At 35.2% G+C, this 72,089-nt stretch overlaps 1 protein-coding gene, 2 long non-coding RNA genes and 1 pseudogene across 4 annotated transcripts; 2 read left to right on the top strand and 2 right to left on the bottom strand.

Moving 5' to 3' along the window:
- Nucleotides 1-15,020: 15,020 nt before the first annotated feature.
- LOC105788357 (protein DUF642 L-GALACTONO-1,4-LACTONE-RESPONSIVE GENE 1-like) lies at nucleotides 15,021-16,847 on the bottom strand. The gene is made up of 3 exons (XM_052623398.1): nucleotides 16,739-16,847; nucleotides 16,132-16,628; nucleotides 15,021-15,719 (listed from the first exon to the last, which is right to left on the bottom strand). The coding sequence occupies exons 2-3, from the start codon at nucleotides 16,532-16,534 to the stop codon at nucleotides 15,199-15,201; spliced, it is 924 nt and encodes a 307-aa protein (XP_052479358.1). The 5' UTR covers nucleotides 16,535-16,628; nucleotides 16,739-16,847; the 3' UTR covers nucleotides 15,021-15,198.
- Nucleotides 16,848-28,244: 11,397 nt separating this feature from the next.
- LOC128036015 (uncharacterized) lies at nucleotides 28,245-35,658 on the top strand. 2 transcript variants are annotated; one of them, XR_008192806.1, is made up of 4 exons: nucleotides 28,245-28,563; nucleotides 28,670-28,768; nucleotides 32,761-33,352; nucleotides 33,480-35,658. It is a non-coding gene; the product is annotated as an uncharacterized LOC128036015 (long non-coding RNA). The 2 variants fall into 2 exon arrangements; XR_008192805.1 differs by having other exon boundaries at nucleotides 32,761-35,658.
- Nucleotides 35,659-44,961: 9,303 nt separating this feature from the next.
- Nucleotides 44,962-46,289, top strand: LOC128033954 (polyubiquitin-like; annotated as a pseudogene).
- A 641-nt stretch (nucleotides 46,290-46,930) lies between these two features.
- Nucleotides 46,931-47,347, bottom strand: LOC105788360 (uncharacterized). The gene is made up of 2 exons (XR_001131978.2): nucleotides 47,220-47,347; nucleotides 46,931-47,135 (listed from the first exon to the last, which is right to left on the bottom strand). It is a non-coding gene; the product is annotated as an uncharacterized LOC105788360 (long non-coding RNA).
- Between the last annotated feature and the right edge of the window lie 24,742 nt (nucleotides 47,348-72,089).

The following is a 72,089-nucleotide window of genomic DNA, read 5'->3' as shown; positions in this document are numbered from 1 at the left end:
GCTGGAAATTGAGATGTTTATCGCTGTAATTAAGGTGTATTAATGTTGTTAATTGGGATGGTAAAGTGTTGTTAGTTGAGGTGTTTAAATGCTATAAACTGAAGTGTTTAATTTTTGTAAATTGAGGTGCTCAAAAGATGTAAATTGAAGTGTTTAAGTGCTGTAAATTGAATTGTTTAGTTTATTGCTATAATTACGGTGTATAAATCTTGTTAATTGGGATGTTAAAGTGTTGTAAGTTGAGGCGTTTAAATGCTGTAAATTGAACTATTTAATTGTTGTAAATTGAGATGCTCAAATGATGTAAATTGAAGTGTTTAAGTGCTGCAAATTGAATTACTCAGTTGCTGGAAATTGATATGTTTATTGCTGTAATTAAGGTGTATTAATGTTGTTAATTAGGATGTTAAAGTGTTGTAAGTTGAGGCGTTTAAATTCTGTAAATTGAAGTGTTTAATTGCTGTAAACTGAGGTACTCAAATGATGTAAATTCAATTGTTTAGGTGATAAACATTGAATTGTTTAGTTGCTGGAAATTGAGATGTTTATCGTTGTAATTGAGGTGTAGTAATGTTGTTAATTGGGATGGTAAGTTTTGTAAGTTGAGGTGTTTAAATGATGTAAATTGAAGTGTTTAATAGTTGTAAATTTAAGTGCTCAAATGATGTAAATAAAGTGTTTAAGTGCTGGAAATTGAATTGTTCAGTTTCCAGAAATTAAGATGTTTATCGCTGTAATTGAGGTGTATTAATGTTGTCAATTGGGATGTTAAAGTGTTGTAAGTTGAGGTGTTTGAATGCTGTAAATTGAAGTGTTTAATTGTTGTAAATTGAGGTGCTCAAATCATGTTAATTGAAGTGTTTAAGTGCTAAAAATTGAATTGTTTAGTTGCTGGAAATTGAGATGTTTATCGCTGTAATTAAGGTGTATAAATGTTGTTAATTGGGATGTTCAAGTGTTGTAATTTGAGGTGTTTAGATGCTATAAATTGATGTGTTTATTTGTTGTAAATTGAGGTGCTCAAATGATGTAAATTGAAGTGTTTAAGTGCTACAAATTGAATTGTTTAGTTGCCGAAAATTGAGATGTTTATCGCTGTAATTGAGGTTTATAAATGTTGTTAATTCAGATGTTAAAGTGTTGTTAGTTGAGGTTTTTAAATGCTAGAAATTGAAGTGTTTAATTGCTGTAAATTGAAGTGCTCAAATGATGTAAATTGAAGTGTTTAAGTGCTGCAAATTGAATTGTTTAGTTGCTAGAAATTGAGATGTTTATCGCTGTAATTGAGGTGTATAAATGTTGTTTATCGGGATGTTAAAGTGTAGGAAGTTGAGGTGTTTAATTGCTGTAAATTGAAGTGTTTAATTGATGTAGATTTAGGTGCTCAAATGATGTAAATTGAACTGTTCAAGTGCTGCAAATTGAATTATTTAGTTGCTAGAAATGGAGATGTTTATCGCTGTAATTGAGGTGTATAAATGTTGTTAATTGGGATGTTAAAGTGTTGTAAGTTGAGGTGTTTAAATGCTGTAAATTGAAGTGTTTAATTGTTGTAAATTGAGGTGCTCAATTGATGTAAATTGTAGTGTTTAGGTGCTGCAAATTGAATTGTTGAGTTGCCAAAAATTGAGATGTTTATCGCTGTAATTGAGGTGTATTAATGTTGCTAATTGGGATGGTAAAGTGTTGTAAGTTGAGGTGTTTAAATGCTATAAATTGAAGTGTTTAATTGTTGTAAACCGAGGTGCTCAAATGATGTAAATTGAAGTATTTAAGTTCTGCAAATTGAATTGTTTAGTTGCCAGAAATTGAGATGTTTATCGTTGTAATTGAGGTGTATTAATGTTGTTAATTGGGATGTTAAAGTGTTGTAAGTTGAGGTGTTTAAACGCTATAAATTGAAGTGTGTAATTGTTGTAAATTAAGGAGCTCAAATGATGTAAATTGAAGTGTTTAAGTGCTAAAAATTGAATTGTTTAGTTGCTGGAAATTGAGATGTTTATCGTTGTATTTAAGGTGTATAAATGTTGTTAATTGGGATGTTCAAGTGTTGTAATTTGAGCTGTTTAAATGCTATAAATTGAAGTGTTTAATTGTTGCTAATTGAGGTGCTCAAATGATGTTAGTTGAAGTGTTTAAGTGCTGCAAATTGAATTTTTTAGTTGCCGGAAATTGAGATGTTTATCGCTGTTATTGAGGTGTATAAATGTTGTTAATTGGGATGTTAAAATGCTGTAAGTTGAGGAGTTTAAATGTTGTAAATTGAAGTGTTTAATTGTTGTAAATTGAGGTGCTCAATTGATGTAAATTGTAGTGTTTAGGTGCTCCAAATTGAATTGTTGAGTTGCCAAAATTTGAGATGTTTATCCCTGTAATTGAGGTGTATTAATGTTGTTAATTGGGATGGTAAAGTGTTGATAGTTGAGGTGTTTAAATGCTATAAATTGAAGTGTTTAATTGTTGTAAACTGAGGTGCTCAAATGTTGTAAATTGAAGTGTTTAAGTTCTGCAAATTGAATTATTTAGTTGCCAGAAATTGAGATGTTTATCGTTGTAATTGAGGTGTATTAATGTTGTTAATTGGGATGTTAAAGTGTTGTAAGTTGAGGTGTTTAAATGCTATAAATTGAAGTGTGTAATTGTTGTAAATTAAGGAGCTCAAATGATGTAAATTGAAGTGTTTAAGTGCTAAAAATTGAATTGTTTAGTTGCTGGAAATTGAGATGTTTATCGCTGTAATTAAGGTGTATAAATGTTGTTAATTGGGATGTTCAAGTGTTGTAATTTGAGGTGTTTAAATGCCATAAATTGAAGTGTTTAATTGTTGCTAATTGAGGTGCTCAAATGATGTAAGTTGAAGTGTTTAAGTGCTACAAATTGAATTTTTTAGTTGCCGAAAATTGAGATGTTTATGCTGTTATTGAGGTGTATAAATGTTGTTAATTGGGATGTTAAAGTGTTGTAAGTTGAGGTGTTTAAATGCTATAAATTGAAGTGTTTAATTGTTTTAAATTGAGGTGCTCAAATGATGTAAATTGAAGTGTGTAAGTGTTGCAAATTGAGTTGTTTAGTTGCTGGAAATTGAAATGTTTATCGCTGTAATTGAGGTGTAGAAATGTTGTTAATTGGGGTGTTAAATTGTTGGAAGTTGAGGTGTTTAAATGCTGTAAATTGAAGTGTTTAATTGATGTAAATTTAGGTGCTCAAATGAATTAAATTGAAGTGTTCAAGTGCTGCAAATTGAATAGTTTAGTTGCTTGAAATTGAGATGTTTATCGCTGTAATAGAGGTGTATAAATGTTGTTAATTGGGATGTTAAAGTGTTGTAAGTTGAGGTGTTTAAATGCTGTAAATTGAAGTGTTTAATTGTTGTAAATTGAGGTGCTCAATTGATGTAAATTGAAGTGTTTAAGTGCTGGAAACTATGTTATTTGGATGTGGATGTATTAAATTGGTTTTTTTTTAAATAATTATTAAACATCAGTCATCAATTAATGAAATCCACAAAAACACATTTTTTTCTTTTCTTTCTTTTTTTTTAATTTTTAGGGTGATTGATAAAGAAATGAATTTCAAGTTTTTTTACTTGCAAAGATAGTTGTATTTTCTATTTTGTGCTTTGTAAAGATCCTTAATATGTATTGTTCATTTTTCGTTGATAGTGTGTTATTGCTTCCTTTTTTTCTTTAGCTTGTTTGATTGCTTCCTCCACCCACAGTTGAGCGTCCTGTATTTACTGAATAATTATAAGTTCTTTAGCAATTAAATTCTTTGATTTTATTTTACTGTTATTGATATTAGCATTAGAGAAATGTGACTTTTTTACTACGAATTGAAGATATGTAACACTTTAATATCTTGCAGTAACGGCTCGTCTGTCTTTAATAGTACAAAGTGTGAGGCGTAAAAGAATTGGTCTTACATTGACAATATGGTTGCAAATGTGTACAGTTGCGAGTTGGTTCTTAGTTACATTGGGTGTCATCCATAGCCTACATACTTATAGACCAAGGATTAGATCCTATATTTTAGATTTTTATGCAAAACGAGATTATGTGAAAAGAGTTTTATATGGTAGTGATGAGACCAGTATTGAACAAGTTAGGATGAATAGAATTACCTTTTTTAAACTATGTGAGATGTTACAAACTTTAGGGGAATTGAAGTTGTCAAGGAACATGCTTGTTGATGAGCAAGTGGCAATGTTTTTACATATCATTTCTCATCACCTTAAAAATCGAGTTATCAAGCATCACTTTAATAGGTCCGAGGAAACCGTTAGTAGATCATTTCACAATGTTTTAAATGTTGTCATACGCTTACAAGATGTGTTATTTAAAAAGGCAGAGCCAATTACAACTAATTCTACAGACCCAAGGTGGAAATGATCCAAGGTATTGGAGTGAGTTCTATATATAGCTTGTACATAATTTAGTTTATTTAGATTTAAATATAGTATCCTAACTCAAGGTTTTATACATGTGATGTAGAATTGCTTAGGTGCTTTAGATGGAACCCACATCAAGATTAGGGTTCCAATAGTTGATAAACCTAAATATCGAATGCAAAAATGTGACATAGCAACAAATATGTTAGGTATTTGTACACCTGATATGCATTTTGTTTATGTTCTTTCTGGTTGGGAAGGTTCTGTTGCTGATGGACGGGTTCTTCGAAATGCCATTAGTAGGAGACATGGACTAAAAGTTTCTCATGGTAAAGTGCAAAATTAGAGGACTTTGAATTAATCTTTAAGATCATATGTTTTTGGGAAAATAACCATGACAAATAGTTTTTTTTATAGGTTGTTATTATCTAGTTGATACTGGATACATAAATTGTGAGGGATTTCTTGCACCTTTTAGAGGACAAAGATATCATTTGAATGAGTGGAGTCAGGGTTACCAACCAAGTACTCCAGAAGAATTTTTCAATATGAAACATGCTTCAGCACGTAATGTTATTGAAAGATGCTTTGGGTTATTAAAACTTAGATGGGGAATACTTAGGAGTCCATCATTCTATCCTGTGAGGGCGCACAATAGAATCATTATTGCATGTTGTTTGCTCCATAATTTTTTTCGAACCTATATGAGTCTTGATCCTATTGAAGCGGAGTTGGGAGAAGGATTACCTAGTAATGTGATAGATGACGATGAGCCGAATATCGTAAATATTCATCCATCGGATGCATGGGCTACTTGGAGGATGGAACTAGCCAACCAAATGTTTGATGAATGGCAGCATCTAGAAATTAGTTAGGTTTAGGGTAAAAATAGTAAACGGTAATTTGTTTATGTTATTTCATGTATCTATTTTATGAAACTTTGGTGGTGTTTGAATTGTTTTTTGTATTGTACTAGACTTGTTGAATTATAATTTATTTTCTTTTGATTCATCATGTGTTATAATTTTATAAAGTGTTGACCTTTTGATTCATAATATTGAACTTAATTTTAATTTGTTTTTTCTTAAGATAGTTATGTCAGGTTTTTCACAATCAAATGTTTCTTCCAAAAATTCTCGAGGAACCAAAAGGAAATGAGTTCCAGAAGAAGATGTTGCGTTGGTTGCCTGTATGGTCGACTTGCACAATGTTGGACCTTTAATGCTGATACGAGATTCAAAGCTGATTATTTAAATGAGTTGGAAAAAATGTTAGAAATTTTTTTATCCAATGCCATGTTGAAGGCTAAACCTAATCTTGAATCGAGGATTAGGACATTGAAAAGGGATTGGTCAATCGTTTATGACATGCCTAGTGGAAAAAACAATAGCGGTTTTGGTTGGGATGAGCATAGGCAGCTTGTTGTTGCTGAAGATGCGTTGTGGAACTCATATATAAATGTAATAATTATTTCAAGTCTTTATTATCTTATTTTGACCAAACTTATATCTAATATGAATTCCTCATTTTTATAGAATCATACAGAAGCCGGTCAATTCAAACATCGTAGTTTCCCTTATTATGACCAACTTACTACCATCTACGCAAAAGATCGAGCCACTGGGAAAGATGCTCAAACAGCCACTGATATTATTAAAGAAATAGATGTTGAGGATGTAGCTACTACAAATACTCATGAAGAAAGAAACGATTTCTATGGATGCGAAGCTGATGTTTCTTTGGATGACATGGATCTTTCAGCTACACAACCACAACCAGCTAGAAACCAAGGTGATTCCACATTTTCAAAGAAGAAAAAAAAGATTTTTGATGCAAGTGATCATATTTCTTCTACTTCATTACATTATGCTGCCACTTTATTGGCTGAAAACATATTGTTTTTGGCATTGAAATCAGTAGGAGTATTGCCCCCGAAGTGTTAATTCAACAAAAGTAAGAAATGACCATTCAAGAAAGAGCTCTAAAATTATATCCAATATTATGTGAAGTAGAATGTTTAACTGAGGATGAGCGCAATCGTTCATTGAGCCAAATTCCAGATCCTCCAACGCGAATACTCATTTTCTTTAGTTTACCTTCTTTTATGCGATTGGAATGGGTCAGAAGATTTCTTGCTGACCATTAAAAATCACGGTTGTGTTGATGATATTTTGGTAATTTTTTGTGTTTGTAATATTTGGATGGTATAATGACATGATAGAATGTCATTACAATGTTGTAACTTTTTTATGTTGAAAAATTTTATAACATATGGATTATGACATATAAACTAATGAAATCATGTAACTTTTTGTTAATATATGAATATTATGTTTGAATGTGAAATATAATTCTTAAGTTATTTATTACTTCTAATATTTTATTTTTATTGCGAATAATTAAATTATTTGTTTCACTAATGATATTTTAAGATATTAAATATGTATTGTAGTTTAAAAATAATAAAGTAGATTATATATTATTTTATAGTATTATATATTATGATTTTTAATTCATATAATAATTATATTAAGAATTTTATTAAATTATATATTATTTTATTAAATTATATTTAATAATAATTATATTAAAATATGGTTAAATTATTTATTATTTTTATTAAATTATTTTAATAATAATCTCATTAAAATTTAATAACAATAACAGTAATCATCTACCTTAAAAAAATTATGTTAAGGGTATTCTAGTCATTTTAGTTTTTTTTCTTATGCTATTACAACATCATTCCATTCAACCGAACACAAGAATACTATTACAGTTCTATTCCATTCCATTCAACCAAACAATTGAATTACTAATTACAATTTTATTCCATTACAGCTCTATTCCATTACAGTGAACCAAACGTACCCTAATTTGTTTTCCTATCTGACTTTTATTTGGTGTTGTTTTGCTTTTGTTTGGTTTGGGTTTTGTCATAACATTTGTTGTGTTTGGGTTTTGTTTGTTATTTGTTTAGGACTTCCAAGTCCAGTTGAATCAAAATGGATCTATTTCTCAAAAAAATTATTTAAAGCTATTAAAAACAATTTAAATGTGTTTAAACCAACTTAAATTTGGTTTTTCTAAATTTGTCTAAAAATTATTTAATTTTTCAATATATTCTTAAAGCTACTAAAATATTTTTTTAATATATTCTTAAAGGATTTAAATATATTTAAAAGATGGAAGGATTCATATTATGCCAAATGTCATAAACATGAAGTGTCAATACTAAATTTTTAAAAGAAAATTTATTAGTTCTATTAATGAGATTATACAATTTGAGAAAAAGAAAAAAGAAATCTGACATTGTTATCTTTCCATCACAATTTTTGAAAACAACAAATAAATATACCCACAAAACAAATCTGTAAACTGAGAGAGAGAGACATACCGAATGAATGAGTAAAACAAACAAAAGGAGAAAGTTGGTGAAAAGGAGAAGTAAAAAAGGGTGGACAGTAACTAATCCAAATACTAGCATCGCAGCTAAATGAAATAAGGGAAAAAAGTATATTTATTGGAGAAAAAAAGTTTTTTTGTGAATACTATTATTTATCTAAAATCTTGTAATAATATAGGCTAATTTACCAAAAAACCCTTTTTTTTTCTAAATTTACCGAAATGGGCCGATTTTTTGATTATTTACCGGAATGGTCCATTTTTTGAGAAATCGCGTCCACGTCAGCGTGATGTCAGGGTACGTGTCAGGACATCGTGTCCACGTCAGCGCGACCTACTGACGTGGACGCGATGTCCTGACACGTAGCGCGTTCCCGGGGACGCGATTTTGACGTTGATTTCATGTTTGGGTTTTCTAGCTTTTAGGGTTTAGGGTGTAGGATTTTTAGGGTTTAGGGGTCCCTGAATAAATTATTTCGAGTTGACGTTTCTGGTCAAATAGTATAAAATCGCTTCTACCAGGATGCTATTTGAGAAGAAATTGTGAAATCGTGCCCTCGTGGACGCGATTTCGCTACAGTTGGTCATGTAAGAAATATTTTTTTTGACATTTGTGAGCAAATAGTATAAAATCGCTTCTACCAGGATGCTATTTGAGAAGAAATTGTGAAATCGTGCCCTCGTGGACACGATTTCGCTACAGTTGGTCATGTAAGAAATAATTTTTTTTGACGTTTCTGAGCAAATAGTATAAAATCGCGCCCTCGTGGAAGCGATTTTGCTACAGTAGCAAGTTTGGGCTGAGGCTATAAATTAGGCAGAAAATGTTCTTAGAATGCATAAGTCATAGCAGAAACATTTTAGAGAGGCAAAGAAAGTTAGAGTTTCAAAATGAGTGAACGTATTAGTGCTGTTATTCACTACGATGGTGAGGTTTGCCACACCGAGAATGGTGTTGTTTTTTTCTTTGAGAATACGGTGCGACTGTCATTTAACCAGAACATAGATTTGACAGAACTTCGTAAAAGAATTACGCGTAAAATATTCGGAACGACGCCAATGAAAGTTCTGTCAATCACGTATCGATTTTGTTCTTGTGTTGATCCGGTGACATATGACTCGTTCGACATAAAAGGTGCTCGTAGCTTGGAGGCAATGGTGCAGACTCATCTTGCTAGCGGAGCAACTTATATTGAGTTATATGTACAATTTACGTCGCCAACTGATGTACTTCCGTCCGGTGTTCGAGATGTATACACGACCCCTGACCGCCACTCGGTTAGCGGGTTATAAAATACGGAACAGCCCATGTTCGGTAGCGGTGTCGAATGCACATCCCCGGCAAGACACTCGGTCGGTGGATGGGACATGTACGTCGGTGGCTCGACGTTTGACGCTGGAAATACGTACTAGGGAATTGCATCAAGTTCTAGTGGATGGCAATCTACATCCAATTGGGGACGTTATCAAATGCCCAGAAGAAGGGATGACGTACTACCTACGACATCAACCGGTGAGGGGACGTCGTACGCTGCAGATGATTGTGGGTTAGAAGATGACTCCGATGTGGATCCACCTCGAGAGCCCGGGCCGGATGGTGTAGAGGTGGGATTATTTTCTGAACCGGAGCCTATTCCAACAGAAGGTGAAGACTGTGAAAGGAGTTCAGATGATGAAGAAAATCCACGATTCAGAGCATACTCACCTCCAGCCCACATGCATAATGTCGATCTGTCAATGGATGATGCGTTAAAGTTTCTAAATCTACCGCAACGGATGCGCGATTGTACAAGTTCGGGGGTAGATTTCGGTGAACTTAAAGTTGGTAATCAGTTTACCAATAAGGATAGTTTTATTGGTGCTTTGAAACAGTATAGCATCAAAAACGGCGTTAATTACCACGTCGTTAAATCAAAATCTGATAAGTTTGAGGCGAAGTGTGCGGTGCAAGACGGCACATGGTCATGGAAAATCGTCGCCTCGTTAAGGAAAAGGACAGGGTTGTGGGAGATAAAAAAGTACAAAGGTCCACATACATGTGCTGCAGGTACAGTATTGAATGTATCTGAATAATAATTTTATTTTGCAATGTTGCATTATTTAATGTACTCCCTCTATAGGTGTTTCACAAGATCATCCCAAAATGGATTCAGCTATGTTGGCTAGCTTGATACTGCCCACGATAAAAGCAGATCCTAGGACTTCAGTGCCGGTGATAATTGCCAATATCCGTAGCCAAATGGGGTACACGCCCTCTTACCGCAAGGCTTGGATAGCTAAGCAAAAGGCGTTGGAGAAGTTGTATAGTGGGTGGGACGCCTTATATAATGAAATATGGCAGTGGTGTCAGGTGCTAGAGAGATACGTCCCAAGTGCCATCACAGACCTTGAAACGGAACATGCGTACTACAACGACCGATTGCTACGTGGATGCCAAGTGTTCAAACGCCTATTTTGGACCTTTAAGCAATGCCGAGACGCATTCCCATACTGCAAGCCGTTGGTACAAATTGACGGTACCTTCATGTTCGGTAGGTATACTCATCGGCTATTGGTTGCAGTGGCACAGGACGGCGGTGGGAGAATTCTTCCAATTGCATTTGCAATAACACCGGGGGAGTCGTCTGATGACTGAGATTTCTTTCTCTCTAGGTTAAGGAGGCATGTGTGCCCCCAACCTGATATTTGTGTTATTTCAGATCGGGGCGCCGGTATACTAGCTGCATTTGATCGAGAGGGAAGCTTGTGGCAGCGTACACACCATAGATATTGCCTAAGACACGTTGCTTCGAACTACTACAGGCAATATCCATCTAAGAGCAAACGACGACAAGTGACCAACATGGGTATTTACTCTATATCTGTATTATTTCGTTTGTCAATTTGAATTAGTTTTATTGGTAGAAGTGATATAAAATATTCGCTATGAACTTATATTGGCAGGGTATTAAATAAAAAAAGATCATTTTCACGAGATGTTGGCAATTTTACAATCCCAAAACGAAGAAGGGGTGGACTATCTTTGTAACATACGTTTCGAACAGTGGGCACAAGCATACGACGGAGGCCTACGATATGGCCATATGACGTCGAACCTGGCAGAATGCATAAATTCTGTTCTTAAAGGAACGCGCCATCTACCGATAACATCGGTTGTGCGAGAGATATATTTCCGTTTGGCGGCGCTATTTCCAAAGCGAGCAGTAACGTATGCAGGCCAGATGCAGGGTGGCCATGTATGGTGCAGTAAGGTAGTTCAAGAAATTAACAAGGCAAAGGTGAGGGCAAACATCATGCACACAGTGTGTCACGATCGAGACAATTTATGGTTTCGCGTGACGGAGTTTGACAGACCGCACCAAGGTGTTGTTGGCGGGCAATATTGTGTACACTTGCGAAACAGGACTTGTGACTATGGGAAGTTTGATGCACTTTGTTATCCATGCGCTCATGTTATTGCATCTTGTCAGAAACTCCGTCTGGATCCGCTGAGTTATGTGGACGAAGTGTACAAATTAGAAAACATGTACAACGTATGTAGACACGTTTTCCCACCGGTCTCAGATGAACGTAAGTGGCCGCCCGTATCTTTTGCTCCTTTTAAGCTGTTACCAGATAGAGAATTGCGTTGCAAACCAAAGGGTCGACCTTGCTCCACTAGAATACGGAACAATATGGATATCCGAGAAACAGCCAGTCAACAGAAGTTGTGCGGATGGTGTAGGAACCCAGGCCATACAAGTCGATCATGCCCTAATCGCAATAGTTGAATGTAATTTTAGAAAAAATTATCAAATTAGTTTAATTTCTTAATTGTTAGTACCAGTCAAAACATTTTACCAAATCTAACATTATGTAAAATTATTAAGCCCAAAAACATTTGTTAATGGTTAGTAAAATTATCAAACTATGTAAAATTATTAAACCCAAAAACTTTTGTTAATGGTTAGGGTTTTAAATTAAATTAAGTTAGGGTTTAGGATTTTAATTAAATTAGGTTAGGGTTAGGATTTTAATTAAATTAAGTTAGGGTTAGGGTTTTTAATTAAATTAGGTTAGGGTTAGGGTTTTAATTAAATTAAGTTAGGGTTAGGGTTTTTAATTAAATTAGGTTAGGGTTAGGGTTTTAATTAAATTAGGTTAGGGTTAGGGTTTTAATTAAATTAGGTTAGGGTTAGGGTTTTTAATTAAATTAGGTTAGGGTTAGGGTTTTTAATTAAATTAGGTTAGTGTTTAGGGTTTTTAATTAAATTAGGTTAGGGTTAGGGTTTTTAATTAAATTAGGTTAGTGTTTAGGGTTTTTAATTAAATTAGGATTTTTTTTACATCAAATAGAACTTCTATTTAATTATATCAAATAATATCAAAATAACTCGGAAAAACTTTTATGCGTATTACATAAAATAAATTTCTATTTCATTACATAAAATAATAAATTTTAATACGGTAATCAATGTCTATGCCCGGGGGATTCGGTTCCACATGGCGGTCGTCGACGGTTACGCGCTGGATTCCTCCTTCCTCTAGCTTCAGGCGGTGGTTGTTCTTCCTCCGGTGCTGATTGTTGTTCTTCCGGTTCGGCATTTGGTTGTCGGACTTGGGACGATGATCCACTTTCAAAGAATAGTGTAAGTGGAGGTGTTTGCATCATGAACGGCGACGGTGTTTGAAAGCCATGCGTTGCTGGCGATTGGTAAAAGGAGAGTCAGACGACGGCCCCCTTGCGACCCTTCTGCGCGCCACCGCCTAGTTATCGGTGGTCCGCTCGGCATAATAGGAAATGGAGCTGATCCGGGCATTTGGCTCCAACCTGCCATAGGATTCGGAAAAGGATACATGTACGGGTTAGGGTACATATAAGGGCTAGGAAACACACCTGGCATCATAGGGAAAGGCGATTGCGTGGGTATCATCTGTTGAATTGCTGCGTCAGGTGACTACGTCGGTGCTCTCGTTGGGGATGGTGATTGCATGGCCGCTGATGATGAGCCGGGTGAATGTCTGGGCCTCATTGAGGGGCTGCCTTCATAGTCTTGTCGCCTTGGATTTAGAGGCCCGCGCCTTTCCCTTCCACCACGTATTTGCCACTGCCTCTCCTCTGGCGTAAGTAAATACGGCTTGCCATGGATCCTAAACCATGGCATGTATTCTGGAACGCACGCTAACTCTGGAACGATGATTTCTTCCCGAGTAGGTAGATATTCATGCCGATTTCCCACATTTCCGTGTACTCTGACCAGTATCTAGGCCAATCCGTACCTAATAGCCGAAGGTTGATTTTGTGGTGATCGTCAAACACCTCAGAGTCCTCAGGAATCGACAAACTGTCGTAGGACTCTGTCTGTCTGGTGGGGCTCCATGGTTGCATAGTTGATCAACACCACTTTTGCATGCCAAGCGTTCGGATTTTGTAAAAACTCTTCCGGGATTACTGTCCGGATTGTCGGATCCTCGTATGGTGTCCATTAAAACTACATGAACATGATAGAAATATTAGTTATATAGATAATACAAAATACTAAATACTAAATACTAAATATCAATCCACTAGCGAATGTATGGAAATATCTATTTGCAATAATACTTACTTCTGCTTCCGACCGTTGCTCCAATAGAAGCAGTATATCTTCAAGTTCAAACGGTAATCCATAATAACTTGCCGGATGGTTCCACCTAATTAAATAAATTTTTAGCATATTTTTATTCTTACAAAATCTACATAAGAATTCCAAAATGTAATATAAAATTTACCTCGTTACGAGTGGGAATGTATATGGGTGGTTCACTCGAGGACATAGAAATGGAAAGCGAAATCGTGCCCATGATTGCAGCAGTGACAGACAACCTCCGATGTTTCCTCTCCTCGGTCGCGTCGCCCACATCTCCCGATATCTTTGTTGCCAAGGCGGCGGACCCCAACTAAATTCACCACTCCTCTAAAATCAACGAGTTTTAGCGACCACCTTAGATGTACACGGCTCGTGGCGTGTCGCATCGATAACCTCCAATTATTTGAAGAATGTATGATCGAGCATATCGGATTCTTTCAATTTCGGTTGAATTTGCATTTGGATCGGGAAGGTGGCACGTAACACCCATCTCCACCTTACCTCCATCCATTTTATCCTAACAGTACCAAAAGCTCGTAGCACACCGCCTCCCAATGGCTAGATTGGGCAGACCCGGTGACTGGGTGCCCGTCCACCGGCAATCCCAATTGCAGATGGACATCTTCTAGAGTGATAGTGCACTCTCCACATGGAAGATGAAATGTGTGCGTCTCAGATCTCCACCTCTCGATCAACGCACTGATCAGTTTCGGCTCCAACTTGCTTCCTCGGCCTACCGTCGCCACATGCCAAAAACCCGCTTCCCGCAGGTAGTTCTCTACTAACGGTGATGGAGGAGCATCCATATTCCGGATATTGTCAAATACCCGATCTTTAGACTTTTATAACAAATAATAAATTAATAATTATCTAAAATACATAAATAAAAATATCTTAAATAATATTTAAAATTTAAATTTAATACTTACCATTTTCATTTGCTCCACCGATATGTGATTGCTATCAAGACGAATCAATGATCCGGCCATTGATGAAAATATAAAAAAATTAAAATTATTTTAAAAAATATAAAATTATTTAAAATTATTTTAAAAAAATGAAATTGAGGGGAAATTGAAATTTAATATGGATTTGACAGATTTTTGGAAGGAAATTGAGAGGATTTTGGAAGGAAATTGAGAGTTTGAGAGAATTTTGGAAGGAAATTGAGAGGATTTTGGAAGGAAATTGAGATAGGATTTGTTTGTGGAAAAAAAAAAGGGTGGGGGTTTTATAGTTTTTTTTTTGATCGTTGGGGTGGGGGCAACGGTCAAATTTTTGACCGTTAAGTCTTTTTCACTTGTGAGGACATCGCGTCCACGTCGGTCGTGGCCGACATGGACGCGATGTCCCGACATCGCACTCGACATCGCTACGACGTGGACGCGATTTCCCGAAAAATGGACAATTCCGATAAATAATCAAAAAATCGGCCCATTTTGGTAAATTTAGAAGGAAAAAAAGGGACTTTTTTGGTAAATTAGCCAATAATATATATCATAGGAAAGAAAAAAACAAATATCATAAACATAAAACAATAAATTTAAAAAAAAAGCATTAAATTAAACATTTATTCAGTTCTCAATAATAATAATAATAATAATAATAATAATAATAATAATAATAATAAAAGAAGTAGTAAATCACTCATCTAGAAACTAAGGAAATTATTTCGAAGACCTTAATTTTTTTCGTAATTATAAGTAAAAGGTCCAAGTCTAACACCAATTTTCCCGTTACAATGCTTTCAAAAACCAAATAAACTAGAAAACAAACCCTCAAAGCCGAAATCATTAATTAAAAAACAGGACGAACAATGACATCATCCAGAACAGGACCGCAGATATGGCCATAATCATCCAACTTTGTATGGTAATAGGCACTGAAAAACGTAATCCTGGTCCTAGCAGAGATGGCTTGGAATCTAAAACTTGCAGTCTTTAATCCACCTTTCCCTTGAGATACGTATGGGACCTGGAGAGTTTCCTTGCCTGCAAATGCTTGAACCATCATGGATCCATGGCAGCCGTTCTTGGCATCTCCGACGGTGAATGTGAGAGTGTAGAATTTGTTGGGAACGGTTCTGATGATTTGGGCAATGGCACTCTCTCTTCCGGCAACCAGTTCAACGGCGAAGAGTCCCGAAGGAACGGAGAAGTGCTTTTTGTCGATGTATTTTACTGGTTTTAGGGACTCAATTATCCAGCCAACGAGTGGGGAGATTCTGTCTAGCTTCTTTGGAGGCAGGAGGACCCCTGTTGAGAAGTTCTTGAAGGTATGGGGACCAGTCTCAAATCCACCATTTTTAACAAGGTTACCTGCTTTCAGTGGAGGGAGTATGTTAATACTGGGTTAAGTTAAAAATTAATATAAAGCAGTATTTCAACATATAAACAATCAAATTAAAATAAGCAATATTTTAATATTACAGTTCATTTAAACATAAAAATAATAGATTTAAAAAAATCAATATTTTTAAAAAATTATAAAAATATTAAACTTTGATAGACCTACTTATATTTTTTGGAGGGTCATAGTATATCTAGAAAGGGTTAAAATGTAAAAATTTTAAACCTAGTCCCGGGCCTCTACTAGGCTCCCCCATTGCCTGCTTTCAAAGACTAAAACCATAGTTAAAACGACCCCCAGCAATGTTGTTCCAACAGTACTGCACCGTCGATCGGAGCATAAGTTAAAAAGTTTGGGGTTGGGGTATAAGTTAATAATTACCTCTGGTATATGTTGCGGGAGGCATTAGTTTGATTGCTATGGCATCCAATAGAGGTCCGCATGTAGGATCTTCTTGAATCCCAGGGTTATGAAATGTGACCCTCACAATTGGAGCTATTGCCTTGAAAGCCAAAGCAATGGTGTCGCCTCCATCAGTGCTATGGAGGGTCTGAATGGAGATGTCGGTGGTCTGACCAGGGACAGAAATCCGCAGCACCTCATCTTGAGCACAAGTCCTTGTGGCACCAAAGGTGAGAGAGTAGACGTACCCTGCTTTCACTTCCACCTTCTGAGAGATGGAAGCCTCGTTGCCAAGCCTCGCAGCATGGGCTACACGAGGGATGGCAAAGTAAAATCCTCCAGGTTGAGGACCCCCTGACACAAACTCCACCAGCCCCTTCATTTCCCAGCCTGGCAGTGAGTATTTTCCCACTATCACTGTTTTGTTTAGATTCTCTTTTTTGGGTGCTTGTTCAAAGTTACATTGTTTAAAAATCCTGACCATTGTTACCAAGAGAATAATATAGTTAGTTACACTAGTGGTACAGAACTACAGTGTGTAAAATAGAAGAAGAAGAAGTAAATGTGTTTTAGGTATACTATTTACCATCATTGTATGGCCGCCGAGTGAGTGGAGTAGGGGAGCCATTGCACAGAGAGAAAATGACAACGAAGCAAATAGAGAGTAGCCAAGCCATTGAGTTGGTCTAGAATTGTTTAAAGTAAAGTAGGCATTGAAAAGGGTCAGCGACTGTTATTTTTATACGCAAAAGTAGAAAGGAGTACGAGGTGAGAAACACAGAATGGGAAGGGGTTAAGGGGTAAGGGTACCATGTTAAAGTGGCACCAATTTAGCCGTAAGTAGTGTTGCTTTGTCTCTCTATTTGAAAACCTAAGTTTCAATTATTGTACGCTTGCATGGATGCGTTGGACCTCATATGATATGTTTTTTTTTTAAGAAATTTTGTATTAAGAGTTTGATTATATTTTATCTTTTTTACTAAAAAATAAGTAAATTAGTTCATATACATTAATCAAAAAGCAAAAAACAAAACAGTCATTTTGTTAAAAATTTATCTATTTATACTATTAAAAATTGGTCCATGTGCGTTAGCATAAAATACATGTGGCACGTCATATGTCATTACTTGGTAATTCCTTTAGCCATGCTAATTTTTAAAAGTACAAATAGATTAAATTTTAACAAAAATGATTAATTTACTCTTTAATCTAATACACGAATTAATTTATTCATTCTTTTAATAAAAAATAAAATACAATTTAATTCTTAATATTTTTCTCATAATTCAATTTTGTTTCAAACATTACACAAATTCTTAAATAGAGTAGACAATGTAATAACCAAAATTCAAACCCTAAAGCTTAAAAAGTCAGTTTAGTATATTATTATTAAAGGAATCACTTACTCCTTAAGAATAGTGAAAAATTAGTATTTGTTTACATCGGGTGCACATGTACGTGGGATTATGGCGGGATGATTCCATTCTCGCATTTGAAAAACCAATAAAATGAATTTTGATTAATCCAAATATAAAGTAAGCAGTACAGGTTTTCGTACAAGCTTTGACTTTTCGTAAGCCATGTGCCGATCTCCGAGCTCCCGCAAGGCCACACTAATGATTTCTTTTGTTTATCCAATTAAGGGCAAGTAATTTTTATTACTTTTTAAAATTGGTTTTGAGAAGTGCTTTTCAAAAGTATTTTTGAGAAATTTGAGTGTTTGCCATTACTGTCAAAAAGTGCTTTTGAAGAATAAAATGTCCATTTTAGACATGAGATTATAAAGTAACAAATATGTATTTAAATAATGTTCAAATTAGTTAATATTATAATATTTTAGCAAAAATATAAAAAATAATTTATTATAACTTATTGTTAATATTTTAATATATAATATTAATTTTAAAAATTTCTAAGTAATTAATATTAATTATTTATAAAAATTAATTAGAATATATAAACTATATTTAAATATTTAAATATAAAAATTAAATATTTGTAATTAGATATTGACACGGTTATATTATTATAAAAGTATTTTTATTTTTAATTAATGCTTTTAACACATTTTATTATTTTATTTTAAAATGTATATGAATATATAACTCATATATTTACTAACATAACATAGAAAACATAAACCTAGCAATTAAAATATTACATATATTTGGATAAAAGTTTTAAAAGGGATAATATTTATATAATGTAAATACTAAAATCAAGAAATCTATCATAGAATATAGCCAATACAATGTTCCAATTTCCAATGATAGGTGATTCAAATTCAAAGACATTAAATATAGAAATAAGCTAATTTTAATAGTAAAATATATATTGAAAGGTCCTTAGAAGATATTATCCCAAATCCATGTCCAAATACACCTCAACATAGTTCAACCGGACATGGAGTAGTAAAAGTAACAATAGTAAGGAAAAGCGCAATTGAACTAGCTTTAACCATAAAGACCATCTGCATTACTATGAAGCGTGGCTTTTGGATATCGATGAGTTGAAGAATCTTTCTGCGTGGTTTGCGAGCATCGAATTGGAACTTAAGTTACTATTGTTTCCATCTTTGAATTGGAGGATTCCCACGCCTTAAAGGAAGAACTCTGCTTTTGAAGTGTTGCGGATGTGGACATTTTCGTTCTTCGTATTGATGAATTTCGGCTAGATGAAGATCTAAACCTTGATTTTGCATGTCTTGAGTTTGAAAATAATTACTTGATGGCCTCGGAGGTGGCATTAAAGCTCTCGAGATACATTTACATTATAAGTTCAAGCATGCAAGAGAAAAGCGGAACACAAATATGTTAAAACAGTTAAAAATAATTTATTTTCTTAAAACCACAACAATTCTATTCGATTAGAACTGATTCCTTTCATCGCTAGACATGCCGAATGTCGCTATGCGAGCTTACGTTCCTCGCACGAAATAGCAAAATATGTTTAAGCGCACTTTTCCTTGCAACAAAAGAGGTGGAATAAAGATTCCCAACTCTAACCAACTACAAAACTTACTCCAACTCTTTAATTTGCAAATTTTTTGAAGTACTCATGTCTAACACACTTTCGGATCTGAGTCTATTTAACCTCCAAGAACCCTCCAAATACACAAAAAAACTTGGAAAATACACAATATACCTCATAGCATGCATAACCATATCGGACACACCGAGTCTAAGTAACATAGCTACAAAAACTTGCGTTGAAAAGCTGAAGTTAAATACAAGCAGAACCTCTTATACGCTAACGAGTCCAGTCCACAGTGACCATGAGTAAATGTTCATGTAAAACGAAGTTCTAATGGCGATTATATCACCACATCGATTACTAATAATACGAAGGAACAAAATACCATCAACTAAGACTTTCCATCTATGAAGCATAAACACTTTGTCAAGGCGTGTCCAAGTCCGTGCTTCCTTCCCATCAAGAGAAGAAGCAAAGTTCAATGGAGCAGTTCAACTCATAGATACAATACGTACCTTGTACTTTCGTCCATTCATCATCTGCATCAACTTCCTCACTCGAGCTTCCAACAAAAAGAAATCATCATCGCTCAAATCCAACACCCATCATCCTCACTCCCTGTCTCATTAAGGGAAGTCCAAATGAAAGACATCATTCTTTTGAGTATGACAATAGAAGTTAATAAGAACAAAATAAACATGTAAAACAACACCTGATACAAAAACACATGATACATCCATGACCATTCTCTTTGGTTATTGATTATTGGGGAAGTTCAATAAACAGAAGGAGAGCAAAATAAGACAATGAGAGAAAGGAAGATTGAAACAAGAAAATAAGCCATAGTTGAAATCATTTGTCTCAAGAAATACCAGGAAATCAACAGCTTCAAACTCTTAATCAACAGCAAATCAACTGCAAATCAACAGCTTCAAAATATTAAACTGAAGAGGAACTAATAAAACAGAAGAAGAAATATAAAAGAAACTCTCACCTGCTGCGGAAGAGGAACAAAGAACAGAAAATAGAGCTTTGAAAGCCGAAAATGGAGAAAAAAATCGGTATAAAGCTCCAATTTCACCAGCAGAGGGGAAAAAACATTTAGAGAACCAACAGAGGGGAAAACGTTTGAGGGAGAAGACAGGGGTATTTGGTCAATTTTCATCCAAAAGTAGTTACGGCAGAAGAAAAAGAGAATTTTTTAGCTTCTCCATCAAGAGAGAAGCACTTTTTTGATGGAGAGATTTTAAGAGAAAAGGAGGCTGTTCTTGGCTCCTTTTAAGAGAAAAGCACTTTTGGGTGAAAAAGTCATTCTCAAACGGGATAAAGAACGGGGCCTAAACTGTTAGTTTGTTTTTTTCGATAAATGGAACTCTAAGATTTATACACATTATTTAGAGGAATCAATTGGGCAATTTACTAAAAAAAGTCAATTTTTTTTTAAATTTACCGAAATAGGCCCGATATTTTATTATTTACCGGAATAGGCCGCTTTCCCCTAAATCGCGTCCACGTCAGCGCGATGTTAAGGGATGTGGCAACAACGCGCGGCCTTGAGAGCGCGATTTGTTGCCACGTCAGCAAAGCGCTCTAACGTGGCCGCGATTTGATGACGTGGCGCGTCCCTGGGGACGCGATTTAGACCGCGCGTGAACAGTGCAACGGTAAAAAATTTGACGTTGCCCCTCCCAACGGTAAACAAAAAAATATAAATACCCCACCCCTTTTTTTTCACAAACAAATCCTCTCTCAAATTTCCTCTCAATTTTCTCTCAAATTCTTCTCAAATTCCTTCCAAATTTCTCTCAAATTCATATTTAATCTTAATTAGCTCTTAATTTCCTTTTAAATTTCTCTTAAATCCCTATTTTTAAATAATTTTAAATAATTTTAATTTTTTTAAACCGAAAAAATTACTCTTAAATCTCTAATTTTTAAACCGAAAAAATTTGTACGATTTTAGTAATGGACGGGGGATTGACTCGTCTTGATAAGCACCACATATCCGTGGAACAAATGAAGATGGTAAGTGTTAAATTTAATTTTTAAATATTCTTTAAGATTTTTTTATTTATGCATTTTTAGATAATTATTAATTTATTATTTGTTATAAAAGTCTGTAGATCGGGTATTGGAATGCAATATCCAGAATATGCATGCACCTCCATCACTGTTGGTAGAGAACTACCTGCGGGAAGCGGGTTTTTGGCACGTGGCGACGGTAGGCCATGGATGCAAGGTGGACCCGAAACTAATCAATGCGTTGATCGAGAGGTAGAGACCCGAGACGCATACATTCCATCTTCCATGTGGAGAGTGCACTGTCACTTTGGAAGACGACATCCTGCAATTGGGATTGCCGGTGGATGGGTACCCAGTCACGGGGTCTGCCCAATCTAGCGATTGGCCAACAATGTGCTACGAGCTTCTCGCGCTATTCCGGAGAAAATGGACGGAGATAAGATCGAGATGGGCTGGTTGCGAGACACATTCCTGGATCCGGATAAAGATTCAACTGAAATAGAAAGAATCCAATATGCTCGGGCATACATTCTTCAGTTAATCGGAGGTTATCTGATGCCGGACTTGTCACGGAGCCGCGTACATCTAAGATGGCTGTTGAAACTCGTTGATTTTAGAGCAGCCGGTGAATTGAGTTGGGGGTCTACCGTCTTGGCCACATTATATCGGAGATGTGCGGGGCGACGCGACCGAGGAGAGAAAAAATCGGAGGTTGTCTGTCACTACTGCAGTCATGAGCACGGTTTTGCTTTTCATTTCTACGTCCTCAAGTGGACCACCTATATACATTCGCACTCATAATGAGGTAAATTTTATATTAGATTTTACAATTATTATGTAGATATTTAAAAATAAAAGTATGCTAAAAGTTTATTTAATTAGGTGGAACCATCCGGCAAGTCATGCTCGATTACCTACCAAACTTGAAGATATACGGCTTCTATTAGACCAACAGTCGGAAGCACATGTAAGTATTAAATAAAATTGATATTTCCATCATTCGCTAGTCGATTGGTAATTGGTATTTAGTATTTAGTATTATGTATATAACTAATATTTCTATAATGTTCATATAGTTTCAATGGACACCATAAGAGGATCCGGCAATTCGGGCAGTAATTCCGGATGAGTTCTTACAAAATTGAAATGCTTGGCACGTGAAAGTCGTGTTGATTAACTACGCGACCGTGGAGCCGCACCAGTCAGACAAAGTGCTATGACAGTTTGGATCTAGACAACCGATTCCCATGGAACCTGAGGTGTTTGACGATCAACACAAAGTCGACATTCGGTAATTGAATACGGATTGACCGAGATACTTGTCCGACTACATGGAAATGTGGGAAGATCGGTATGAATATATACCTACTCGGGAACCAATCATCGTTCCGGAGTTAGCGTGCGTGCCGGAATACATGCCATGGTTTAGGATCCATGGCAAGCCATATTTACTGACGCCAGAGGAGAGGCAGCGGTAAATATGTGTCCAAAGGGAAAGGCGCGGTCCTCTAAATCCAAGACGAGAAGACAACGACGTTGGCCCCTCAACGAGGCCCAGACATTCACTCGACCCATCATCAGCGGCCAAACAATCACTAGGCCCAATGAAAGCACCGATACAGTCACCCGACCCAGCAGTTCAACCGATGATATCCACGCAACCGCCTTTTCAGATGATGCCAGGTGCGTTTCCTAGCCCTTTTATGTATCCTAACCTTTATATGTATCCTTTTCCGAGTCCTATGGTAGGTTGGAGCCAATGGCTCGGTTCAGCTCCATTTCCTGTTACGCCGAGTGGACCGCTGATGTATAGGCCAGCGGCGCACGAGGGATCGCAAGAGGGGCCGTCAGGGAGCTATTCTTTTTACCAATCCCCACCACCGTATGGGTTTCAAACACCGTCCCGTTGGTGATGCAAACACCTCCACATTCACTATTCTTTCAAGGTGGATCATCGTCCCAACTCCGACAACCAGATGCCCTATCGGAGGAACCAGAATCCCTACCGGAAGAACCTTAATCGCCGCCGAAAGCTAGACAAAGGAGGAATCCGGTGCGTAACCGTCGACGGCCGTCATGTGGCACTGAATCCAGCGGGCACAGAGATTGATTTTTATATTTAAATTTATTTGTACAAATATTTTAAATATTTTGATATTATTTGATGTAAAAAAATAGAAATTTTTTTGAGTTATTACTTAAAAACCCTAAACTAATTTATTAAAAATTTATAAATTTATAATTTATAATTAAATGCATAATTTAATTGACAAACCATAAACCCTTAAACTAAAAACCCTAACCCTTAAATTAAAAACCCCAAACCTTAAACCTAAAAACCCTAAACCTTAAACTTAAAAACCTTAAACCCTAAATCTAAAAACCATAAACTTAAAAAACCCCAACCCCTAAACCTAAAAACCCTAACCCTTAACTTAAAAACCACAAACTTTAAACCTAAAAACCATAAACCCTAAACTTAAAAACCACAAACCCTAAACCTAAAAACTATAAACCCTAAACTTAAAAATCCTAAACCCTAAAACCTTAACTTTAAAAACGTAACCCTTAAGTTAAATATAATTTGATAATTCTACTAACCATTAATACAATTATCAGCTAATATTTTTACATTCACATAATGTTAGATTTGAAAAAATGCTTTGACTGGTACTAACAATTAATAATTTGATATAATTTGATAATTTTACTAACAATTAATACAATTATCAATAAATAATTGAAAAAATATAATTTATTTACAATTACATTCAACTATTCCGATTAAGGTATGATCGACTTGTATGGCCTGGATTCCTACACCATCCGCACAACTTCTATTGACTGGCTATTTCTCGGATATCCATATTGTTACGTATTCTAGTCGAGCAAGGTCGACCCTTTGGTTTACGACGCAATTCTCTATCCGGTAACATCTTAAAAGGAGCAAGAAATACGGGCGGCCACTTATGTTCATCTGGGACTGGTGGGAAAACGTGTCTCCAGATGCAGTAGACGTTTTCTAATTTGTACACTTCGTCCACATAGTTCATCGGATCTAGACGGAGATTCTGACAAGCTGCAATAACATGAGCGCATGGATAACGAAGTGCATCAAACATCCCACAGTCACAAGTCCTATTTCGCAAGTGTACACGATATTGCCTGCCAACAACACCTTGGTGCGGTCTGTCAAACTTTGTCAGGCGAAACCATAAATTGTCTCGATCGTGACACACTGTGTGCATAGTGTTTGCCCTCGCCTTAGCCTTGTTAATATCTTGAACTACCTTACTGCACCATACATGGTCGCTCTGCATCTGGCTTACATAACTTGCTGCTCGCTTTGGAAATAGCACCGCCAAATAAAAATATGTCTCTCGCACAACCGATGTTATTGGTAGATGGCGCGTTCCTTTAAGAATAGAATTTATGCATTCAGCCAGCTTCGACGTCATATGGCCATATCGCAGGTCACCGTCGTATGCTTGTGCCCACTGTTTGAAACGTATGTTACAAAGGTAGTCCGCCCCTTCTCCATTAATTGAACGTAAAATTGCCAACATCTCGTGAAAATGGTCTTTATTTATTTCATACCCTGCCAATATAAGTTTATAGCGAATATAACACAGGTATAGACTAAATACCCATGTTGGTCACTTGTCGTCGTTCGCTCTTAGATGGATATTGCTTGTAGCAGTTTGAAGCAATGTGTCTTAGGCAATATCTATGGTGTGTGCGCTGCCATAAGCTTCCTTGTTGATCAAATGTAGCTAGTATACCGGCGCCCCGATCTGAAATAACACAGATATTAGGTTGGGGGCACACATGCCTCCTTAACCTAGAGAGAAAGAAATCCCAGTCATCAGACGACTCCCCCGGTGTTATTGCAAATGCAATTGGAAGAATTCTCCCACCACTATCCCGTGCCACTGCAAGCAATAGCCGATCAGTATACCTACCGAACATAAATGTACCGTCAATTTGTACCAATGGCTTGCAGTATGGAAATGCATCTCGGCATTGCTTAAAGGTCCTAAACAGGCGTTTGAACACTTGGCATCCACGTAGCAATCGGCCGTTGTAGTACGCATGTTCCGTTTCAAGGCCTGTGATGGCACCTAGGACGTATCTCTCTAGCACCTGACACCACTGCCATATTTCATTATATGAGGCGTCCCACCCATTATGCATCTTCTCCAACGCCTTTTGCTTAGCTATCCAAGCCTTACGGTAAGAGGGCGTGTACCCCATTTGGCTATGAATATTGGCAATTAACACCGGCATTCAAGTCCTGGGATCTACTTTTACCGTAGGCAGTATCAAGCTAGCTAACGTAGCTGAATCCATCTTGGTATGATCTTGTGAAACACCTATAAACGGAGTACATTAAATAATGCAACATTACATAATAAAAGTATTATTCAGAAATTGTCAATACTGTACCTGCAGCACATGTATATGAACCTTTGTACTTTTTAATCTCCCACAACCCTGTCCTTTTCCTTAACGAGGCGTAGATTTTCTATGAACATGTGCCGTCTTGCACCGCACACTTCGCCTTAAACTTATCAGATTTAGATTTAACGACGTTTTTGATGCTATGTTGTTTCAAAGCACCAATAAAACTATCCTTGTTGGTAAACTGATTACCAACTTCAAATTCACTCAAATCTACCCCCGAACTTGTACGATCATGCAACCGGTATAGTAGATCTGGAAACTCTAACGCATCATCTGCAGACAGATCGACATTATGCATATGGGCTGGAGGTGAGTATGCTCTGAATCATGGATTTTCTTCTTCATCTGTACTCCTTTCAGCATCTTTAGGTTCTGTTGGAATAGGCTCCGGTTCAGAAAATAAGCCAACTTCTGCACCATCGGGTCCGGGCTCTCGAGGTAGATCCACATCGAAGTCATCTTCTAACCCACAATCATCTGCAGTGTACGAGGTCCCCTCACCGATTGACGTCGTAGGGAGTACATCATCCCTTTTTCTGGGCATTTCATAACGTCCCCAATTGGATGTAAATTGCCACCTACTAGTACTTGATGCTGTTCCCCAGTACGTATTTCCAGCATCAAACATTGAGCCACCGACGTACATGGCCTATCCACCGTCAGAGTGTCTTGCAGGGGATGTGCATTCGACACCACTACCAAACATGGGCTATTCCGTATTTTGTAACCCTCTAACCGAGTGTCGGCCAGGGGTCGTGTATACATCTTGAACACCGGTCGCAAGTACATTTTTTGGCGATGTAAATTGTACATATAACTCAATATAAGGTGCTCCACTAGCAAGATGAGTCTGCACCATTGCCTCCAAGTTACGAGCATCTTTTATGTCGAACGAGTCATATGTCACCGGATCAACAGAAGAACAAAATCGATACGTGATAGACAGAACTTTTATTGGCGTCGTTCTGAAAAGTTTACACCTAATTCTTTTACGAAGTTTTGTCAAATCTATGTTCTAGTTAAAAACTAGTCGCACCGTATTCTCCGACAAAAAAACAACACCATTCTCGGTGTGGCCAACCTTACCATCGTAGTAAATAACAGCACTAATACGTTCACTCATATTTGAAACTCTAACCTTCTTAGCCTCTCTAAATTGTTTCTGCTGTGACTTATGCATTTTGAGAACATTTTTTGCCTCATTTATAGCCTCAGTCCAAACATGCTACTGTAGCAAAAGCGCGTCCACGTGGGCGTGATTTCACAAATTCTTCTCATAAAGCATCCTGCTAGAAGCGATTTTATACTATTTGCTCAGAAACATCAACTCGAAATTATTTATTCCAGGACCAACTGTAGCAAAAGCACGTCCACAAGGGCACGATTTCAAAAATTCTTCTCAAATAGCATCCTGCTTGAAGCGTTTTTTATACTATTTGCTCAGAAACGTCAACTCGAAATAATTTTTTCAGGACCTACTGTAGCAAAAGTGCGTCCACGTGAGCCCGATTTCACAAATTCTTCTCATAAAGCATCCTGGTAGAAGCGATTTTATACTATTTGCTCAGAAATGTCAATTCGAAATTATTTCTTCCAGGACCAATTGTAGCAAAAGGGCGTCCAGGAGGGTGCGATTTCACAAATTATTTGTATATAGCATCCTGCTTGAAGCGTTTTTATACTATTTGCTCAGAAACGTCAACTCGAAATTATTTTTCCAGTACCTACTGTAGCAAAAGCGCATACACGTGGGCGCGACTGCAAAAATCCTTCTGATAAATCATCCTGCTTTGATTTTATCTTAAAAACCCATAAACACGAAATGAAATCCAATTTTGAATAAATTTTAATTAATTTAATTACGAAACCCTAAACCCTAAAATTTAATAAATTTTAATTACAAAACGTAATTTAATTTTAATTAATTAATTAATTTCTCTCCAAAACCCTAAAAATCTGAAAAACCCTAAAAATCCTAATGTGGGAAACACGACGAAATCGCGTCCCCAAGGGCGCGTGATGTGGCAGCAAATCGCGCTTTCAAGGACGCGCTTTGTTGCCAGGTCAGCATAACGCGCTGATGTGGACGCGATTGTTGACATATCCCCTGACTTCGCGCTTACGTGGACGCGATTTAGGGGAAAATGACCCATTTTCGGTAAATAATAAAATACCGGGTCTATTTCGGTAAATTTTAAAAAAAATTGACTTTTTTTAGTATTGTACCTGCATCAATTAACTTATATAAAATAAATATAAAAATTGATTGAAGGTCAAATCATGTTATTTTTGTTTACGATTCAGTCAGTGATATTAGTTTAATCAAAATTTCAATCAAATAATAAATAAACTATGCTAACTACAATAAAAGAGTAATAGTTAACCCCATATTTAAATGATGAAGATTCAATTTTCTCGCTCTCCTAATTTAAATTGTATAGAAAATAATTAATAAATTATTAAATATGTGATTTTTGTTATAAATATTTTATTATTAAAGATTATAAATTTATATTTGAAAACTTTTTTTAATCAATTCCAGGGGTAATTATTGAAAATAAATACATTAATTAGGTCCCCAGCACAAAAAAGGAGTCCACATCCATTAATTAAAATCACGTAAAAGACCCTCGGGGAATTGCAATAGACAGAAGCGCACCATCATTATCCTATTGGAAACAACAATTTTCCTTTCATCCCACGCTTCCAAAACTGAATCCATTCATTTCCACTGCACCTTTCCATTTCCTGCGCACAAACTTAGTGAAGCCATTCTAGAACTATGACCCAGCAACTTCGTCCTCTTCTTTAACATCTCTCACAAGATTATCTTGAGCCTCCAGATTCACCATCGCCACCAAGTCTCTCCGTCTAAGATTCAGACTTTCACCCCTTACCCATCCTTCTTGAGAGAGAGCATGAGCAGATGCATTAGCTGGTCGGGGAATGAAGGTAAACCATACCTTACTAAACTTTCTCTTTTCATATTTTATGTCTTGAATATAGGCCCTAATTTCCAATCTATCCATAGAACCTGATTTAGCTTTCTTTATCACAGTTAAAGAGTCACCTTCAACTACCACCTCTCCTATACCCATCTCTACCCCCAACTTGAGAGCCTAAAGGCATGCAAGGGCTTCAGCCGCGAAAACAAACGGTACATACTCATTGAAAATGACCCTTGTACATATTATTCCAGATTTGTCGTCTCTAATAACTAACCTCGAGAATGATTTTGCGATGTGAACCTTAAAAGCCACATCAAAATTTATTTTCAAGAAAAGAGCCTCTAGCGGCCTCCACCTATCACATCCCACCTTCAAAACATGTAATCTTTCCTCCAATTCATTTAGCTCCTGTAAATATGATGAGATCTGACTCACCATTTGTTTTGCTGAGAGGAACACTTTATCATGGACCCACTTGTTTTTTGCTGACCAGAGAAACTAGATTGCACACACAACCTGTCTACAGGTATTCTTCGTTGAGTCGTTAAACAGTTCTTGTGGCCAATCCTGAAAGCATAAGTTACCCCTCTCACCTTCCCATCTAATCTCCAATAGGTTCCAAAGCTCAACAGCAAAAGAACAATCGCTGAATCCATGCTCCAGGCTTTCAACACCTCTCATGCATTTTGGACATGTCTCTCCACCAACCAATCTTCTATTGTATAGATTATGCATATTAGGAATTAGATTACTGAATATTCGCCAGACTGTAATTTTAACTTTTTCTGGCAATTTTAAAATCCACATCTTTTTATAAAAATTGTTGTAACAACTCGCCTCCTCATTGGCATCTGATTCGACACTATCTTGTAAAACCCTGTACCCATTTCGAACAGTTTACTCACCCGAGGATTCCATGCGCCAAATCGTATCTTCCTGCACCTATAGGGCTAGAATACATAGAATTCTCCTCGCTACCTCCAAGTCGAAACAACTGGTAATTAGCTCTACGTTCCATTTTCTATCTTGTTGTAATATCAATTCAAAGACTGTCCTGTAAGGCCTATTAGATTTAGGAACCTGAATTTTTTTTGTTTGCAAACCAAAGACCAAATATCATCCCAGATGTTAATACTAGCCCCCGTACCAACCTGCCAACCCAATCCTTTTAGAAGCAAACCCTTTGCAGACCAGATGCTTTTCCAGGTATACGAAGGGTAAGCTCCTCAACTAGCTATTAAGAAATCTGTATTCGAAAAATACTTTGCCTTCAACGGTCTAGCTAATAACAAACTCTAATCATTAATTAAATGTCATCCTTACTTAGCAAGTAAGGCAATATTAGAATGACTAAGATTGCAAAAGCCCATACCTCCATAATCCTTAGAAGTGCACATTTTTGACCATTCACACCAATGAATTCCTCGTTTTCCCCCAAATTTTTGCAACCAAAACCAAGAGATAACCTGCTCTAACTCCTTACATAATGAGGTTAGAAGTAATAAATATGACATCTCAAAAGTGGGGATAGCTTGGAGAACGCTTTTTATAAACACTTCTTTCCCCTTAGGACAATGGTCTCACACGCTAACTATATTTGCGACTTCTCATCTGATCTTTTAACCCTTGCAATGCTCTCTTTTTACTTCGTCCAACCATATTTGGTAAGCCCAAATATCTGTCAAGATTAGTAGAAACTTCTTGAAATCCCCTATTACATTTCTTCTCCAACATTTGAGCTAAAATAGATGGTAACTTTGTCATAAGTCATACATTAGCCCGAAGCCTCCTCATGCTTCTTGAGGATCCCCTTCAAGTTCATAACCTCCTCTACTGTAGCCCCTTGAAGAGTATACAATCATCAACAAATAAAAGATGAGAAACCATTAGGGCCACACTACAAATTCTGGCACCCTTTACCAAACTATCCCGACTAGTCATACACATCAAGGAAGAAAGGCCTTCACTGCAAATCAGGAACAAATATGGGCTTAGCGGATCTCTTTAACGAAGCCCCCTTTCTGGGAAAAACTTATCACCCACCTCTCCATTTATATTTAAGGGATAAGAAATAGTACTTACACAGTTATAAATAAAATCCACCCAACCTTTTGCAAAACTCAACGCCAAAAGCATCTATTTCAAGAACCTCCATATACGCTTTGCTCATATCTAACTTTAGCGCGAATTGACCCTTTTTCCCATATCTTTTCCTCTTGAAATCCTCCAAAATTTAAAATCTCATCCCTTTCATAATGGGCCATGAGACATTGATTCATCTCCTCCGTTATACACATATTCACCCCTTCCAATATAAGGTCAACATTATTCAAATCCTGTGACGTAAATAGTTCTATAAAATAATTCCTCGTAATGTATTTTACCTTCCTTTCATCACTCGTAAACTGCCCATCACCCTTATCCAATCTTTTCACTTTATTCATACGTTTTTAGTTGCACAACGGTGGAAAAAACTCGTATTTTGGTTCCTTTTTAAAGATAGATAACACGCACTCTTTGCTCTCAATACATCTTCTGCTTTTCTAACTCTAATTCAGATCAATTTTACTTTTCAACAAATCCAAAATGTTGTCATCATCTCGATCCCCTACAGTAAGCTCCTCTAATCTCTTCGTCAAATACATCTTCCTTTCTCCCTTCTCACTGCTAATCCTTGTCGCCCACCTCTTCAAACCAAAGCTCACCCTCTCGAGGCGTTCAGGCACCGTCCCACTACTAAATTCCCAAAGTTTGATAACCTCAGCCTTGCAGGACTTTTCAAGCGTCCATGAAGCCTCAAAATAGAATCCAAAAAATCAAGATCGACTCTCATCCTTATTCGTTTGTATCAACAGTGGATAATGATCAGAAAAGGAATGAGAAAATGTCGCACAAAAAAATTTAGAAATTACTCCCACCATAAGGAGTTTGCTATTACTCTATCAAACCTTTCCTTAATATTATTATACGTAAAATTTTCCCTCTCCCAAGTAAACCATGACCCTTCAAAGCCTAGATCCTCCAAATGAAAATCCTAAAGTACCTTTTGAAAATTTTCCATCCTTTTGTCATCTCTTCTAGCCCCCCTTTTCTTCTCAAAAAAATAAAAAGATCTCATTGAAATCTCCATAAATCAACCACGACAAACTTTGATCATGCTCTAGATAGTGAATCATCACGATTTCTCAGATCAGGCGAACTATAAAAGCTAGCCAATCTTCAATGTACATCAAATTCCTTCAAAACTACATCCACATAATTGCTAGAATAACGTTTCAGAGAAAAATCAATATCAGACTTCCATTCCAAACTCAAACCCCCATTGTACCTTTTACTACATCATCAATACCATTTAGAAAGCCACCCATTCTATGCATATTTTCTATTATTTTTGAATCCAATTTTAACTCCATAAAGAAGACAACATGGGGATTATGAAGCTTTAACTCCTATTGCAACCTCCTTATTGCTCGTGAGCTCCCTTCTTCTATTGTATATTTGTTGTAGGAATTCGAGGGCGTGTTTCCCGAGGACATCCCAAGTGGTTTACCACCCATTAGGGGTATCGAACACCAAATTAATTTTATACCTGGAGCTACTATCTCTAATTGCCTAGCCTATCAAAGTAACCCCGAGGAAACCAAGGAGTTACAAAGGCAAGTGATTGAGTTAATGGAAAAGGGGTACGTTCGAGAGAGCCTAAGCCTATGTGCTGTGCCCGTGCTTTTGGTACCTAAAAAGGATACCTCTTGGGGCATGTGTGTCGATCGTCGAGCAATCAACAAGATCAATATCAAGTATTGACATACGATCTCGTGCTTAGATGATATGTTAGACAAGCTAAGTGGAGCTCAACTTTTTTCCAAGATAGACTTAAAGAGTGGCTATCATCAGATTCGAATGAGAGAATGAGATGAATGGAAAACTGCATTTAAAATTAAGAACGGTTTGTATGAGTGGTTGGTTATGCCTTTCGGCCTAACTAACGTACCAAGTACATTTATGCGATTGATGAATCATGTCCTTTGATCCTTCATTGGTAAATTTTGTGTGGTTTATTTTGATGATATATTGATTTATAGTAAGTTTTTGGAAGATCATATTCATCATTTAAGATCTGTGTTAGAAGTATTACGAAAGGGAACTTTGTTTGCTAATATTAAAGAATGTTCATTTTGTACTAACAAACTTGTTTTTCTAGGTTTCATGGTTAGTTCGGAAGGTCTCGAAGTCAACCAAGAAAAGGTAAAAACAATTCGGGAATGGCCACGACCCACTAGCATTAGCCAAGTAAGAAGTTTCATGGTCTTGTGAGTTTCTATCGAAGGTTTGTTCCTAACTTTAGTACTTTAGCTGCTCCATTAACGGGAATTATCAAGAAAAGTTCTAAATTTCAATGGGGTGAGGAACAAGAGAAATCTTTTACAATGATTAAAGACTGTTTGACAAATGCACCTTTATTATCTTTGCCTAATTTTACAAAAACTTTCGAGATTGAGTGTGATGCTTCAGGAATAGGGATTGGAGTCGTTTTCACACAAAATGGGCGTCCCATAACCTATTTTAGTGAGAAATTGAATGGTGCCACCCTTAACTAACCAACGCATGATAAAGAGATGTACGCGTTGATCTGAGCATTGGAAACTTGGAAACACTACCTTTGGCCCAAGGAGTTTGTGTCACTGATCATGAGGCATTGAAACATCTCAAGGGGCAAAACAAACTGAACAAGAGACATGCCATGTGGGTGGAGTTTCTTGAATCATTTCCCTACATGATTAAGTTTAAGAAAGGTAAAGAGAATGTTGTAGTTGATGCTTTGTCAAGAAGGTCACACTTCTTAATAACTTAGATTCTAAATTACTTTTTTTTTTACGTATCTAAAAGAGTTTTATGAAACTGATGTTGATTTTGGTAAAGCTTATAAGGCTTGTGAAAAAGGGGCTTTCAAGAAGTTCTATAAGCAAGACGGATACCTCTTTAGAAAAGGTAAGTTGTGTATCCCTCAAGGATCCATTCGGGAAGTACTTGTGAATAAGGCGCATAATGGAGGTCTTATGGGGCACTTTGGAGTGACCAAGACTTTGGCCATGCTCCACGAACACTTCTTTTGTCCCAAAATGAGACGCGGTGTGGAGAGGGTGTGTGACCGATACATTGCTTGTAAGAGGGTAAAGTCAGTATAAAACCCCATGAATTGTACACTCCTCTACCCATTCCTGAAGAACCTTGGGTTGATATTTTTATGGACTTTGTTTTAGGACTTTCTAGAACTAAGAGTGGAAAGGATTCAATTTTTGTAGTTATTGACCGTTTTTCTAAAATAGCTCACTTTATTGCTTGCCATAAAATTGATGATGCTTTGAATGTAGCAAATTTGTTTTTCAGGGAAGTATGATTACATGGAGTCCCAAGGACCATTGTTTCGGATCAAGATGCCAAATTCCTTAGCCATTTTTGGAGGACTTTGTGGGGCAAGCTTGGCACCAAGTTGCTATTTTCTACAACGTGCCACCCACAAACGGATGGCCAAACCGAAGTGGTTAATCGAGTCTTATCTACCTTATTGAGAGCAATCATTAGGAAACATGGGAAGAATGCTTGCCACATATTAAATTTGCCTACAATCGATCAGTCTATTCGGCCACTAAGCATTTTCCATTTGAAGTTCTCTACGGGTTTAATCCTTTAACTCGTTTAGATTTAATTCCCTTACCTACTAATCAACTGGTGCATGTAGATGACAAATAGAAGGATGAGTTTGTGAAACATTTACATCAAAAAAAAAGGGAAAATATAGAGAAGAGAACTAAGCAGTATGCACACAAAGCCAACAAGGGATGCAAATGAGTAGTCTTTGAACCCAGAGATTGGGTTTGGATTCACATGCGAAAGGAGAGATTCCCCGCTCAAAAAAGGTCTAAGTTGCTACCTCAAGGCGATGGCCCTTTTCAAGTGTTGGAGAGAATTAATGACAATTCATACAAACTAGACTTCCCAGGTGAGTATAATGTTAGCGCAAGCTTTAATATTTCTGATCTTTCTCCTTATGATATAGGGGATGATTTGGGGACAAATCTCTTCGAAGGGGGAGAGGTTGATGCGATCATGGACAATGACTCAACCAAAACAGCTTGTGATCTAATTGAGCTGCCAATAAGGCCAATTACTCGTACATGAACTAAGAAGTTCAAGGAAGCTGTCACAGGTGTCATTGATCGAGTTTGGCCAGAAACTGCTACGAGACTAATTGATCAAGCTTGGGCATGCACTCTATGCGTCTCATGCAATGTGTTTCAAGCAAAGCTTTAATTTCAGCTTGTTTAATTCGGCTGCTGGAATAAGGATTTTAATCTATTTTATTTATTTTAGTTATTTAGTTTGAACATCATTAATATTTGTCTTTAATTAAGTCTTAGTTTGAACATCATTAATATGTGTCTTTTATTATGTCTTAGTTTGAACAACATTAATATATGTTTTAATTCAATCTTAATTCCGACATCATAAATGTTTGTCTAAATTCATACAACTTAAAGTGTGTTTAAACTTTGTTTTATTGTTACATTTAACCGTGTTTTTAATATGTACCAGGTTGTTGACATTGGCTGTTGCTCATACATGTATAATTGAAGATTCAATGGATCGTATTTATGAAGTTTCATGCATTAGGACGTACATGGATATGGAAGGTGCTGAATACATTCTTCCAAGCATCTATTCGTGAAAAGCTATGGCATCAAGTGTGTCCACACTTGACCGATCATTTGGTTGCCAAGCTCACACTCAAGGGACGATTCAATTTTTGCTGTTCACATTAGAAGACTCTTCATGCGACACTAATAGCAATAATGAGTTACATGCACATTCAGTTTTTCAATTCATCATCATTCAAGTTCACTCCTTTTCAACCATTCAACTCCATGCACATTTAGCTAATCTTCAAGGTCCAATGAATTGCAATATGATCAAAAGCCGATTGTATTCTATGCCTATTCGGCTGGTATTTTGTGTAGCCTATAAATTCTAGGCTTGAAATTCTTTGGTAAGACCTTTGATGAATTTTTATAATATAGTGAGTGTTCAACTCTCTTTGTTCTTTCTTGACTCAAATTGACTTATCAAGTAAACCTTGTGGCGTCAATCTATTTCTTTTTGAACTTATCACTTCTTCAAAGTGTGGTGTTCACCCTATATCGATTGGTTTCTATCTTGATAGATAGTGGGTCACGGTCTTCTTATCTTTTCTATAACCATCTTAAGTGTTGATATGAGAATTGGGTCAATATTGTCCTTTAATATTGGTTCATTCTTCAACCTTAAACCGAAACTTATCTTATCCATTTCATCCACCCAAAACACCCTTTTGCAAAACCTACCATTTTTTTATTCAACCTATACCTAGTCCGGTACTTTTGATACTTCTTAATTTCAATCGGGAACCCTTGTGACTCAAATCAAAAAATGAATACGAGCTCGTATCAACTCATAATTTCTGTATCGAGTTCTGAATGTAGCCTTTTGTACATCCAAATCTTTAACTCGCGACTGAAAATATCTAGATTGCAAATCAATTTTTTAAAAAAATTGAATCTCCCTTTAACTAATCAAACAAATCGTCAATACGAGGTCATAGATATTTATTCTTAATGGTAACTCAATTTAGCTACCGATAATCTATGCATAATCTCATTAACCCATATTTTTTCATAAATAGAACTGGTGCACCCCAAGGTGAAACACTCGGTCGAATGAAACCACAATCTAACAATTCATGCAACTGTGCTTTCAAATCCTTCTACTCAGTTGGAGCCATTCTATACAGAGCTATTGAAATTGGAGCTGTTTCCGGCACAAATTCTATTGCAAATTCAACTTCTCTATTTGATTGTAGCCTTGGTAATTCTTCGGGGAAAACATCAGCATACTCTTTGACTATCAATACCTGATCGATTTTTTATTTTGTCACTCTCGAATCGAAGATATATGCTAGATAAGCTTCACACCCTTTTCTAATCAACTTTTCAGCTGACAAAGCCAAAATTACATTTGTTGTACTATCTGTCCCATCAGCCTTTACACAAATGCATTCACCACTCGGATGTTTCAAACCTACCTGCTTCCTTGTACAAATCACTATTTCCTCATGCTCAAACAACAAATCCATTCCCAAAATAAGATTAAAATCATCAAATGATAATAGCTTCAAATTAGCAAGAAAGTCATAACCCCGAACTTTTAATGGACATAACTTACAAATCTGGTTAACTAAAACACATTGACTAAGTGGATTTGTTACCTTAACTGTATAATCAGTTGACACAACCACTATATTCTTTTTGTTTACTAATGCAGTACATATATATGAGTGTGTTGACCCCGGGTCAATCAATGCATATATATATCGATATAAAAAATAGAGAAAGTACAAGCAATAACATCTAGAGCAGAAGCTTCTTCTTGAGCTCTAATTGCATATTCTCTAGCAGGTGCTCTAGCTTCAGATAGTTCAGTTGTATCACTAGTTTTTTCTCGACCAGCTACAACATTTCTTCTGTTTCTAGGCTGTCTATCTCTCTGTAGAGTAGCTTTAGACTTTGCAGTCTGATTTTCTGAGTTATTATGCCATTTTGGACAATCTCTGAGTAAATGATTAGGAGATCCACATAGAGACAACTTCTCAGCTTAGCTCGACATTCACCAAAATAAATTTTACTACATTATTCACAAAATGTCTTCTCTACATTTCTCTCACTACCTATACTAGCGTTCGATGAATTTACAAACCTCAAATTACTCTATCTAGGTCTATCTCTACCGGTAAACGTTGAAGGAGTGGTAGACCGGCTAGCATCATTTTGAAAATTCTTCGACGGAAAGGTTTGAGCTGATTTGGATGGTCCTCTTTTATTGAAATCTCAAGATCTCATACCTAATTTTGTTTTACTTTTGTAGATTTCTTCCATTTTCTTAAGCAAGTTCCGAGAGCTCCACGAATTCACGTGATTTAAATGTACAGCGACATTCAGATTTCATCATTAGACCCGTATTCAAATCTAATGCACATCTCATCTTTAGTTGATACAATATTTCGGGCATACTTGCTTAACTATACAAACTATTGTTCATACTCGACTACTGATTGATTCCCCTATTTCAATTCGAGAAACTCTTTCTTTCTCTTCTCAAGATATAACCGGCTAACGTATTTCTTCTTGAATTCTGTTTGAAAGAAGTCTCAGTTAATACGGTCATTAGAAGTCATTATGGTTAAAGCATCCCACTGTGAGTGTGTTTTGTCTTTTAACAACGAAACTCCACATCTTAAATAGTCTTCAGGTGTACACATCAATTCTGTGAAAACCCTCTTCATATTCCTCTAACTAGTATTCAGCTTTTGAAGGATCATCATCAACCTTACCCCTGAATTCTTCAACTCCACACTTCTGAATTTTATCAACTGAAAGGTAAAAACTACAGTAGGCATAGGGTTTTAAGGACATGAAGGTGCTGGAGGAGGCGCAGTAGGTGGTGGAGGTTGTGGAGTCACAGGGTCTCCTCGCTTAAAATCATTGAACCATTGGTTCATCATGCCATAAGATACACTTTTCATTTCGTCACCAAAAGATTGAGGAGTTGATGCACTTTGGCTGGCTTCTGAGTCGGAAGCTTGAACATTACTTTTTGGTTCATTAAGTACGGCCCGGTTTGATTCGGCCGACATCTTTTACCTATAAGAAAATACAGCGTTAGAACAAATCAAAAGAATAACACTATCGCAGCCATGTATGTGGAATGCATATTCTAGACTCATTACACGCTATGTTAGTCCTAGAATTGACTAAATCATAGTTCTGATACCACTAAATTCACACCCCTATCTTATCTTTGTTGCTAGATTAAGGTTATAGAGTATTACCGAGTAAAATATAACATTTAACTTCACAACATAAACAATTATACAAATTAAATGCTAACATATAAAAATTAAATCTAATCATGGCAAAAAAATACACTTTTGGGCCATAAATCGAGCATACAGGGCCCTAAAAATAGTTTCGAAACAATTTAAGATCAAATTGAAACAAATCAAAAAATTCTAGAAAAACATGAAAATTTGAGATACAAGGGTTGCACGGCCATGTGGCCAGGCCGTGTGACATAGACCAAACCATGTGAACATTCGAAGTCTAGACACACGACCGTGTCCCAAGCCTTGTGTTTATCTATATGTATATTTGAAATAGGGCCACACGATTGTGTCATAAGTTGTGTGCCAAACTGTGTGTGCATTCGGTGTTGGGTCACGCAACATGTCATAAACCTAAACCTAAAATTATAATGACACACAACCGTGTGGAGTGACTGTGTGTGGCACACGACCATGTGACAGCTTGTGTCCCAAGCCGTGTGCTCCATTTTTAACCCCTTAATTAAGCCAATTCAAGCACTATTTCTTGCACAATAAGACATACCATAACTAGCCTATTTCACATGGTTAAAATCACATTCAAAACACCAAATACATGCCAAATATTCATCGGTCCTATGTCTAATCAATATTCCATCAAAAGACACCTCAATTCACACACCAATTCAATTCAAGAACAAAGTTACGATTAAGACATAAGCTTTATCATTAGTTAACCATTCATGCCTAAAACTGTTAGGCAAAAATTTACCAAACATATGGTCATTCACAAAAAAACTACCATTTCGAAAACATCATCATTTAACATATATATAAGCCACTAAAGAGCAACTTGACCAAAATCAACACAAGTACACACTCAAATTCAACCACATTAACTAGTTATAACAAGTTAACTTATCACATTACATATCAACAACTTAACACCTATATATATGTCACATCAATGATAAACAAGAACTACCAACAAGGCTAGATAGTTTGAGCTCCAAATCAATCCGTCCGGTCAATCTGCAAAATGCCAACTACAAAAGAAACACAAATGAAACAAATAAACTTAACAAGCCTAATAAGTCCATAGTCTAAACTTCATTTAACTTACCTTAACCAAGACAAATAAACGAGTAGATAATTTATAACTCATGATAATCAAATGCAAGTTCACACCATATTAGTATTTATTAATATAAATATATAAATAACATAATAACTTCTCAAAAGACTTAACCAATACCATCAAAAAAATTCCCTCAATGTAACCATCTATATATATAAACAAGAAATTCATAGTAACATTTTTCACTTAACAACACCATAGATATGCAATAGAATTAAGCAAGTAGATACGTTGTAAATCAATTAACACATAGCCTAATGAATTATAGTAATTTGACTTAGATACTCAGGTAACTACAGAATACCAAAGGTATTATAGATATGTAATAAAGGCACCGAAGTACAGATAGAGGCACAAATGTGCAATCAGAGGCACCGAAGTGCAATCTCGTAGAAGTGCGAATACTAACCTTATTGAAATGTCAATCGTATCCTAATTGAATACTACGTTCAAACGGGCATTTAACAGAATCCTTAACATTATAAATTAGAGGTACTTCTACAATATCCATACACATGCTATAAATCAATTACATTCATTTCAATGTCAACTAACCATATTATTCACCAACTATAGAATAATCAATTCTCATATGTACTTAATTGTAAACATTTTATAATTTCAATTTAATATCATAATTCAATCCAGATACAGTTTAACCAAACCATAATATCACAAATTATATAAACATATAAAAATTATATTTACAATGAACTTATCTACAGTTCGCTTTCGGTTAATTCACGGGGACTACTCCGTAATTTTCCCCTTTCCATGGTTATTGTCTTTTTGACTCGATTCTTGATCTATATAGTAATTAAATTAAATTTATTAAATTAAAATACATCACAAACTCAATTCAATGCATGACACTCTTAAGTTTTCATTATTTACGCATTCTCCCTAAACTTTTACATTTCTCACTAATTAGTCCCAAAACCCGAAATTCTAAATTTATAAAAATTTCACAATTTCCCCCACTAGCTGAATTTCTTCCTATAATAAAACAGTTCATAATTATTCACAATTCACAAAAATTCCATGTAAATTTTAATACGTTAACAAGTTAATCCTTTAACTAAAACTAACAAAATTACTTTACAAAGTAATATTAATCAACAACTAAGACTACAAATTCACCATTTAACATCAAGAATAACTAAGATTCAAAAATGGTGAAATCCAATATCTTTAACGGTTTCAAAAATGAAGGTACGGGGTTAGCTGGACTTAGTTACAATGATCTCAAAAACATAAAATTACTAAAATGGGTGAAAAATTCACTTACATGCAAAGAATTCTTGATGGTCAAATATAAAGATAAAAATATGGTGTTTATTCTTTCAATATTCAGTGAAGAAAAAAATTAGGAAAATGATATTTATTTTATTGAATTTACTTTAAGTTCATTATTAAATTACTATTTTGTCCTTTAATAAAACATTCAATTAAACTTAAACACTAGCCCCTTACCATCCATTAACCTTTAACATGGTATAATTACATTATAAAACCTCCCATATTTACTAAATAATTCATTTAATCATATAATTTAATAATAAGTAAGTTTTACATATATTACAATTTAGTCCTTTTAATTAACTAACTAATCAAACGTTAAAATTTCAAAACCAAACCTTCACATACCAAAGTAGTAACTCTATAAATGTTTAGTAGTAATATTCAATGGCTCAATTTTTAGAAATGAGGTCTTGTTATCTCATTTTCCAAAACCACTTGACTTTTGGGACAATCACTTATATCTAACTTATTTATTCAATTAGATAAAAATTATCACATCAAAATTTCTAAAAAATTATAATTGACTTACATTAATTAAATAATAATTATTACAAACTTACTCATCAGATTTGTGATCCCAAAACCTCCGTCTCCGACACCATTGAAAATGGGTTGTTTCACAAAAGTTGGTGCGTTGGGTGTACGACTTCTGCAGTACATAGTGTCATTCATAGTAGTGGAATTCATAGCCCGAGATATGGGTAAATGATATCCTCTCATTGGCATTACATGGTTGATGAAAAGTAAAGTGGCCAAGGGTCGTTTGTCTTTGTGATTAACAACTTGATTACTATTTAATAGTAATTGACTTTTCATGAAGGAAGATGTAATGGTTACCATGAGATGAAATAGAACCATATTGGGAGAACATATGTTATCCGAAAGAGATCAAGGATATACTATGAGGGTAACATACTTATGACAAGGTCATTGGACGAGCACTAAGTAGTTGCTTCCGTAATGGTATGTCGTTAGGGAAAGCTCAGTCACAATACTATAGTGGAATGACTTCGTGACTAAATGAATTTATAATTAATAGGAAAAAATCTGAAACTTAATTATAAATCATTTGAGCCCTAATTACATATGCTCAATCAATCCCTCCGCTAACTCGTTGAAACTAGAAATGAATTGCGTGTTTGAATTAAAATGAATAGAATGAATAAAAATATATAGATGGAAAACATTCAAAAATGGTTATGGTTTTTTCTAAAATGGAGAAATTGAATCATTTGAAAATGAACGTGGTTTTCTCAAAATGGAAATGGGAATGAAAATGAGAAATGATTCATTCGCAAATGTAGATGAATTAGTTAAAAATGATCGGAGAATAAGTTTATGTTTTTTAGCTATTTTAAAGCCCAAAAAAGAAAATAAACTATTCGATCATAGTGAACAGGTTGAATTGTGAAATATTAAATATATTTTTTCAAAATTTTAGTAGGGGTAAAATCATCTTAATTTTATTAGGGGTAAAATTGGGATGAGAAAATTATGTAATTGAAAAATTATTTTTTATTTTGAAAAATAGAAAAAAAATGTATTGGGTTGAATTAAAAATCTAAAAAGCACATATAATTGGGCCCAATACAACGGCTCAAGTCCCTATCATAACACATATGAGGGGATAATAGTGGAGCCTAGTAAAGGCCTAGGGGGCCATAGCCCTTCCAAGGTTTAAAATTTTTGCAATTTAGCCCTTTGTAGATATATTATGGCCCTCCCAAAAATATAAGTAGCCCCCCAAGGTTTAAGATTTTTGAAATTTCTCAAAAATATTACTTCTTTTGGATCAATTCTTTTTTATGTTTAAATCAATTGCCATGTTGGAATACTACTTCTTTTGAATCGATTGTTTATATGTTTAAATCGACTATCATTTTGCAATACTTCTTTGAAATCAATTGTTTATATGTTTAAATTAATTGTTATAGTGGAATACTGCTTCTTCTTAATTTGAATAGATTGTTTATATGTTTAAATCGATTGTTACGTAGCATGTCTAATTTTAGCTTGCCCCTCCAAGAGTAACATCTTGGCTCCGCCACTGTGAAGGGAAGCACACCCTATTAGCCCCTCTCCCTCTCCTAGTTGGACTAGAAAGTTATTTTTTTCTATTTGAAACAAACTTCTACAATTCAACAAGGGTTCTACTTTCTCTCTCTATAAATAGATGGCACCAATAGAGCTATTCAAAACAAGTTTGGAACATTGTTACTTTGCTAAAAATAGAGAGAATTTATTCTCAACTATTAAATATATTTATCCAGAATAACAATTCTACTGGTTTCTATTAAAGAAGAAAGAAATTTCATTTTCACCCAAAAAGAAAAGAAAACTTTTTCTAGTTCTGTGTTTTAATTCAATTGGTTCGAGCCCACACTCGAAGTAGTTCGTGGTACGAGAATAGCGGAGAAGATCGTTTGGTTGAAAGTTAGAAAACATCAAGGATCTGCTTATCCAAAAAAACAGGTACAATTTCAGTCTAAGGTTTATTATTATAAATATCACAAATCGGGCCGATTTTAAAATTTTAATTTTTCGCTATACAGGAAAACCATTTTTCAATCTGGTTTTTTCCAATAGAGTCTGGAAAGGTATGTCATTTGAAGAAATCCCTTTATGGATTGAAGCAAAGTCCTCATACCTAGTTCAGAAAGTTTGGTGAGATAGTTCAATAGTTTAGATTACAGAAAAGCAGTTGCAGTTATTCAGTGTTTCACAAATGATTTGAGGTCCGTGTTATTATTCTTTTAGTATATGTTGATGATATCCTTTTTACAAGAAATGATGATGTAGGTATCTCTTCTCTCATGTCTTTCTTACATACTGGATTTTATACAAAAGAGTTGGGTCAGTTGAAGTACTTTTTGGGGGTAGAAGTAACAAGAAGCAAAAAAGGAATTGTTGGTCTAAAAAAAGTATGTTCTTGATCTACTTGCAGGAAATGGAAAATTGGCAGCTAAACCTTGTAGTATTATAACGGTTCCTAATGTGCATATTAGAAAAGAGAATGGTGATCCTTTTGATGATCCTAAGAGATATAAAAGGGTAGTTGGGAAATTAAACTACCTCATTGTAACTTGTTTGGATATTGGGTTCACTGTGAGTAAATTTAACTAGTTTATGTCTACACCCACAGTCAAACATTGGTCAGTGCTAGAGCAAACTTATGTTACTTAAAAGGATCTCTTGGGCATGGAATACTATACAACAATCATGGGCTTACTCATATTGAGTGTTTTGTGGATGCTAACTGGACCGAACCTAAGATGGATAGTAGATCTACTATTGAGTATTATGCTTTTGTTGGTGGAAACTCAATATCATGGATGAGTAAGAAGTAAAATGTTGTATCTCGATCTAGTGTAGAATTGAAATATAGAGCTACAACACAGTCCATGTGTGAAATCATGTAGATACAACATATGTTAATTGAAATTGGGTTGGAGAATTTTTCACCAAAGCTTTTGAGCGATAATCAAAAAGCTCTTCATATCGCCTCAAATCCGGTTTATCATGAAAGAACCAAACACATCGAGGTTGATTATCACATTATTCGGGAGAAAATTTTGGACAAGTCAATTTCCACAGGTTATGTGAATGTAGGAGAACAACTTGTTAATTTGTTTACTAAGGCACTTAAAAGGAATCGGGATGACTATCTATGTAGCAAGGTGGACATGATCAATATCTATGCTCTAGCTTGAGAGGGAGTGTTACAAATTCTTATTGTTGATTTTAAGGTTTTAATTTATTTTTATTTTTTCTTTCCTTACTTAGGCTATATAGACTTGCATATATAAATACATTAACTCTAGAGAGATGTGATACAAGAAATTTTCTCTCCATTCTATTCTCATATATTTTCTTTTCTCATAAATGCTATAACAATAATGTCAAGGCTAAGATCCAAGGGAAGGAAGGAATTCCCTCCAGACCAACAAAAGCTTATTTTTGCTGAGAAAAAACTTGGAGATGGTCGTACCCTTGCATACTATAACATCCAAAAGGAGTCTACCCTACACTTGGTGCTTCATCTTATAGGTAGCATGCAAATCTGTGTCAAAACTCTCACAGGCAGGGATTTAAATTGCAGTCGCGGCCGCGTTTTTGGTCGCATTGCGTTTATCGCGGTTGCGAACATAACGGATGCTATTGCGATCATTGTGGGTATCGCGGTAGTGAATTTTAAAAAAAATTCACACAACTTATTGTAAAATATAATAGCGGTTCCGGCAGTAGCGGTTTCAGACGGTGCCGCTATCGCTATATAACGGCCGCTATTTTGGTAATAGACCGCTATTTAAATCCCTGCTCACAGGAAAGACCATTACCCTCGAGGTTGAGACTTTCAGACACCATTGACAATGTGAAAGACAAGATCCAAGAGAAGGGATCCCACTAGATCAGCAAAGGATTATTTTTGCTGGAAAGCAACTCGAAGATGGTCGCACCCTAACTAACAACAACATTCAGTAGGAATCTACCCTCTAACTAGTGCTTCGTCTTCGAGGTGGCATCCAAATATTTGTCCAGACCTTTACTGGAAAAACAATTACATTGGAAGTTGAGAGTTCAAATACTATTGATATTGTGAAAGACAAAATTCAGGAAAAAGAGGGTATCTCCCCTTGCCCAAACCAGCAAAGATTAATTTTTGCAGGAGAACAACTTGAGGATGGAAGGACTCTTACTGATTATAATATTCAAAAAGAGTCAACTCTTCATTTGGTTCTTCGACTTCTTAGTGTAGGAATTTGTGAAGACTCTGACAGGAAAGACAATCACATTGGAGTTTGAAAGTTCAGACACCACTGACAACGTGAAGGTGAAGATCCAAGACAAGAAAGCTATTCACTCGGACCAGCAAAGGCTAATCTTTGCTGGTAAGCAGCTTGAAGATGGGAGGACATTGACCGGCTATAACATCCAAAAGGAGTCGACCTTCACCTGGTGTTGCGCCACCGTGGTGGGATGCAGATCTTTGTAAAGACCTTAACAGGAAAGACAATCACTCTGGAAGTTGAAAGTTTAGATACCATTGATAACGTGAAGGAAAAGATCCAGGATAAGGAAGGGATGCCCCAAGACCAATAAAGGTTAATTTTTACTAGGAAGCAACTGGAGGATGGTAGAACTCTTGCAGATTATCACATTTAGAAGGAGTTTACTCTTCATCTTGTCACTACACCAAAACAGGTTTTAGCGGCGTTTTTTATGCTAAAAGTATTTGCGGCATTTTTGAAAGCGCTGCAAAAAATTTCATTGTTGTTAACGCCGCAAACGTTTGCGGCATTTTTGGAAATAAACGCCGCTATAGATCATGACCTTTAGCGGTGCTTTTCCCACAAATGCCACTATATATCAGGACCTTTAGCGGTGCTTTTACACAAACGCCGCTAAAGATCAAGACTTTTAGCGGCGCTTTACCACAAACGCCGCTATAGCTCAAGACCTTTAGCGACGCTTTTTCCACAAACGTCGCTATAGATCAAGACCTTTAGCGGTGCTTTTTTCACAAACGCCGCTATAGCTCAAGACCTTTAGTGGCGCTTTTCCCACAAGCGCCGCTATAGAACAAACCTTTAGCGACGCTTCTCGCAAAAACGCCACTAAAAACATAACATTTAAAAAAATTATCTTAATCAAATAATATTTATTTTTATGATAAATATTATATTATGTTTTATTTTTCAAATTTGAACTTTAGATATACTTTTAAGGATAAATAAAAATAAATTAAATTTTCTATGAAAATTTAACTTTAAAACTAAATATAAAAATTAATGAATTTAGTTTTAGAATTTAAAATAATAAATTAATAACACAATTAAAATCCAAAAGTTAGAACTCAAGTTGTCGTAAATATTAAAGTAAAATAAAATTTAGAATCAAAACTAAAATAAATAATACATATGAGAAATGCATGACTAGTTGAAGTTGTCGTAAATATTAAAGTAAAAATAAAAATTTAGAATCAAAACTAAAATAAATAATACATATGAGAAACAGACTGACTAGTTGAACCTGCCTATGACTATACACATTGCAAGGTAATAAAAAATACAATGCATTTTCTTAATCAAGTAAATCTTGGTAATAAAAGATATAATACATTTACTTAATCAAAGAAATCTTGTAATGAAGTCAAAGCAATGAGCCTTAGAGAAAAGCTTTTGAGCATGGCTTCGAATTTGAACTACAGATTTAGTGCCTACATGCTCTGCATGAAAATAAGAGTAAACTGTTCAAACCATAGTGACCATGGCAAAGATAAGTAAATCAGTTCAACTCATTATGCACTTACCTTCTATTTGGCGCCAGCCATGACCATACAACCTTAAAGCTTCAAGAAACCTTTGATGCTTCAAGAAATGAAGATGAAGAAATGGATGCTAATGCTGACAATCTGGTATTCCTCAACTTAGTTGAGCCATATGGTATGATAGGTCATGTTCTTCCACTATTTTGTCCAAGTCTTAGCCAGTTTGATCCAAAAACCACCCTTCATCGACTCAAGCACATGTCAAAAGCCTTAAACCTAATTTGTTTCTCCCTAAAATGCTCAGTGGAAGAAGCAAAGCATATATTATATATTCTTGCTACTCCAATTTCCATCAAGAAACTTTTCACAACAAATAGAAAATATTAATATATGAATCATCAATTAAAATGCCTAAATATTCTGAGGAAAAATTACTCATTAACTTGCAATAGTTTTCAGCACATTGTGGATTAAACTACCTCTCACTCATAAAAACCTTGCAAATTCTGAAGCACCTGGGAATAATGGCAGCCCAAGAAAGAGTTTAGCAACTATGCAGCCAAAGGACCACATGTCAATAGCTATTGTATATCTAATCTAGTGGTCAAGGTTCAAACTAGAACTAACGATCAAGACCAAAGAAAAAAATTAGAATTAGGGAATATAATCATCAAAGACAATAATGAATCACAAGAACTGAATATTTTAAATAGGCATTTTCTAATTATTACTGCCAAAGGCTTGAAACATAAGTAATTTAGGCAGTAGCAGCATGCTAAAAAGAATAGCAATATGAATCTTCTACGTCATTGCTCCAAAGAGATCTTCATATGGAAATAAAAAGTTGAACCTTTCAAGGTTTAATCCACGTAAGATGTGACTAATATAGAGTCTCGGACTAGAACTTCGTGGAAAACTATTGCAAGTTAATGACTAATATAGGAGAAAAATGTGGAAACAACATGTTAACCATTGGCCAATGCAACATGAAAATAAATTATTCATGGAATAAGAATATGAAAATCGATCGCAACTGGAAAATTTTCCTGCTTTACATAGACTCTTAATAGAAAAAGAAAAAGTTCAACAAAATTTCACAATTAAGCATTATAAAATTTTCATAGGTGGAATGAATCATTAGTAAATATTCGCTCAACTAATGAAGCACCATGAAAAAGACTAAACTCAGTACATATAGTATTGAGTAGTGGAAGGAAGTCACTAAGAATGGGAAACCAATTCTCTTGTCACACTGTAATGTGACCATAGGATGGAATAAAGATCAGGATTCAGGGAAATCTTAGAAAATCCTCTACTAATAAATTTTACAAGAGTCCACTGCTAGTATGAAAAATGATACATGTTCGTATTGGCCCGTGCTGTAAAATGTGTACTAAGTTCTCTATCAATGAGTGACATAAGATTCATAGTGTGAATCTCAAACCTAATTTTTGTGCATCAGTTACTTGAAAGCTAAAGGACGAGTAGAAATAGTTGGTACTTAAAGCCTCAAGGTGAGCTCAATAAAGTCAAGAATAAGAGCTACCAATTTTCTCAACACTCATGAGTGTTGGATACAGGTTTGAACTTACCAAGCTTGTTGCTTTGAGAATAAACGACTTCTGTTACTTGAGGGCTCACCATGACTGGTCCAATTGACATATATCCAAACATTGTCCCAAGCCTCCCAAATGCAGAAATAACCTACAATGCAATGCACAAAACCTCACTTTTGAACAAACCATCCAAACATCTCTCATATGTTACTCGGACTTGAGCACGAGTGTCGAAGGAAACAGTTATAGGAAATATTTCAAGCAAAATAAAGAGCCGGAGATCGAGATTTAGCAAAATACCTCTTCTGCAATGAAAATTATGTCGTATTTTTTTACAACAGCTTGTACCTGTATGGTATTTGACAATGCTACATTAGTAAAGCCATGTTCATTATTATCAAGATAAGCCTGTAATGAGGGAAATCAGTGTGCAACACAAATGGAGGTGGCAGGTTGAAGTTTTGATACAGAGGTGGAAGTCTGTAATGGAAAATCTATATATATATATATATGTTAAACAATACCAATAAAAATAAGTAACATTTTTACCCTGAAAGACTAGCTGATATCCAAGTTGAACCATGGTATCTGAAGAAAGTTAAAGAAAGAGAAATTATGTTATGCAAGTGAACTAAATAATGACACATGGTTTGAAGGTTAGGATTTTTGAATTTTACGCTTTGGCTCTAGCAATAAATTTCTTCTTCTCTGGTCTTCCAAGTGCATTATTATAATACCAAACAAGCTTCACTTATACATATAAATTCAAGCATCAAATTAGACTCGTTACTGATATGAATGCTTGTAAAGAAAAAAAGAACTTCAAACTAACAATATATGTTATATAAGTGAAAAACCTGAGTATCATTTGCTTCAGATCCACTATTTGCCATGCCTATTTCCAGTTTTCCCGCCCCTGGTGAGGAAAATGGAAATTTAGATGTCAACCCTAAAAAATGTTTGAATTTCCATTAGTCATCCATAGTTTATGTATCTTTTAGATTTTTTTCATTTGGAAATTGAAATGAACTAATTAAAGTGACATAATAAATATACATCTAACAATGTTAGACACAATAAGTAAAGTTTAAATAAAGAAGTTATGACAATAAATTATGATATGATATGAAGACATAAATGCTCTGAAATTAAAAAATGACTTGTAAATAATGAGACAACAATAGAAAATAGGAGACACCACCCTACAATGTAGAACATACAATGATAATGAAAAGAAGTAGCAAATTATTTCTTACATGCATTGTATGAGTCTTCCCGCTACTTGTCACGCCATAAGCAAAAATGGTGCCTGAAGCATTGCAGTTTCTTGTTCAGTCTTCTCAAACAGTGCCTTACAAAGCTCACCAACTTCTTGCTCTAATTGCTTTACCTAAAGAAGAGAAACAGATGTTCAGTATGCAATAATATTCCTGACAAACATTAGTTTGGACTGTAATAAAATATTGTATTCATCAAAAGGAAAACTTATATACTACCTGCTGTTGAAGATCTGTAACAAAAAAATAAGAAGAAGAAAAAATAAATTTTTTAAAGCAAAGACAGAAAAAGAAACTGAAATAGAGATTCTTCACCTTCTTCAACCTTTTTTTTATCTCTTTATTTCAGCGAACAGTGAATGGCGTCTTAGCAAAGACAATATAAAAGAAAGGGGGGAAAACAAAGCGCAAAAACCCTAACAGATCGAGAGAAAAGGAGTAGCTACGGTGAGTGAATTCAGTGCAGTGAAATGGAAAGGGAAAAGAAGTGTGATTGGTGTAGGTGTTGACTGGTGTTGTTGGAAATGGGAAATTTGGGGGATTTTAGCTAAAGAAAAACAAACTTTTATTTGGGGATTTAGGGCGCACGATGGAGATGAGAAGAAGAGGGACTAACGAGCGGGTAACCAAAAATCATTTTTTGGAGTGAGCGGGATTTTGGTTACCTTTTTCGACTTTTTTTATAAAAACGGTCTTATTGCTTATTTTTTGCGGCGTTTTTATAAAATTATTTCATTTTGAACAAAATGATAAAATACATAATATTATTTGTATATATTTTGAGGAAAATTATAATATTATTATATATAATCAATGCAAAATTTTTAAGGCACCTTATTAAAAAATGGTAAAATAATTTTGTAGTCTTTAATGTTTGTAATTTTATTAATTTGGTATTTTCTTTAAAAGTATATAAATATTATAAAAATAAAAGTTTAAAATCTTTTAAAATTTCTAAAACAATTAAAATCTTTTAAAATTCATTTTAAAATTTTAAATCACGAAAAATATAAAACCTTTCAAAATTTAGAAAATATATGTTATTTACTCTTTAAATGATAATTAGAAATATTCACTACCTATACAACCCTCCTAGTCCAAAATATGGTTAGGCTTAGATTTATATTTTTTAATCTTAGGCTAGCCGAACTTAGCCTGTTTTACCATTTAAAATAATAGAAATATAAACAGGTTATATTGACATTATTTTTAATAATTAAATTTAAATATAAAATAATTTTTGTTGTTTTTAAACAATGAAATGGGTGATTCGGGTAAAACGAGCTTGAAGTTGGAAAAGTTTTTAAAAGTGGGCATTGGCACAGCTTGGGCTGGCTTAGCCCACTAATTAATTCAATATTTTAAAACCTTTGCAAAGTTTAACCTATTCAATCAATTCTTATTTGATCATGGCGGGGGCAAGGCAAAACACACAAAAAACTGAACCAGATAAAAAAAATTGAACTGAGCACTAAAAATACTGAACCGGGATGGATAAGATGGGGATATCCTTGGATATAGCTTATATCGATTTTGAAGAACCAAATCTTCACATGATTTTGAAGAACCAAATTAATATTATCTCTTTTACAATTATATAAGAAATTAATTAATATATAAATTAGAAAACACTAGTTAATCTAAACCCTAAACCATAAACCTAAACCCTAAAACCCTAAAACCATAAACCCTTAACACATAACCTCTAAACCTTAAACCCCAACCTTTAAACCATAAACCATAAACCATAATCCCTAAACCCATAATCCATAAACCTTAAAATGGCAACACCTAAACCTGTTTAAACCATATACCCTAAACCAAAAACCCTAAACCCATAATCCATAAACCTTAAAATGGTAACACCTAAACCTATTTAAACCATATACCCTAAACAAAAAAACCCTAAACTATAGTGATAATTAATTCAATATTTTAAAATTAATACCATCTCTTTTACGATTATATAAGAAATTATTTAATATATAAATTAAAAAATCAGTAATGTACCCAAAAAACTTTAAAATTATTTTAAATAATAGTATTTCAGTTTTTCCATTTTTAACAAATATTTCAAATTATTTTAAATCCTTGAGCATTAGCGGTGCTCTTTAGAAAATCCCTCTAAGAATAGAACATTAGCAGCGCTTTCTCAAAAACACCGCTAAAGCCTTAAGCATTAGCGGCGCTTTCCCAAAAACGTAGCTAAAGCCCTGAGCATTAGCGACGCTTTCTCAAAAACGCCGCTAAAGCCCTGAGCATTAGCGGCACTTTCTCAAAAACGCTGCTAAAGCCCTGAGCATTAGCGGCGCTTTCTCAAAAACGCCGCTGAAGCCCTGAGCATTAGCAGCGCTTTCTTAAAAACGCCGCTAAATCCCCGAAAGCTCGGCGTTGATCTTAGGTTTTTTGCGGCCCTTTCTTGAAAACGTAGCTAATGCTTATTTTTAGCGGCGATTTCCATAAAGCGCCGCTAAATCTCGATCTTTAGCGGCGTTTTCCAAAAAGCACCGCTAATGCTCGATCTTTAGCGGCGTTTTGTATCCAAATGCCGCTAAAAGCCTATTTTGGTATAGTGTGTCCTACGCCTTTGTGTTGGTGTTTAAGTTGGAATATTGGAGTTGTTTTTGTTTTCTTGGGCCATTTAAATGGCTTTAAATAATATCAGAGAACTCATTTGGATTGGAAGTCTGCTTTATTGTTTGGTTGTCTTCTGGATTAAACTTTTTTGGGGTTATGTGAGATTATAATGTATATATCATTCTATAAATGTCTTGTTATATGTGGGTTTGCTGCTGGCATCGGCATTGTGGAAGTTACTACCTCATTCTATACGTTGATTTTTTTTATTATTTTTTTTGGTGTATGATATGCTGTTGGTAAGACAAAAACCGGTGATGTCATATATATATATACTAATTTTCTAGCCATGCAATGCATGTTTGTTTGTATATTTTATAAAATTTTATTATTTAAATAATAATATATTATTAAAATTATTGATGAAACAATATTTGAAAATTTTAAACAATTTTAAAAATATACTTAAGCTTTTGAAATATAATGAATATAATTTAATTTGAAATAAAATTTTAAATCATTTTAAATTTTAAAATAAATTTTAAAACATTTTAATATTTTTATTTTAATTTTAGAAATAAATTTTAAATAAATTTTAATTTTAGAAAGGTTTAATATATCATTTGGTACTTGAGTGAGACTTTTTTTCTAATTTCATACTTATGTTATTTTTGTTTCAATTTGATACTTATATTTGAAAAAATATTTTTTTGATACCTAAAGGCAACGATGTTAACTTTTGTGTGTTTAATTTGAGTTTTAAGGTTAAGTTGATGAAAGTTAATTTTAATATTGTTATATTTGAATTTTCAGGATTTTGTTAATAGAATAAACTTAGTGCTAATTTTGAATTTGTTTAATGTTGCGTTTAATTTATCAAATATAATCGGATGAATGTGATTTAATTCGGTCTTAAGGTAGGTTTGATGGAAATTAATTGCTAATTTTATTAGCTAATTATGAATTTTCATTAAATCAACTCTAAAATCCAATTGAAAACTAAAAGGTTGACAATGTTAACTTCAAGTACTAAAATTTATACCTTTTGTAAAAAATAAGTACCACGTTGGATATAAAATAGCACAGATATCATATTAAAAAAATCAAACTTATTTACCAATTTATATATTAAGCGTTTTAGAAATAATATATATCTAATATAGCCAAAAGGGATCACATCCACAAGTATTTACAATATTTGGTAGACATTAACGTTATCTAAATTGTAAATCCGTTACTCTCTAATATTTATTGTATTTATTTTATGGTAAGGAAGGAAACAGCCAAAGGAAACCAGATGAAATTACCTATTTAATTTTGATATATTATATCTATTTCTATATTTGAAAACTTTCGAAATTGACTTTTTAAAATACAAATTCTTTACTGTTGAGAAACATAATTAATATTTTGCATAATGATTTTTTGTCTTCTAACTTTATAGAAAAAAATATATTTTCATTCATTTAATTTTTTACCTCTTTTCTCGTGTAAACTTGAATTGTTTGTCAAATCACCTCAAAATAGATAAAAAAGTTAACGTTTATTAACTTTGCTGACATGACAAACACATTGATTTGGTTTGGTTTGGTTAGCCTAACCAAGTGGTACCATATATGCTAAGGTAAGGCACATAAGTTTATGGTTCGATCCCCTATAGGTGCAACTTCCATAATTAATATTTCTAACAATACTGACATCTTTTCTTTGAGCTTGCAAGTTATATCTATATCAATTGAAGTGCTCCTTAACTTCATGAACCTTCTTAGAGTGGGACAATACCTTTTGTTCAGGATTTGAGATAATTAACCTCCTCTCAACACATCCGCTTTTTTTCTGTTCATGCAAAAGTTACAATTTTTTTTTTCACTTTTTCACTTTTAGTTATTATAGCAAAAATGAATGAATGTCTAAAATCTTTATTCAGTATTTGTAGTTTTTATCTCTTATTTATAGCACATATTTTGGTTGATTCATCTCAATATTATTTAGGCTTTGTTTCTGTTCATGCAAGTGTTGAATTTATTTATTTACTTTTTTCCGCTTTTTATTCATCTGAATTTTGTTAATGCAGTAATTACTTTTATCTCTCATTTTGCATTGTTCTATTTTATTTTGTTTAAAATAAATTTATTATTTTATTATGAAAATGAAGTATTTGATTCATTTTGCATTGTTCTATTTTATTTTGTTTAAAATAAATTTATTATTTTATTATGAAAATGAAGTATTTGATTCTTGAATTCTGATGCATATCTCAAAATTTATGAATATGAGGAGAAAAAAAACATTTGAAGGTGTAATATTAGATTGAATTATGGACGTGGAGCTTATAAGATAAATCTTTTTCATAATAAATATTCAGGCCTTAAGATTGAATTATTTAGTAAATATTAGATTTTGTTTTTCCATATAAATATAAAATGGTAACCTATGTCACTAATTAAATGTTAACAAACAAGGAAAAATGATGGAGTTATAGTGGGTATTTTTAAGAGAAAATAAATTACATCTAAGTCATACTTTTTGCAATGAAATAAAATTAGAAAATCAGACAAACTCAACAACTGGGATGATATATTAACTTATTGTAAAGAAAATGATTGACAAATTTCATTTTAACAGGTTTAAAATAAGTCCAAAATCTAAAACCTTAACTTTAATTTATAATTAAATGAAAATATAAACCAATGTTTCATTTATTTTGATACTATAAGATTATTTTAGTACAATAAAAGCAAAAACATAATTTAAAATTGGAACAATTTTGAGGTTTTAATCTTTTTATTATTTATTTACAATTTTACAATGCATTGTGATAATATTTTTTAGTATAATATATTTTCAATGTAACGCATTGAATAATTTATTTCTATTTCTGTAAATTTTTGACGCAAATGTGTATTTGCTTAAGTGGTTAAGTGTTCTGGGTGTATGTGAGAGGTCTGGGGTTCAAGTCCTACATTTGAGAAATTTTGTTATTTTTCTACCCTTGTCGAGTGGGCTTATGTAAAATTGTCTGTTAATTTATATTAGAATGAGCCTGTTGGTTCGAGTGGTAAGGGAGTTAGTGTGATGGAGATTTTGTGTTTGAATCCCTACGTGAGCGTGGGTATTATTTTTCCTCGGTTTTGTGTTAGTGTTTTGATGCTGTTAGAATTCTGAGGAAGTTGTTTGTTAGTGGGTTAGTGGGGAGTAAATTGAGGGATTTAGGGTGGGTTTGGATGGGTGATTGAGTGCGGTGCGGTGCGTTTAGCTTGCTTTTTGTCTCACGCTACAGTATCACTACAGTATCTAATCTCACCGCCACCGCTGTTTTGACACTAACCGCAGGTAAATGCACCGCCCATCCAAACTCACCCTTAGTGGATATTCTTATTATTTTTATTATTTTTTACTATTTTCTCTCTCTTTCGAACTCAAAAGAATCAATGTCCTTTTTTTGTTGTCTGACAAAATTCTTTTGTTTCCTTGCATTTGACATTTTGTCAGAATCTTGTCACTCAATCCCTAGTTTTTGGTTCTTCGGTGTTTTTGTGCGGTTTGGTAAGTGTAAGGGGTGATTTTTGTGTGGGTTAGGGAAATCCTTTTACTGTTCAAATCAGTGTTATAATTTACTTTCTATTGTTGATTTTAAGTTTTGGCAATCTCAATTTTAGACTGATTTTGGGGGTTTGCTATGTCAACTTTAGGTGCTGTTTGGCTCGGCAGTGTTTTTGCATCGCAACCATACTAGGTGTGTTCCCAAAATGCAGAAAAATAAGTTTCAGCGAAAGCCACAAAACCTTACTGTCAATGCCACAGGAACGTGTACCTGGCCGTGTGGCTAGCCATGTGCGAGACACGATCGTGCTAAGACACGATCGTGTGGTGGTGTGAGTGTGGCCGTGTGAGTCACACAGGCTAGGCCAAATTGGGCGTGTGGGTCACACAGGCATGTGGGTTTTTAGGCCAGGCTGTGTGGGCCACACAAGCAAGGTCAATCTAGGCGTGTGAGCCACATGGGTATGTGGGCCCATATTTCTAAAAATTTTCCCTAGGGTCGCACGGGTCGTTCCGATCGACTGTGGGTCTACCGTAGGGTTAGTAAAGGCTAACTAAACCCTAAAACTATGTGATCTAATAATTTGATATTTTACTCTGAGTATGACACTGTTATGTATGTCTGATTATTTTGTTATATTTACATATTTGATATCTGAACATGAGCATGACATTTCTGTAACTGTAATATGTAATTATGTTTGGGGTGGGATATATGTTTGTGGAGGAAGTGTTCTGTATGGCGATCATCACCTATACTCTGGCAGCTTGGCTGCATATTTTTTGATATGTGTCGTAACGACACGATATGGTGTGTAGGGATGGGTGGGTGTTTTTAACCCCACATGGTGTGTTGGGATGGTTGGAGTTGATGCGTAGAGAATGGGGGTAGGATTCTGTATATCTATTCTGCATATCTGTTTCTATTATTTGAATCTAGGAAGGACTTAGGTCCGAATCTGAATCTGAATCTGACTGTGTATGTGATTTCTATATGTATAGCATGTCTATTTCTTTTGGGTTACACATTGAGTTTTCGAAAAACTCACATCTATTTGTCTGTTCTATAGAAGTAATGCACAGACTTAGACAGGATGTTGCGATGGAGGCTCAGCGGTGACCACTTGATTGAAAACTATTTTACTTAGTAATTTACAATTCTTATTTATATTTATATTTTCGGTTTTTATTTGAAGAGTGTGTAATTTTTAGGACTCTTCAGACTGTTGGTTTTGTTTTGTTTTTGGATGCTTTTTTTACTCTTTCATTACGATGCTTGATTGAAATTTGGTTTTATGAAAACAAAGGTTTCCTAAAAATATGACCTGATTTTTTAAAATATAACGATTTTGAAACTTCCGCTGTAAGTTCTGTTTTTGACGAATGAATTAACTAATTAATGCTTTCGATAATAGATATAAAGGAATATGAGCCATAAAAGCTCAAATTCATTTTTTCAAAATGACTGAGTTTTCAAAACCCCTCTTCGTAGCATTTTTAAATTTGGCCATAATATCTAGGCTGGGTTTGGGGTGTTACATTTACTGGTATCAGAGTCAGGTTGCAAAAGTCGGGCTGTGAAATTTTGGGTTTCAAAATTGTGTTTTAAAAAAATGAAGTGATTTTCAAATAATTTGGATAATTTTAGAAAGTATGTGGTACACCGAGTCTCCGGCGCTGATCCTGTAAGTATTTCTGTATTTAGATAGAACATTATAGTTTGTACTTTCTGAAATTGTATTGAGTTAGTTAGAGACTAAAACAACTGAAAACATTTCTGAACTACTAACAATTTTTGCATAAAATATCTGCTAATAAATACTGGAACTGATACATGAAATTTTATAATGTAGATAAATTTGAAATATACAATGAGCGCTTGTGAAACTCGTGGACATGGTATTCGTGGCTGTGGTAGAGGCAGTATGCCAAATTTAGATAAGAATGAGACACCGATTTCGCCTATTTGATAGAGGGTCGCGTGCGGACCAAGATCGAGTTGTCAAGTCATGGAAAACTCCTATGAAAATGCTAGACGCTTGGATTTGAAACGAAACAGAAAATTAAACTTAGAATCAACAGATTTGAAACGAAACACACAAAACAATAAAGAATCAGCCAAGAATTGAAACACTTATTAATAGGGATTCTTGGAAGCCAAGAACACGAAATTGAACTTCAAGAAAAGTCTTCAATCAGCTGAATCTGACAAGTAAACACAAAACAGAAAAATTAGACTCAACAGATCACGAAACCCAAAATTGAAGTAGAACTAGGTTTTCTACGGCAAGAAAAAGAAGAATTATGAATCAAGAACGAATAGATTTTGTGCCGATTCTTGATGCCCAAGACTGGTGCCGAATAGATTCTTGAAGATTGAAAGGGCTGGAAATGCAACAAGAGAGATTAAAACAATTTAATCAATGAATCGGCACAAGCAGAAAAATCAAAGAGGAAAAAACAGCAAGAAAATAAAGAAAAGTCCTAAGAAGCCTTGAAATCGAGAACGATTTCACAACTCCCTTCAAACGGCTCTAATATCCCCTCCAATGTAGGACAATGGCAAGAAGAAGGCTGAAGATGGCTCCCACAATCAAAAAGATTGTTAAAACTCCTTCCAAAGAAAACTCAAGAGGAAATTCTTGGAGAAACTCAAAGAGAATTTTCACTCAACAAAAATCTGATTTCAATGTGTAATTCAATGTAATTGTGTATAAGGTGGCCGGCCATGCCTTATTATAGGCCTTCTATCTATTTTCCTAACCCTATTGGAAAACTAAAAAAAAAACCTAATTATTAACTTCAAGGGAAATTCAGCCAAGGCTTTTAATGGGCTTCTTAGGCTGAATTTTTTTACATAGGAATTTAATCATAAAGTCTAAAAATAAAGCTAAGTATTGAAAAAATAAAATCTTACAAATTGGGCCACTTTGACAATTTGACCTGATTTTCAACTAAGTCTAATTTAAATTTCTTGATTGGGCTTGGAACATCTTATTGGGCTGTTTCTTCAAGCATTTGGGCTTGTAATCCGTTCTCTACCGAAATTGGTTCGTTGATGCTCGTAACTGAGATCCAATGCGCCTTAGCTGCGGTTCGTTGATGCTCGTAACTGAGATCCAATGCGCCTTAGCTGCAAGATTCGGTTTTTTGGGCCAAGATTTCCAAGATTTGAAATCTTAATTTTCTTGATTCTTGAAATCGCTCAAAAAAGCAAGATTGGACCAAGATTCGGTTTCTTGATTTTCTTGAAAACAAGAAAGTGAATCTTGATTTTCTTTTTCCTTTGTATACGCATCTTAGGCCTTTCTAATGAAGTCTTGAATGATTCCATTTAGTTTCGTACGCATTTGCCTGGCCTTTGACCTCGTTATTGGGCCTTGTGGTAGTTTGAGTCCATCACGTTCTTGAGCTTGAGTTAGGCCTTTATGACTCGTATCATTCCCCCTTCCTCAAAAAGATTCGTCCTCGAATCTGAAAAATGAAATAGAGATAAGTCAGCCCCATTGAAAGTAGAACTTACATTGTACTCACCGGGTAGATCAATTTTGTATGCGTTATCATTGATCCGCTCGAGTACTTGAAAATGCCCATCACCTCTTGGATCCAACTTGGTTTTTCTTTTTGTAGGAAATCATTCTTTCCTCATATGGACCCAAACCCAATCTCCGGGTTCAAAGACAACCCATTTGCGACCCTTATTTGCTTTGTTGGTGTTGATGTCATTTGTTTTGGCTATTCGTTGCCTAGCCTTCTCGTGGAAGGATTTCACCAACTCAGCTTTCTGTTTGCCATCTAAATTAACAATATGTTCTAGTGGTAATGGTGCAAGATCAAGTACTGTTAGTGGGTTAAAACCATAAACAAGTTTAAATGGTGAATAGCCAGTTGTAGAATGAATAGATCTATTATATGCAAATTCAACAAATGACAAACATTCTTCTCAATTTTTAATGTTCTTTCCCACAACAGATCGTAATAAGGATCCTAAAATTTGACTGACTACCTCAATTTGGCCATCGATTTGGGGGTGACATGTAGTTCAATACAGTAATTTCGTACCAAGCTTTCCCCACAATACCTTCTAAAAGTGGCTAAGGAATTTGACATCTTTGTCGGAAACAATTGTTTTAGGGATGCCATGAAGTCTTACCACATCTTTAAGAAATAAGTTTGCCACATGTGTAGCATCATCTGTTTTGTGACAAGGAATAAAATGTGCCATCTTGGAAAACCTGTCAACAACAACAAATATACTATCTCTTCTTTTCTTAGTTCATGGCAAACCTAGAATAAAATCCATAGAGAAGTCTACCCATGGTGAAGTAGGAATTGGCAAAGGAGTGTAAAGGCCGTGAGGCATTACCTTAGATTTTGCTTGTTTACATGTGATGCACTTAGAACATACCTTTTTGACATCCTTCTTCATATGTGGCCAACGGAAGTGTTCTATCCCACGTAAAGGTGGTAAACCTTTAGGGGCCTCACTAAAAATATCCTTATAATCCTACAAAAGACATTGAAACACACTAGGCAAATTTTCATTAATGTTAGATAGAGATAAATAGTTTTGCCTAAACCTCACAAGGATACAAGGCTGTTTATTGAGTAGGGCTTTCCACACATCTTTTTTTGTTTCAATTAAAATTTTCACTCTAGTTTTACCACTTGCGGATTCACTCACCTTTGGGCCATTTAAATTTTGACTTTTTTCACTACTAGCCTCTTTTCTCTCTGTCTTTTTTATTTGTCCTTTCTCTTCCACCCCCTCACAGAATTTCATCATTTTTAATTGATCTTTATATACATCATTAGGATTTAAAGGAGAAAAAGTGAATTTTCGACCTTTAAACACAAGAGAGTATCTATTGAGCTTGCCTTGGTGTGTAATATCATGATCAAATTGCCAAGGCCGTCCAAGGAGCAAGTGTGTCGCATGCATTAGGACCACATCACACCATACCTCATCCTCGTAATTCCCGAGCTTAAAAGTGATCAAGGCCTGTTTTGTAACTTTAACTTTTGAGCATTCATTAAGCCACTGAAGGTGATACGGCTTAGGGTGCTCGGTACAAGGTAACTTTAAGGAATCCACCAAATAGTTGCTAACTACATTTGAACAACTCCCACTATCAATAATAAGTGAACATAAGTTACCTTTTATAAAACACCTAGATTGGAAGATATTGGTCCTTTGGTTATCAAAATCATCTCTCATTTGGATGTTAAGGGTGCGGCGGACTACAAGGCATTTATCATGGACATCATTATGGTCATTATTCTCATCATCGACTTGACCAATTCAATGCATCTTATTTTTTTCTTTTGGAATACCTGCAAAACAAACACTCAACACTCGAAAAAAATTAACAAACCTCACCGTTAATCACTCAAAAAGGAAAATCAAATTCTTAAAGAGGTAAAATTCAATCTTGTGAGTTCTGTAGTAGAGTCTATATCAATCAATTAGAAAGTATATGAACCGTAACTACCAAAGAATCCTAATTGCACTAGGAGTCCAAAAAGTGACGAGACTCCAATTGATTTGTGTCGCACCGAGGAAGAATTGTGTACACTTTTAAATCCTACTAAAACAAGAAACAAGAAGGTGTTAGATAGTATAAAGGAAAAATAAAAGTAAAACAAATGAAAACCTACAGCTAAGAATCAATAAAAATTGCTGACACCCGAAAACTCGAAAAACTGCAGAGTAATTTGACAACTTCGTTTGAGGTGTTCCCGATCTCCAAAAATCACGAAATTTAAACTGGAATGTCTTTAAATATTTTATATTTGATTTGGAAAGTTTCGGCACTAAACTCAACCCGCTCAATATTTTTTTTATTTTTATTTTATTTCATATTTTTATATTTTTTGACATTTTCTAATGATTTTTTTGTGGGAAATATTTTTTTATATTTGATCACAGTGCCACAAATATTCATATAAAATTTCAGACCAATCGGACAACGTTTACCCACTCAAATGAAATTTTTTCCAAAAATTTTTTCGGGGTAAAAAACTGCTATTTACTGTTTTTAAAAGGAGATCAGTTTAGAAATCAACCAAGAACACCCAAAACGCCCAAAATCTGGTACCAAATGATAGGGGGTTGCGCGCGGACCAAGATCGAGTTGCCAAGTCACGGAAAACTCCTATGAAAACGCTAGACGCTTGGATCTGAAACGAAACAGAAAATTAAACTTAGAATCAACAGATCTGAAACGAAACACCCAAAACAATAAAGAATTAGCCAAGAATTGAAACACTTATTAATAGGGATTCTTGGAAGCCAAGAACACGAAATTGAACTATAAGAAAAGTCTCCAATCAGCCGAATCTGACAAGTAAACACAAATCAGAAAAATTAGACTCAACAGATCACGAAACCCCAAATTGAAGTAGAACTAGGTTTTGTGCGGCAAGAAAAAGAAGAATTATGAATAAAGAATGATTCTTGATGCCCAAGGCTGGTGCCGAATAGATTCTTGAAGATTGAAAGGGCTGGAAACGTAACAAGAGAGATTAAAACAATTTAATCAATGAACAAGCACAAGCAGAAAAATTAAAGAGGAATAAACAGCAAGAAAATAAAGTAAAGTCCTAAGAAGCCTTGAAATCGAGAAAGATTTCACAACTCCCTTCAAACGGCTCTAATCTCCCCTCCAATGTAGGACAATGGCAAGAAGAAGGCTGAAGATGGCTCCCACAATAAAAAAGATTGTTAAAACTACTTCCAAAGAAAACTCAAGAGGAAATTCTTGGAGAAACTCAAAGAGAATTTTCACTCAACAAAAATCTGATTTCAATGTGTAATTCAATGTAATTGTGTATAAGGTGGCCGACCATGCCTTATTATAGGCCTTCTATCTATTTTCCTAACCCTATTAGGAAAACTAAAAAAATAACCTAATTATTAACTTCAAGGGAAATTCGGCCAAGGCTTTTAATGGGCTTCTTGGGCTGAATATTTTTACATAGGAATTTAATCATAAAGTTTAAAAATTAAACTAAGTATTAAAAAATAAAATTTTACAAATTGGGCCACTTTGACAATTTGGCCTGATTTTCAACTAAGTCTAATTTAAATTTCTTGATTGGGCTTGGAACATCTTATTGGGCTGTTTCTTCAAGCATTTGGGCTTGTAATCCGTTCTCTCCTGAAATTGGTTCGTTGATGCTCGTAACTGAGATCCAATGCGCCGTAGCTGCAAGATTTGGTTTCTTGGGCCAAGATTTCCAAGATTTGAGATCTTGATTTTCTTGATTCTTGAAACCGCTCAAAAGAGCAAGATTGGACCAAGATTCGGTTTCTTGATTTTCTTGAAAACAAGAAAGTGAATCTTGATTTTCTTTTTCCTTTGTATATGCATCTTAGGCCATGCTAATGAAGTCTTGAATGATTTCATTTAGTTTCGTACGCATTTGTCTGGCCTTTGACCTCGTTATTGGGCCTTGTGGTAATTTGAGCCCATCACGTTCTTGAGCTGGAGTTGGGCCTTTGTGACTCGTATCACTATTACTAAGACTGGGTCTCAAAGCTGTTCGGCTAAGGACGACACACTGTTCCAAGCCATGTTGAGGGTATTGTAGAGGGTCGCTGGACCCTATTTTGAATCTGGGGGCCGTGGGTCAGTAATTGAACGACTTCGGTCCAATGGTGTTGAGCTGTTTAGAGGTGTTACTAGAGTCTCCCCTACTGTGGCTGAGTATTGGTTGGAGGCCACCGAGAGGATCATGGACAACATAGATTGTACTCCTGAGCGTAAACTTAGGGGGCAGTCTCTTTGCTTCGCGAAGAGGCTTATCAGTAGTGGTTATCAGTTGAGGAGGGTATTTAGCTAGATCGTCTAAATGGGACTTCTTTAAGACCGCTTTCTAGGGGAAGTATCTAAGGGTGAGTTATGTGGATGTTCGTAGGCGTGAGTTCATAAATCTCATGTAAGGTGATAGATCAATGGCCAAGTATAAGGCCGAGTTTTTAAGGTTGAGCCGCTACGCGCAAGGTATAGAGACGTCTAAATATGAGAAATGCATCCGCTTTGAGGATGGCTTGAGGGATAATTTGAGGGTATAGATTGCTCCTCAGAGGGATCGAGAGTTCACGGTTCTGGTTAATAAGGCGAAGATCACCAAAGAGGTTAAGCATGTTGAGCACCAGAATAGGTATCATGAGAAAGGCAAGAATAAGAGGGATTCAGAGCCCTCTAGTTCTGTTTAGAGGCCTAAGAAACCGGTCAAACCTGATGGGTCAGTTAAAGTAAGGGTTCCTGTTGCTCCTACTGTGATTCAACCATGTAGTGATTGTGGTAGGCGTCATCTGGGCGAGTGTTGGATAAGGTTAGGGGCTTCTTTGAGGTGTGAATCTTTGGAGCACCGTATTAGAGGGTGTCCATAGCGGGCTGATCAAATGCAAGCTTCAATATTGGGTTCTGTACAGCCTCAGAGGGCAGTTCAGCAGCCACCTAGGGGCTATGGACCGGCTAGGGGTGGTAATTATATGGGCAGAGGACAGAGAGCACTGGGCAGGGGTGCTAGTTAGACTGAGGCGAGACAACCTGTGTTGGTTTATACTACTCGACGCCGAGAGGATAGAGATGCTCCTGATGTTATTCACTGGTACATTCTTTATTTTTGATGTACCTTTATACTGCTCTCATAGACATAAGTTCTACACACTCCTATGTAGCTAGTTTTGTTTCTAAAAACTTGGAGATTTTGGCCGAGAATACTTCTAGTGAGATTACTGTACTGAGTCCGTTGGGGTAGTCTGTTCGGGTTAGTAAACTTTATAAGGATGTTCCGTTAGAGGTGGAATGGGTTGTATTTTTGGTAAATATGATAAAGTTACCATTTGGGGAGTTCGATTTGATTCTGGGTATGGATTGGTTGATTGAGCACTGAGTCAGTTTGGATCGCATGACTAAGAGGGTCGTTCTGAGGACTGAGGATGATAAACAGGTGGTTGTGATCGGTGATCGTCTAGATTATCTGTCCAATGTGATCTCCGCTCTTATGGCTGAGAAACTGGTTCGAAAAAGGTGTGACGTGTATTTGGCTTATGTCAGTGTTTCTATTTCTGGAGACTCTTCTATCGGGGATATCAGAATAGTGAGGGATTTTTCAGATATCTTTCCTGAGGAGGTACCAGGTTTACCTGCGAATCGAGAAGTTGAATTCAGCATTGAACTTCTACTGGGTATAGCTTCTGTGTCTATCACTCCATACCGTATGGCACCGAAGGAGCTTACAGAGCTTAAGGCTCAACTTCAAGAGCTTTTAGATCGTGGTTTCATCTGTCCTAGTGTGTCACCATGGGGGCACTAGTTTTGTTTGTTAAACAAAAGGATGGGACCATGAGGATGTGTATTGATTATCGGTAACTGAATAAACTAACGGTGAAGAATATATATCCACTTCCGAGGATCGACGATCTATTTGATTAGTTTCGAGGGTATTTAGTGTTCTCGAAAATAGATTTTCGTTTTGGGTACCATCAACTTAGAGTTAAGGAAGTTGATGTTCATAAGACTGCATTTAAGACTTGTTATGGACATTACGAGTTCCTTGTTATGCCTTTTGGTCTGACGAATGCTCCGGATGCATTCATCGATCTGATGAATCGAGTCTTTCAGCGATATCTGGATCAGTTCGTCGTGGTCTTCATTGACGATATTTTGGTTTACTCTAAGACCGAGGATGAGCATGTTGAGCATCTTAGAGTAGTGCTTCAGATACTTCGATAGAAATAGCTCTATGCTAAGTTGAGCAAGTGTGAGTTTTAGTTACAAGAGGTGACTTTTTTGGGATACTTAGTTTCTACTGAGGGGATCCGAGTTGATCCTAGAAAGATTGAGGCGGTGTTTGATTGGAAACAGCCTAAGAATGTATCTGAGATCTGCAGTTTTTTGGGTCTTGCAGGATATTATCGGATGTTTTTCGAAGGGTTCTCTCTGATTGCAGCTCCTCTAACTAAGCTTCTGTGCAAGAGTGGTCCTTTTGTCTGGACTTATGCATAATAATCGAGCTTTGAGAAGCTCAAGTCTGTTCTGACTTAGGCTCCTGTTTTGATACAGCCTGAATTCGGTAAAGAGTTTGTGATCTATAGCGATACATCATATGTTGGTTTGGGTTGTGTACTAATGCAAGATGGTAAGGTTGTGGCTTATTCATCCCATCAGCTTAAGACATACAAGGAGAATTATCTGACGCATGATCTTGAGCTTGATGCTGTGGTTTTTGCGTTAAAGATCTGGAGGCATTATCTGTACCGTGAAAGGTGTATCATTTACACTGATCACAAGAGCTTCAAGTACTTTCTTACTCAGAAGGAGTTAAATCTTAGATAGCATCGGTGGATTGAGCTACTCAAAGATTAGGATGCACGATAGAGTATCATCCTAGTAAGGCCAATATGATTTGGGAGCGATGTTTGCTCGTCTTAGTCTATTTGATGATGGAGGTCTGTTAGTCGAGTTGCAAGTTAAGTCGACTCGGATTGATTAGATTCGAGTTAAGAAGTTAAGAGATGAGTCTCTAAGTTTGCTGTTTCATCAGATTGATAGTGGCAGTACTTTGGATTTTGGGTTGATTAATGATGGAGTTCTTTATTTTCGAGGTCGAATTTGTGTGTCGAATGATTCTGATTTGAGGCAGTCGATTCTGAGGGAGGTGCATAGTAGCCCTTATGCTATGCATCCCGATGGTAATAAGATGTATCGTGATCTTCATGAGCTGTACTTGTAGCTGGGTTGAAATGTGAGGTTATGAATTTCGTTGCTCATTGTCTGACGTACCAGCAGGTTAAGACTAAGCACCAGTTACCTTCAAGTTTGTTACAACCTATTAAGATTCCCTTATGGAAATGGGAACGAGTAACGATGGGCTTCGTTAGTGGGTTGTCATTGACACCCACTAAGAAGGATTCTGTTTGGGTCATCGTGGATCGATTGACCAAGTCCGCTCATTTTATTCCGGTTCGGACTGACTACTCTTCGCAAAAGTTAGTGAAGCTCTATATCTCTGAGATTGTAAGACTGCATGGGGTTCTTGTTTTGATAATTTTTGATAGATATCCTCGTTTTACTTCTCAGTTCTGAAAGAAATTGCACGAGGCTCTAGGTTTGAGATTGGACTTCAGTACTGCATTCCATCCTCAGACCGATGGTTAATCTGATAGGGTGGTTCAAATACTGGAGGATATGCTTCGGAGTTGTGTGATTGATTTTCGAGGTAGTTGAGAGGATTATTTGTTGTTAGCTGAGTTCGCCTACAATAACAGTTTCTAGTCTAGCATCCAGATGGCACCTTATGAGGCTTTGTATGGTCGTAAGTGTCGTACACCGCTATGTTGGACTAAATTGGATGAGCGTCGAGTTTTAGGTCCTGAGTTGGTTTCTGAGACTGAAGATAATGTTAGACTAATTCGGGATCATTTGAAGGTGGCTTCTAATGGACAGAATTCTCATGCAAATCTGAAAAGGAAAGATATTGAGTACTCCGTGGGTGACTTCGTTTTTCTTAAGGTTTTTTCGTGGATGAAAGTTTTGAGATTCGGTCGTAAAAGCAAGTTGAGCCCTAGGTTCATTGGGCCGTATCAGATTCTGAAGCGTGTGAGACCGGTCGCTTATTAGTTGGAGCTACCTCTAAAGCTGGACTGGACCGTATTGACGAAGTGTTTCACGTCTCGATGTTGAGGCGGTACCGATCTTATCCATCTCACGTTGTCTCTGTTAAGGAGATCGAGGTTAGACCAGATTTGACTTTTGAGGAGGAGGAAGTCCATACCATTAGTGAAGGTTCTATAGCGGAATCATGGCATTTAGGAAGTCACGTGTAACTTGAGGATTCGATACGTTAGCAGTATCCTCATCTATTCTGATCAGGTAAATTTCGAGGTTGAAATTTCTTTTAGGGGGTAGAGTTGTAACGCCCTGAATAATTTATTTCTGTTTCTGTAAATTTCTAACAAAAATGTGTATCTACTTCAGTGGTTAAGCGTTCTAGGTGTGTGTGGGAGGTTTGGGGTTCAAGTCCCATATTTGGGAATTTTTTTTTCTAATCCTAACATTACCCTTGCCGAGTGGGCTTATGTAAAATTGTTTGTTAATCCATATCAGAATGAGCTTGCTGGTTCGAGTGGTAAGAGAGTGTGATGGAGGTCCTGTGTTCGAATCTGTGCGCGAGCGTGGGTATTATTTTTGCTCGATTTTGTGTTAGTGTTTTAATGGTGTTGGGATTCTGAGGAAGTTGTTTGTTAAATATAATTTATAATTATTTTCCTAAAGGAGTCTTTAGAGATGAATAGGGAATATTCTTTGGCTAGAACAATAAATATTCCCTGCAAGAAAAGACTAGTGAACATGAAATATTCTCTGGCGTAAACAATAAATATTCCCTGGCAAGAAAAGACGAGTGAACAGGAAATATTCTTTGGCATGAACAGTAAATATTCCCTGGCAAGAACAGTAGAAATCTCTAGCAGATGCAGTAAGATTCTCTTGTGCATGAATAGTGAATATCTCTGTAGTTTGTATTTTTGTAACCAGAGGATATATTCTCTGAAAAGTTTCCAGATTGTCTCGAGGATCTGAGGATGAAATTTGTAACGTGATAGTCGTAATCTTAATTTGTAATTTCATTGCATAATTGAAAATTTTTAGAGAATATATCCTCTGGTTACAAAAATACAAACTACAGAGAATATTCACTATTCATGCGCCAGAGAATCTTACTGTTTCTACTGGAGATTTCTACTGTTCTTGCCAAGGAATATTTACTATTCACGCTAGAGAATATTTCTGTTCACTCGTCTTTTCTTGTCAGGGAATATTTACTGTTCACGCCAGAGAATATTTCCTGTTCACTCATCTTTTTCTAAAGAGAATATTTACTGTTCTTGCCAGAGAATATTTCCTGTTCATTTTCATTCATTTCTTTCTTTTACATCATTTTTTCTTGGTCCTAGTAATGGTTACTGAGGTGGTACCGTCTGTAAGATCCACCATATTGATTGAAGACGCTAAAGATTTCTCGTCTTCGGATTCAGAATCCATTGAGCAGAGCATTTCAACCATGAGTTTTTTGTATTCCTTCTTAATCTTGGCTTGAGCTAACATCGCACTAACTATCGAGTTTTCTAGTAGGAACTTTGTTGTGGTTTGATTCGGGGCTACGGACTTACATAATCTCGAATTCTTGTTGAGAAAATTATCCAAATATTTTGAATTATATTTTTCATCGTTAAATTTGTCCCACCATTTAGTTCTGTAGTTTCGAACTAATAATGGAATTCCAATACATTGATTTTGTTCATAGGAATAATTCCAAGAAACAATCCAAGAAATGCACAGTTTTGAGGAAAAATGGATTGTTCTGTAAATGTGTTTTTGGTCTGGTTCAGGTTGAAATTTGTCGAAGAATTTGGGCCATAAATTTTGAATTTTTTCTGGTAGGATCTCGAAGGATGATGGTCCATACCAATTCCACCATTCTTGGAACAAGTTTGAGAATTTGAATTGGGTACCGTATTTGAAATATATGAGCCAAGAATGTCTCATATGTTGGTTGTTCATTAAGAAGGAGTTGTACCACGCCATTTGGTAATCCCAATATGTGAAATATGGGTGGTGGTCAATTTTTTTGGTAAATTTGGCTGGAAATTTCTTTGGAGAATTTGGGTTTTCACCCCAATCCCATGGTCGAATAATTTTTAATTTTGGGCTATTGAATGAGTAATAAAATTTGGATCTTTTGGGTCTATGTAGTGTTTGAACAGTACTAATCCAGTTTGAACCAGTATGTTTTCATAATACTGCTGGGTTTTTTGAGAATCCAATAACTTGAAATGTCATCCATTGAAAAGTTCTTTTGCAAGTATATGTGGAGGTTTCTTTCTAAAAATTTTTCCTTTATAACAAGAATTTTTTCAAAATATTTGTTTGGAAAATATTGTGACGATTTTTGTGTAGCAGTCTACTTTTGAAAAAACATCTTGGAGAGATGTCTCTTTTAAAATATTTTTGAGATATTTTGATTTGTGTAAAACAGTCTTTTTATTTTTTGAAATCTTTGCTGCTTCACCTGCAATTTGCTTGAGAGGAGTTTCCTATTTCATTTGAGAAAAGGCCAATGCCACTTCTAGAGATTGAGAAAGGGACTCAATCCATTTTTTTATTTTAGAACCAATTTCATTTGGATCTTGTGCATCTTGAACGAATGTACTTTTGGAGGATTTTGATGAGGATGATGATCTCTCATTTTCTTCTTCACGACAAATTTCATACCATGACTTAATTGGTTTTGAGGAAATTTGGGTATTGGATGTTTCTCCTATTTTTCCTTTTTCTTTGTCTCGGAGTTTGGGTGACACTTTTGAAGAAACTCTCTGGTGAGAAAATCAGGCAAAGAATTAGTTTCTCTTTTGATGTATTCAATATCAAAATAAAAAATGCTCAAAATTGCCTGTCATCTTGCAAAAAATTATTTTGAGGCAATATTTTGAACATCTTTTTGTAAAACTTCTTTTGCTTATTTGCAATTAATTCGTAAAAGAAATTTTTGATTTAATAAATCACTTTGGAATTTTGTAATGCATAAAACAATTGATAAATTTTCTTTTTTAATAGTACTGCAATTTTGCAGAGTTGGATTCCGTTGTCTGGAAGTAAACTAGACTATTTGCTCTTTTCCCCCTTTAACTTGTTTTAGGTACATTATTTTAGAAGCATTTGTTTATACTATATTGGGGGTATTTGGATCAGCTAAATATAAACAATGAAGCTTAGTGATTTGTTTTTTAATTTGGGTGATAATATTGGTGTGGTCATTTGTCCAAGGTTGTGGATTCTTTTTGAGCCTATCATATAATGGTTTACATAATTTGCTAAGACCTGGATAAAACTCTATGACATAATTGAGGCTTCCTTAAAATCTTTGTAATTGGATTTTATCAAGGATTTGGTCTGGGAATTTGCTAGCAAATTCTATGCACCTTTCTATTCGGATAATGATTCCTTGGGTAATGTAATGACCTAAAAACCTTACTTTGGTTTGGAAAGAACTTATCTTGGATTTAGAAACTACTAAACAATTATTTTTTATGACTTTTATAAAGCTGGATAAATGTTTGAAGTGTTTTTCTAAATTTTTAAAAAACACTAATACATCATCGATGTATACTATTGTGAAATGAGAATATTGGTAAAAAATATCATTCATTATTCTTTGAAATTCGGATGGAATATTTTTTAATCCAAAAGGCATGACATTCCATTCATATTATCCAAATGGGACAGTAAATGTCATTTTATATCTTTCTGCTTCTTTTATTTGGATCTGCCAAAATCCTAATTTCATGTCAAATTTTGAGAAAATATTTGCATTATAGAGTTTTTGTAACAAATCTTTCTTATTTGGTATAGGGTACCTAATCCATTATAAGGCTTGGTTGAGAGGTTTGTAATTAATTATGAATCTTCGCGCTCCTCTTTCGAGTTCCGTATTTTTTATTCCATAGAATGTTGGACAACTCCAACTTCAAGGAGAACTGCTTTTCCTAATTAAATTTTTACTAAGAAGATCTTGTATTTCTTTTTTACAAAATTCTTCCATTGCTTTTCCTAATGTCTTTCATCAATATTATTTTCATATGGTAATGTTACTTCGTGTTTTTTCCTATTCCAAAAAGCATTAGGAATGTCAAAACAAATTGTTGATTCTATTTCTTTTTGATTTGATTTATCCTTTTTGGACTTCTTTTTTCTAATTGTTCACTCAATTTTTAAAACATATTTCTTCTTTTAGAAAATAGATTTGTTTCATTTATGATTAATTAAATTATTGATTTGGCCATTATGGATGGATAAAGGTTTTAATAAGTTGAGATTTCTTATTTTTGGTTTTCTACAAAATGAAATTCTAATTTAGTGCTTAAAACTTTGGTGGAGATAGAATTATTT

Source organism: Gossypium raimondii, chromosome 2, assembly GCF_025698545.1.
Source record: "Gossypium raimondii isolate GPD5lz chromosome 2, ASM2569854v1, whole genome shotgun sequence".
NCBI lineage: Eukaryota > Viridiplantae > Streptophyta > Magnoliopsida > Malvales > Malvaceae > Gossypium > Gossypium raimondii.
This window is presented reverse-complemented; position numbering and strand designations above follow the sequence as displayed.

Coding starts and splice junctions, on each gene's coding strand:
- LOC105788357 (XM_052623398.1), bottom strand. CDS start 16,534: ATGAAGGGGCTGGTGGAGTTTGTGTCAGGGGGTCCTCAACCTGGAGGA. Junction 15,720..16,131: donor TCCCGCAACATATACCAGAG/GTAATTATTAAC, acceptor CACTGAAAGCAG/GTAACCTTGTTAAAAATGGT.